At 45.2% G+C, this 72089-nt stretch overlaps 1 non-coding gene and 1 pseudogene across 1 annotated transcript; one reads left to right on the top strand and one right to left on the bottom strand.

Annotated features, from left to right (window-relative positions):
• Window positions 1-40613: 40613 nt before the first annotated feature.
• On the bottom strand, window positions 40614-40696 carry trnal-uag (transfer RNA leucine (anticodon UAG)). The gene has a single exon. It is a non-coding gene; the product is annotated as a tRNA-Leu (tRNA).
• A 70-nt stretch (window positions 40697-40766) lies between these two features.
• Window positions 40767-41391, top strand: LOC137361687 (histone H2A-like; annotated as a pseudogene).
• The last annotated feature ends 30698 nt before the right edge of the window (window positions 41392-72089 follow it).

Below are 72089 nucleotides of genomic sequence, written 5' to 3'. Positions count from 1 at the left end.
AGCCTCTGGTACCGCGTATGAGTATGGGTCTCATTCTGTATCAGTCAGTTTATGGTACAGTCTGCGTGTGCATATCCAGGGCTCATTTTGCATTTGGCAGTCTCTGGTACGAAATATGCGTTACAATTCATTTTTTATGTGCCTGTCTCTTGGACAGTCCATTACAGTAGGATTAATTTTGTACCTCTCAGCTGCTGGTTATGTCTGCAAGTGTACATTCTGTATCTGTGTGACGCTGGTGCTGCATGAGTGTGGAATTCTTCTGTACCTGTACTTAATATGTATCTACGGGATGGTATTGAGAACTATTTGTTTAATGCCATAATGTATCACCATTTTCTTGTCTCACTTGTATTTTAAAATATAGATCACTGCACATTTTAACTGTGTGTATTACTGAGTTGTGGTTTGAGCTTTTTGGACGAGTATTTAGTCTGGAACTGTATGAACACATTTGTGAATGACAACATATATTTCAAACTCAAACATGGCATGCTCAGTATTATCAGAATCATTCAATTGATATGATCTCATTCAGTAAAGCTCTTTGAGAGATTATTGATCCTTGAATAAGCTCCACATTTCGATTGTGCCCATCCCCTGCAGTTTCCTTCCCCATCCTACGCATCCTAAATCTTGCCGAATCGCATCATAATTTCCTTTCCCCCAGCTATAATTCTTGCCCTGCGGTATATACCTGTCCCTGCCCATCGCTAAGGTAAATCTAACCGAATTGTGATCACTATCACCAAAGTGCTCACCAACTTCGAAATCTAACACCTGGCCGGGTTCATTACCCAGTACCAAATCCAATGTGGCATCGCCCCTGGTTGGCCCGTCGACATACTGTGTCAGAAAACCCTCCTGCACACACTGGACAAAAACAGACCCATCTAAAGTACTCGAACTATATTATTTCCAGTCAATATCTGGAAAGTTAAAGTCCCCCATAACCACTACCCTGTTACTCTCGGTCCTGTCAAGAATCATCTTTGCTATCCTTTCCTCTACATCTCTGGAACTATTTGGAGGTCTATAGAAAACTCCCAACAGGGTGACCTCACCTCTTCTGTTTCTAACCCCGGCCCAGACTACCTCAGTAGACGAGTCCTGAAACGTCCTTTCTGCCGCTGTAATACTTTCCTTGATTAACAATGCCACACCCTCCCCTCTTTTACCATCTTCTCTGTTCCTCGTGAAACATCTAAATCACGGAACCCGCAACATCCATTCCTGTCCCTGCTCTACCCATGTCTCTGAAATGGCCACAACATCGAGATCCCAGGTACCAACCCATGCTGCAAGCTCATGCACCTTATTCCAGATGCTCCTGGCGTTGAAGTAGACACATTTTAAACCAAGCTCTGGCTTGCCAGTGCCCTCTTGTGTCCTTATAACCTTATCCCTGACCTCACTACTCTCAACATCCTGCACACTAGAACTACAATTTCGGTTCCCATTCCCCTGCTGAATTAGTTAAACCCCTCCGAAGAGCACTAGCAAATCTCCCCCCCAGGACATTGGTACCCCTCTGGTTCAGGTGAAGACCATCCTGTTTGTAGAGGTTCCACCTACCCCAGAAAGAGCCCCAATTATCCAGGAAACCAAAACCCTCCCTCCTACACCATCCCTGCAGCCACGTGTTCAACTCCTCTCTCTCCCAATTCCTCACCTCGCCAGCACGTGGCACGGGCAACAACCCAGAGATAACAAATCTGTTTGTTCTCGCTCTAAGCTTCCACCCTAGCTCCCTGAATTTCTGCCTTAAATCCCCATCTCTCTTCCTACCTATGTCGTTGGTGCCAATGTGGACCACGTCTTGGGGCTGCACCCCTCCCCCCTGAGGATCCCAAAAACACGATCCGAGACATCACATACCCTGGCACCTGGGAGGCAACACACCAACCGTGAGTCTCTCTCGTTCCCACAAAACCTCCTATCTGTTCCCCAAACTATGGAGTCCCCAATGACTAATGCTCTGTTCCTCTTACCCCTTCCCTTCTGAGCAACAGGGACAGACTCTGCGCCAGAGACCTGTATCCCATTGCCTCCCCCTGGTAAGTCGTCTCCCCCAACAGTATCCAAAATGGTATACCTGTTGTTCAGGGAAACGGCCACAGGGGATTCATGCACTGCCTGCTGGTTCCCTCTCCTTCCTCTGACGGTAACCCATCTACCTTCTTCTTTTACCTGAGGTTCATAGATGTGGTCACCCCACAGCTTAAGAGTATGCAGGGAGAGAGGGAATGGGTGATCACAAGGCAGTCAAAAAGAATCAGGCAAGTAATGCAGGACACACTGAGCGCATCTCACTCTCCAACAGGTATTCAGTTCTGAATACGGAGGACAGTGATGCTTCACCTGGGGAGTGCTGCCAGATCCAAGTCCATGGCACCATGGGTGACTGAGCTGCAAAGGTGGGTACAGGGAAGATTGGAAAACCCATACTGATAGATGATTCAATAGTGAAGGGAACAATCAGCTGTTTCTGTGGCCACAGACGTGAATCCAGGAATGGTGTGTTGCCTCCCTGGTGCCAGGGTCAAGGATGTCATTGAGCAGTTACGAAGCATCCTGAAGGGGAGGGTGAACAGCCAGCATTTGTGGTCCACATCGGAACCAACAACATAGATAGAAATAAGGATGTTGTCCTGCAGTCAGAATTTATGAAGCTTGGTAAGAAATTAGCAAGCAGGGCATCAAAAGTAGTAATCTCCGGATTATTCCCAGTGCCACGCGCAAGTGAGTACAGGAATAAAAGGATAAGACAGATGAACGTGTGTCTGGAAAGATGGTGCAGGAGGGAGGGCTTTAGATTCTTGGGACAGGTCGCACGGATTGCAGTTGAACAGAGCCTGGACAGAGTTCCTTGCGGGACATTTTGCTAGTGGTGTTGGCGAGGGTTTAAACTCATTTAGCAGGGGGATGGGAACCGGAAGGTGGAGTCAGATGGGACAAAATCAGAAATGAAAATGGAAGGCAGAAAATTAATGGATGAGTCTGGAAGAAAGAGGAAACAAAGGTTAGAAAATTTAAAAAGAGTTTGGCAGTGCTCAAGCATATCTATTTCAATGCAAGGAGTATAGAAAATAAAGCAGATGAGCTGAGGGCACACATAGACATGTGGCAGTATGATATCACAGCTATTACAGAAACATGGCTTCAGGAGGGACAGGAATAGCAGCTCAACATTCCTGTTTACAGGGTTTTCAGATGTGATAGGGAGGGGGATAAGAAAGGAGGTGGGGTGGGTGGCAATTTTGCTCAAAGTAACTATTGCAGCTGTGAAGACGGATGATATGTTGGAAGGTTTATCAAATGAGGCCGGATAGATTGAGCTGAGGAACAAAAAAGGGGCAATCACACTGCTGAGAGTGTGCTATAGACCCCCAAACAGGAAATAGAAGAGCAGATATGTAGGCAAATCTCTGAGAAGTGCAAGAACAATAGGACAGTAATAGTAGTGGATTTTAACTACCCCAACATGAACTGGGATACTTTTAGTGTGAAAGAAATTGAGGGAGCAGAATTCTTGAGGTGCATTCAGGAGAACTTATTTAGCCAATATGCAGCAAGTCCAACAAGAGAGGGTGCAGTTTCAGATGTAGTTTTTGAAAATGAAGATAGGCAGGTGGAAGGAGTGGCAGTGGGAGAGCATTTTGGTGGTAGTGATCATAATTCAGTCAGTTTTAACAGAATTATGTAAAGGACAAGGATAGAACAGGAGTTAAAGTTTTCAGTTGGGGCAAGGACAACTTTACTAAGCTGAGGAGTGAGTTAGCAAAAGTGGACTGGAAACAACTACTTGAAGGTAAATCAATGTCAGAGCAGTGGGAAGCAATCAAAGGGGAGATTCCAGGGGTTCAGAGTCAATATGGTCCCAAAGAAAAAGGGTGGGAAGGCCAAATCTAGAGCCCCATGGATTTTATAATGTAGTATTTTAAGGCAGTAACGGAAAGCTTATGCCCGACTCAGAGAACTCAATACTACTGAAAGCCGAGAGGTGTATAGAATGTGGAGGGGGGGAAATAAACATTGAAATTAGGAAAGCTAAGAGAGGGCATGAAAGAATATTGGCAATCAAAATCAAGGTTCGCACAAAGATGTTTTATCAATACATTAACAGAAAAAGGATAACTAAGGAAAGAGTTAAGCCCATAAAAGATCATGAAGGTAACCTATGTGTAGGGGCAGAAGATGTTGGCACTGTTCTTAATAAATACTTTGCATCTGTCTTCACAAAAGAGGGTGATGATGCAGATATTGGAGTTAAGGAAGAAGGGTATGAAGTATTGGATGTGATCAATAGAGGGAGAGAGGACATATTAGTGACAGGACATACAAATAGCATATTTGTAAGTTGATAAATCACTAGGGATGGATGAAATGTACCCCACGCTGTTAAAAGATGCAAGAGAGGAAACAGCGGAAGGTTTGACCATCGTTTTCCAGACCTCACTGGATACAGGTGTGATGCTGGAGGATTGGAAGACTGTGAACATTGTACCTCTGTTTAAAAAGGGAGTGAGGGATCGACCGAATAATTACAGGACAGTCAGTCTAACCTCAGTAGTGGGCAGATTATTGGAATCTATTCTGAGTGACAGGATAAAATGTCACTTCGAAAGGCACAGATTAATCAAGGATAGTCAGCATGGATTTGTTAAGGGAAGATCTTGTCTGCCCAACTTGATTGAAATTTTGAAGAATTAACAAGGAAAATAGATGAGGGTAGTGCAGTTGATGTAGTCACATGGATGTAAATGTAGGAGGCATGATTAAGAAGTTTGCAGATGACACAAAGATTGGCTGTGTGGTAAATAGCAAGGAGGATAGCTGTAGGCTGCAGGAAGATCTTCATGGTCTGGTCAGATGCACAGAAAAATGACAAATGGAATTCAATCCAGAGAAGTGTGAGGTGATTCATTTGGGGAGGTCAAACAAGGCAAAGGAATACATGATTAAGAGGAAAATGCTGAGAGGTGTAGAGAAAGTGAGGTACCTTGGAGTAAATGTCCACAGATCCCTGAAGGTAGCTGGACAGGTCGATAAGGTGGTTAGAAGGCATATGGAATCCTTTCCTTTATTAGCCGAGTTATAGAATATATGAGCAGGGGGGTTATGCTGGAACTGTATAAATCATTAGTTAGGCTACAACTTGAGTACTGTGTGCAGTTCTGATCACCTCATTACAGAAAGGATGTAATTGCACTGGAGAGGGTACAGAGGAGATTGATTGGATGTTGCCGGGACTGGAAAAAGGCAGCTTTGAGGAAAGATTGGATAGGCTGGAGCTATTCTCCTTGGCACAGAGAAGGCTGAGGGGAGATCTGACTGGAATGTACAAAATTTGTGGAGTCTGGATAGAATTGAAGTGAAGGGCCTGTTTACCTGAGCAAATAGATCAGTGACTAGGGAAATAGATTCAAAGTGATAGGCAGAAAGATTACAGGGGAGATGAGGGAAAGATTTTTTAGCCAGAGGATGGTGGGGGTCTGGTGGAATTGATACTGTATTTTAGTTTGATATTGCATCACTTTTTAGAATGGTATGTAATGTTTATATCAATCTACACTGATGGAATTGATTCTGTCTCTTTCAATTTCACAGTGTGGGCGAGGTCTGAACTGGTATTTAATTTGTGTCTCAGCTTACAATATCTTTCAGCACCTTTGAAACATTCACTGCAATGAATGTTGGACTTGTATGTAACTTGTATCTCAGGGTACACTATGGGGATGTTTAAACATCCTTTATAATGAATGGGTGTGAGCTTTGGGTATGATATTTAATTTAAATCTCAGGGTACATCACTAGGTTAGATTCTGTGCCATTCAATCAGTAGCGTGTGCCAATTCTATCTGATATTTAATTGCTAGCTCAGTCTGCATTATATTAGACATGCATAGAGATCTGGGCGTACAGGTCCACAGGTCACTGAAAGTGGCAACGCAGATGGATAAGGTAATCAAGAACGCATATGGCATGCTTTCCTTCATCGGTCGGGGCATAGAGTATAAAAATAGGCAAGTCATATTGCAGCTGGACAGAACTTTTGTTCGGCCACACTTAGAATATTGCATGCAATTCTGGTCGCGACACAACCAGAAGGACGTGGAGGCTTTGGAGAGGGTACATAAGAGGTTTACCAGGATGTTGCCTGGTCTGGAGGGCATTAGCTATGAGGAGAGGTTGGATAAACTCGGATTGTTTTCACTGGAACGATGGAGGTGGAGGGGCGACATGATAGAGGTTTACAAAGTTATGATAGGCATGGACAGAGTGGATAGTCAGAATCTTTCTCCCTGGGTGGAAGAGTCAGTTACTAGGGGACATAGGTTTAAGGTGAGAGGTGCAAAGTTTAGAGGGGATGTGCGAGGCAAGTTCTTTACACAGAGGGTGGTGAGTGCCTGGAACTTGCTGCCGGGTGAAGTGGTGGAAGCAGGTACGATAGCGACGTTTAAGAGGCATCTTGACAAATACATGAATAGGATGGGAAAAGAGGGATACGGACCCCGGAACTGCAGAAGGTTTTAGTTTAGGCAGGCAGGCTTGGAGGGCTGAATGGCCTGTTCCTGTGCTGTACTGTTCTTTGTTCTTTGTCAGATTGACACATTGCATTTCAGTCTGCTAGTGGGTGTGATTTTGACCTGGGATTGAAGTATCTGACTGTCAGTGGGACTCAATCGGGGTGAAATGGAAAAAACTTCTTTCTCTCCTGCTTTGTTTGGTTGTTGGATTGAAAATGTGTCTCTGGAACTTGGGATCAATGTGAGCCTGACTATTTCTGCAGTCTGAGACCAGGGAACTGATGAACTATCTGTACCTCTGCACTCTGAGTGATAATGTACCTACTGTGTGTGAGTGGAGCTGGCTGCACTGTTCCTTGTGCCTCGAGTGCAGCAACCATCACATTCATCACAATATCTTCAAGTATTTGCCTGTATGAAGAAAAAGATATATCTGATAACTCAAGAACAGATGCGGTGCATAATATCAAAGAGGTCAATTTAATTTCTCAATCAATAATCATTAAGAACATCCACAAATGAAAACCGGTGTCATTATCTGCCTCCACTGAAGTACTGAAGCTCCCAGCTCCTGCATTGCAAGTGTTCTGGGCAGATCCATCCAGACAAAACACTGCACTGGGATCGTCCCAACTGCTCTCTGCTCTACATATATTTCCAGCCATCCTGCTACACATGCAAATTTTTTTTAAAAATGAAGCCCGATATGCATATCCCTCGATTGCTTTCTCCACATACAATTGTTCATTTGTTCCACCTCCCCTTCAGTGCATCGATACGATTCACCGCAACCTCTCCCTGTGATAACAAATTCCAGATTCGAACCATTCACTGCGTAAATACATTTTTCATGAATTCCTCATTGGTTTTATGAATGACGATTTTATATTTTGGCTCTTGTTTCAGACGCCACCACAAGTGGAAGCATGTCTCCATGTATTCTATAAAAGCCCTTCACTATTTCCTCGCTTTTTTCATTTGTTTGTGGAATGTAGGCATCACTGGCTATGCTAGCATTTATTGCCCAATCCAAATTGCCCTTGACAAAGTGGTGGTGAGCTGCCTTCTTGAGGCGCTGCAGTTCTTGAGATGCAGGAGCACCAACAGTGCTGTTTGGAAGGGAGTTCCAGGATTTTTACCTGGCGTCAATGAAGGAATGGCGATCTAGTCCGGATGTTGTGTGGCTTGGAGGGGAATTTGCAAGTGGTAGTGTTCCCTTGCAACTGCTGCGCTTGTCCTCCTCAGTAGTAGAAGTTCCAGGTTTGGAAGGTACTGTCAAAGGAGCTATTGTGTGTTGCTGCAGTGCACCTTGTAGATGGTACGCACTGCTGCCACTGTGCATCAATTTTGAATGGGGTGATTGTTGAAGGTGGTGTTTGGGGGCAATCAAGCAGGCTACTTGAGTGTTGTTGGAGCTGCACTCATTCAGGCAAGTGGAGAGTATGCCAGCATACTCCTGACTTGTGTCTTGTGAATGGTGGATAGGTTTGGGGAGACAGGAGGTAAGTTACTCACCACAGAGTTCCGAGCCTCTGACCTGCTCTTGTAGCCACGGCATTTATGTGGCTGGTCCAGTTCAGTTTATGGTCAATGGTAACCCCCCCCCACAAATGTTGATGGTGGGGGATTCAGTGATGGTAATGCCATTGAACATCAAGAGGAGATGATTAGATTCTCTCTTGTTTGAGATGGTCATTGCCTGGCACTTATCTGACGCGAATGTTACTTGCCACTTATCAGCCCAAACCTGGATGTTGTCCAGGTCTTGCTGCATCTGGGCACGGGCTGCTTCAGTAGCTGAAGAGTCATGAATGGTGCTGAACATTGCGCAATCATCAGTGAACATCCCCACTTTCGGCCTTGTGATGGAGGGAAGGTCATTGATGAAGCAGCTGAAGATGGTTGGGCCTGGAACACGAGCCTAAGGAATTCCAGCTGTAATGTCCTGAGACTGAGATGATTGACCTGAAGAACCACAGCCATCTTCCTTAGTGCTAGGTATGACTCCAACCAGCAGAGAGTTTTGCCATGATTCCCATTTACACTAGTTTTGCTGGGGCTCCTTGGTGCCATTAATGGTCAAAGGTTGCCTTGATGTCAAGGGCAGTCACTCTCACCTCACAATGCAATGTTTCTTTAACTCTAAAATAAAAGCAAAATTCTGCAGATTCTGGAAATATGAAATTAAAAAAAACAAAAATGCTCAAAATACTCAACAGTTCAGGCAGCATATGTGGAGAGAGAAACAGAATTAACATTTCAGGTCTGTGTCCTTTCATCTTACAATATGTTTTATGTCCTGGTATGTAATGGTCAGGTTCATTCAGTTTGCAGTAATGGAATTAATACTGTGTCTTCCACTCTGACTATTTGTGAGATTTGTGGAGTGGTGTGTAACATGCAGCTCAGTCTGCAGTCTGGGTACATTATTGAGATTAATTCTGTATTTTACAATCAGGTACTGTTTGTCTGTTCCATCTGACATTGAATTTGTAGTTCAGGATGCTCTCTTGTGAGAGTGACACAGTGTCTTGCAATCTGATAGTGGGTGTGATTTTGGACTGGGATTGATGTATCTACCTGTCAGTGGGACTGAGTGGGGGTGAAATGGAAACAAGTTCAATCTTTCCTGCTCTGTGTGACTGTTGGATTGACTGTTGGTCTCTGGAACGTGGGATCAGTGCCGGTCTGACTACTTCTGCTGGCGGTGATTGTGGAACTGATGTCTCTGCTCTCTGTGAGTGATACTGTACTTACTGTGTGTGAGGAGCTTCCTCTTGTGTCGAGGAATCACGACATTTATTCTGCTTCCATCAAGTATTTGCCTGAAGAAAGGAAATGTATTTATTATAATTCAGGAAGAGATGTGGTAGAAGATACAAAAGTGAACAAAACAATTTTTCAATTGATAATCATTGTGAACAATCACAAAGGAAACCCAGCAATACAAACAGAGTCAGTGTCTGATTCCACTGCAGTCCTGCAGCCCCCAGCTACTGCATACCAGGGGCTTTGGCCATTTTACAACAATTTAATGACATCCAGAAACAATCCACTGGGCCAGGAATGGGACTGACCGAAGGAACAGGGACTTTTACACAGGTCAGATTTCCAGTTCCCGCTCCCATGGTCTGACCGTTCAGGCGAAACCAAACAGACGCTGTTTAAAATGTCCTTCACACTTCTCACCTGGTGCCTATAATAGATTCTCTTTGTGTAAATTTCCACATCCTGACTGTCCGTTTCTGTTTCCACAGTTCACTGTCCAATAACAAGAAACTGTGGGATCAGGCTGGATCGCTCTCTTTGCGCTGGCACGGACATGATGAGCCGAATGGCCTCATTCTGTGCCGGAATTTTTCCGTGTTTCTGCTTGCAGAATTGTTGCAGAAATCTGCGCCTGCGCTCCCCTCCCCCAGCACTGCCTGTGAGTGGAAGAAGATGGTTTAAAACAGCCGCGAATGGAGAGATCCCGGTCCCAGTGGAAGGGAGCAAACAGCAGCCTCCTTGCTGCAGCACATCGCTTTGGGAGCGTGTCCGCAGATGGACTGAGAGATCAGCATCGAGTCCGGGGCAAGTTCAGGGGCAGACGGGGGCTATTTGTTTGAGGCGGAGTGGAGCAGGAACTGGTCCCGGAACATGGAGTGAGTGGGGGAAGGGAGAGGCCATTCTCGGGTTGTGTGTGGATAAGGGGAGGGAGACAGAATGGGAAGAAACTGTTACTGCAGTGCAGTCAAACAACGATAATATTTGTATGGCTGGGCTTCCTTTGTGGGCGTTTATAATTATTATGAGAGATTAAATTCATTAAAATCCTGTATCTTCTACCTCACCAGTATTTGAATTATAAACATTCTTTTGTTCAAGCAGGCAAATAATTGAATGAACCAAAATAAATATGATGTTTCCTCCACCAAGTTACATGGAAGAGTGTCACCAGCTCCTTCTCACACACAGTCCGTACATTATCACTCACAGAGTGCAGAGACACAGACAGGTCATCAGTTCCACAGTCTCAGACAGCTGAAACAGATCCAGAGACACATTTTCAATCCATCAATCAAATGGAGCAGTAGAGACGCACGTTGTTTTCATGTCACCCCCAACTCAGTACCACTGACAGGTAGATTCATAAATCCCAGTCCAAATTCTCACCCACTATCAAATTATCAGTGTGTCAATCCCACAATGGAGCAACCTCAGCTACAAATTAAATACACATAGAACTGACACATGGTTGCTGTTTCAAAGTTACAGAAATAATCTCAATGAAGTGCTCCGAGATTCAAGTTAAATGCCAGCCTAATATTTACACGGGTTTTGACTTTATTATCAGTATTAATTCCCATAATGTGTCCAGACATATACATTAGATAGAAATCTCAAGTGCATAATCAGATTGCAGAGGTACAAACTCAGATTCCACTTTAAATCTCAGCCGGATTGTGAAACTAAAAGATACAATATAAATTTGATTAGTATAGTTTGAGCTATAAATTACGTACCAGTCCTAAAACCTCATATAGTGTCAGATGGAAGATACTGTACAATTCCAGACTGAGCTCATTTCACATGCAGGTCCAAGATTCTCACTCAGAGTTAGACTGAATGGCACTGATCAAATTGATGAGTACCGCCTGAGTTACACTTGCACACCAATCCTGTATCAGATTGTAGGATACATTATATTTCACTATTGTGTTCACAGTGACAGATACTATTTAATACTAGGCAAAACGTCAAGCTGGAATTATGTATCTACCTGCCTGCTTAAAACCTGCCACATCAGTGGCCTGTTGCTGTGCTGAATTTTTATGTAGAATAAATCCAGACTTGCACCAGTCCCAGGGACGGAAGGTTATATAATGAATCCCACAATCACACATAGTACCAGACACTGACAGTTAGAGAGTGATTTTGAAACACATGCTCAGTGCCAGATGCTGAAAGGTATAGGTTGATTACTGCACTCACTGACAGTACCTCAGCCTGAGTCATCGAAAGCAACCAAACACACAAATAGTAGCACTGAGAGATTGAGAAAGAGTCCAAAACTCAGAGTAACAGACACTGATAGACACAATCTAAAAACTGCACGCACATGGATATAGTATTGGCTAACTCACAAGAAACAGAGTGGGGATAATTGGGGAATTTTCAAATTGGCAGACAGTAACTAATGGAGTGCCACAGGGATCAGTGCTGGTGCCTCATTCTTTTTGGTCTTTATTAATAACTTGCATGAAGGGACCGAGTGTAAATCCAAATTTATGGATGGTACAACGATAGGTAGGAAAGAAAGTTGGCAGAAGGACACAAAGTGTCTGCAAAGAGATATAGATAGGTTAAATCAGTGGGCACAAGTTTGGCAGATGGAGTATAATTTGGGAAAATGTGAGATTGTCTACTTTGGCAGGAAGAATAGAAAAACAGAATATTATTTACATAGAGAGAGACTGCAGAATGCTGCTGTACCAAGGGATCTGTGTGTCCAGATACATGAATTACAAAAAAGTTAGCATGCAGCTATAGCAAGTAATTAGGAAGGCAACTGGAATGTTGGCATTTTTAGCGTGGGGAATGGAGTTTAAAAGTAGGGAAGATTTGCTGTAACTGCACAGTGCATTAGTGACATCCCAACTAAAGTACTCCACACAGTTGTGGTCTCCTTACTGAAGGAGGGCTATAGTTGCATTGGAATCAGTTCAGAGAAGGTTCACTCGGCTGATACATGGGAAGTTGGATTGCCTTATGAGAAAAAGTTGAGCAGGTTGGGCCTATACTCACTGGAGTTTAGGGGATTGAGAGGTGATCTTATTGAAACCTATAAGATTCTCAGTGTGGCTGGACAGGGAGATGCTGAGAGGATGTTTCTCCTTGTGGGGGAATGTCGAATTAGGGGCCACAGTTTCAAGATAAGTGGCCTCCCATTCAAGAAGGAGATGAGGAGGAATTTCTTCGCTCAGAGGGTTGTTCATCTTTGGAATTCTGTTCTCCAGAGGACTGTGGAGGCTGGATCATTGAATCTATTCAAGGCTGTGATAGACATATTTTTGATCTAAAAGGCAGTCAATGGTCATGGGCGCAGGCAGGAAAGTGGAGTTAAGGCCACAATCAGAACAGCCCCGATCTTATTGAATGGCGGAGCAGGCTCGATGGGCCAAATAGCCATCTCCTGCTCCTATTTTGTATCTTTTTATCTTCTTGCACACACACACACTCAACCAGTGTGTGGCAGTGGATCTAGAATTAATCCCACTTTCGTACAAAATACCAGCGACTGAAAGGTACAGATGAAATCCCACAGATACATACAGTATGACTGACAGGTACAGAATGAATCCCATGCTCACACACAGCACCAGGGATTGAAAGATACATGTGATTCCCACCCTCACAGAACAAAATCAGACTGAGTTACAGAATGATTTCCACATTCACATTGATACCACACATATACGCAATACCAGAGATGGAGCATACAGAATGAATCACACACACACAACAGGAACAGAGATAGAGTTATACAGAATGAATCTCACACTCATGTACAGTGCAACAGATTAACAAGTAAACGATCAACCTCAAACACACATACATTACCAAGGGTCAGTTCAGAATGACTACAAAACTCAAATAATGTGTTAGAGGTTGAAAGATGCAGATGAATACAAAACTCACACACAAGATACTAATAGATACAGCCTGAAAACTGCACTCAAGCTCAGTACAAGGGACTGACAGATACTGAATGGATCCCACACTCATATTCAAAACCAGAGACTGACAGATGCAGAATGGATGTCACACTAAACTTCTTCTTCGGAAGTCCCTCGGGAATGAGGATGACTTTCTTCCACTCCAGGGTTGTGGTTCCTTAGGTAACTGAATAGTCCAATTCTTGAACCACACACTCGGCCACAGGTGGGGCAGATGGTGCTTGGTGAAGTGGGTGAATGGGATTCTCCAATTTCCAAATACTCCTTCCACTGTTTGCATTTGGTTGCTTCCTGGGGATGTCGACGAATTTCAAACTGGCTGGCACCTTCGCGGATGCTTCTTCTCCATTTTGGGTGGTCTCAGGCAAGAGATGCCCATGAATCAGTGCAGATGTCACGTTTTTTCAGGATGTCTTGAAGGAAATTCTTGTAATGTTTCCTCTGCCCTCCTGGTAGCTTCTTGCCCTGATGGAGTTCAGAGTAGAAAGCTTGTTTTGGGACTCTGGCATCAGGCATGGGGATGATGTGGCACATCCAACATAACTGACTAGCCATGACCAGTGTCTGGATACTGGGGATGCTGGCCTGAGAGAGGACACTGATATTGCAGCGCCTGTCCTGCAACTGAATTTGCAGGATCTTGCGGAATCACCAACGTGATATCTCTCCAGGGCTTTGAGATGTCTGCTGTACAGTATCCATGTTTCTGACACATACAGGAGGGCACGTAACACTGCAGCCATGTCAACCATGAGCTTGGTGGCTGATTTGAGTTCTTTGTCATCAAACATTCTTTTCCTCAGATGACTGAAGGCTACGCTGGCACGCTAGACGTGATGCTGCGTGTCATCGTCGATATCTGCCCTTGGTGACAGGAGGTTCCCAAGGTATGAGCAGTGATCCACATTGCCCAGTGGTTCACCGTGGATTTTGATAGTAGAGGGGCAGTGTCGGGGAGAAGGCTGGTAGAGGACCTTTGTCTTCTGGATGTTTTGCTTAAGGCCAATTATTTCATACACCTCCGTGAATGCATTGATCAGGGTTTGACGCTTGGCCTCTGAGTGTGCGCATACGCAGGCGTCGTCAGCATACTGCAGCTTGATGACAGAGGTTGGAGTGGCCTTACATGTGGACTGGAGGCAACATAGGTTCAATAGTTTCCCACTCGTCCTGTCGAGTAGATATACACATGCGACCTAAAGAACAGCTGATGGGCTGAACAAACACTGGAACTACAAAAATTAGCTGACAGCCACGACATGTGTGGATTCTTTAGTACAGTCAAGACCATTCACGGCCCACGTACCCAAGGACCTACACCACTGAGAGCAAAAGAATGGAGTGACACTGATCAAGGACAGATAGGCAGTCTGCAATCGTTGCAAGGAGCACTTTGAAGATCTCCCCAATTGTGACTCAGTCCTTGATGCGAGTGCCCTTGACCGCATTCCACAGCATGCTACCCACCGTGCTGTCAGCACAATCCCAGGCTGACAGAGGTTGAAAAGGCCATCTGACAGCTAAAAAACAATAAGGCCGATGGCATGGATGGAATTCCCATAAAAATTCTAAAATCTGGCAGAGAAGCACTCTTGACACAAATACATGGTCTCATTTCCCTCATTTGGAAGGAGGAGAGCATGAGAGGGGATCTCCGAGACACTGTAATAGTGATCATCTTTAAAGAAGGTGACAAGACTGACTGTGGTAACTACAGAGGGGTATCCCTGCTGTCTGCCACAGGGAAGGCCATCACAAGAGTCCTTCTCAACTGCCTGCTCCCCGTGGCTGAAGAGCTCCAACTGGAATCACAATGTTGATTCTGTCCATCAAGAAGCACAATGGACATGATCTTCACAGCAAGACAACTCCAAGAAAATGTGGGGAGCAGCAACAACCTTTCTACCTGGTCTTCTCTGACCTGACAAAGGCCTTCGACTCTACCAACCAGGAGGGATTATGGAACGTCCTCAAATTTGGCGGCCCAGAGAAATTCATCATCATCCTCTGACGACTGCATGATGACATGCAAGCTGTAATCCTTCCCAACGGACCTACCACTGACCCAATCCCAATGCAAACTGGGGTCGAGCAAGGCTGTGTCATCGCACCAATGCTCTTTTCCATCATCCTTGCCTCAACACTCCACCTCATCTCCTCATACTCACAGTCCTAGAGTCTGATAGATACAGAATTGATGTCACACTCACAGTACCAGAGTCTGACAGATACAGAATGGATGTCACACTCACAGTACCAGAGTCTGACAGATACAGAATGGATGTCACACTCAGTACCAGAGACTGACAGATACAGAATGGATGTCACACTCACAGTATCAGAGACTGACAGATACAGAATGGATGTCACACTCACAGTCCTAGTGTCTGATAGATACAGAATGAATCCACACAGCACCGGAGACTTCTTTTCTTCTTCTTTTCTTTGTCCTCCTTGTCTCGAGAGACAATGGGTAAGCGCCTGGAGCTTGTCAGTGGTTTGTGAAGCAGCGTCTGGAATGGCTATAAAGGCAAATTTGGAGCGACAGACTCTTCCACAGGTGCTGCAGATAAAATTGGTTGTCGGGGCTGTTACACAGTTGTCTCTCCCCTTGAGCTTCTGTCTTTTTTCCTGCCAACTGCGAAGTCTCTTCGACTCACCACACTTTAGCTCCGCATTTATGGCTGTCTGCCAGCTCTGGCGATCACTGGCAACTGACTCCCATGACTTGTGATCAATGTCACAGGACTTCATGTCTTGTTTGCAAACGACTTTAAAGCAGAGACATGGATGGTCGGTGGTTCTGATACCAGTGACGAGGTTGCTGTACAATGTGTCCTTGGGGATCCTGCCATCTTCCATGCGGCTCACATGGCCAAGCCATCTCAAGCACCGCTGGCTCCGTAGGGTGTATATGCCGGGGATGTTGACCGCCTCAAGGACTTCTGTGTTGGAGATATGGTCCTACAACCTGATGCCAAGGATTCGCCAGAGGCAGCAAAGATGGAATGTATTGAGACGTCGCTCTTAGCTGACATACGTTGTCCAGGCCTCGCTGCCGTAGAGCAAAGTACTGAGGACTCAGGCTTGATATACTTGGACTTTTGTGTTCCGTGTCAGTGTGCCATTTTCCCACACTCACTTGGCCAGTCTGGACATAGCAGTGTTCTCGCAACTACACTGTTTGGGATCTTCTTCTCCCTGCTGCTCTCACATGCGTTCAAGTCTTCAGAAGAAGGAATTTTCCTCCACACAAGATCAGATGGCAGTTTGTTCAACCTTGCCCGTCTAAGAGCGAAGAGCAAAGTACAGAAAGTCCGCATCAGGGAACTCCTCTTTGCTGACGATGCTGCATTAACATCCCACACTGAAGAGTGTCTGCAGAGACTCACTGACAGCATTGCGGCTGCCTGCAACGAATTTGGCCTAACCATCAGCCTCAAGAAAACGAACATCATGGGACAGGACATTATAAATACTCCATCCATCAATATGGGCGAACACGCTCTGGAAGTGGTTCAAGAGTTTACCTATCCAGGCTCAACTATCACCAGTAACCTGTCTCCCGATGCAGAAGTCAACAAGCACATGGGAAAGGCTTCCAGTGCTATGTCCAGACTTGCCAAGAGAGTGTGGGAAAATGGCGCACTGACACGGAACCAGAGACTGAGAGCTACCAAATTACATAAAACACTCAAACACAGTAGCAGAGAGTAAAATAAACGGAATTAACTGCACACTCACATGCAATTGCAGAGACACAAAGACACAGAATCAGTCAAAAAGTGTCCTCCCAACAACAGCCAGGACATTTCCAGGGATCTTTTCACAGGGAGCGGCTGTTTTACGAAAACTGTGACTGGAGAGAGTCTTTGTGAAATATACTTACGGATTGCAGTAAGGGTGTTTGTGATTGGTTGCAAATATTTATTCTGATTGGATGGCGGAAGACACCAATTAGAGAATTACAATATAAAACCGTTTTGACATCACTCCCAATCACCCAATCACAATCTTAACTTTCCCCCATCCCTCATTAGCATAGAGCTGTGGGATTGTCTATTTAATCCGCACTCGGAAGGGGTTTGGTTTATTTCTGTGTCTGCAATTGGATCTGAAGATGGTTGAGGAGAAGAAGAAAGCAGCTGCGAAGAAGGGCGCCTAGAAAAGTGTGAGTAAACCGTCAGCAAAGGGAGGCAGAAGGCGGAGAAAGTCGAGGAAGGAGAGTTACTCCATCTACATCTACAAAGTGATGAAGCAGGTTCACCCCGACACCGGCATCTCCTCCAAGGCCATGAGTATCATGAACTCGTTTGTGAACGATATTTTCGAGCGCATCGCGGGTGAGGCTTCCCACCTGGCCCATTGCAACAAGCGCAGCACCATCAGCTCCCGGGAGATCCAGACCGCCATGCGCCTGCTGCTGCCCAGGGAGCTGGCCAAGCACGCCATGTCGGAAGGGACAAAGGCGGTGACCAATTACACCAGCTCCAAGTAAAACTGCACAATGGACTGAACAACATCCCAAACACAACGGCTCTTTTAAGAGCCACCCACAATCTCTCTGAAAAAGCTACAACATCATCCCGAAAGTATCAATTTGTTTTTTTTTATACAAAGGTTCTGGAACTTTCTAATAGCCTTTGTGATATCTGTTGTAACCCCATGGATTCTGGGTGATTCACGTTCACTTGAGATCTTTGTGTCTCTACTTAATAATGCCGCGTAAATTAATTACTGATCACTGACCCCATGTGCGCGTTCATTTTCGCTATTGTACTATTTCGTCAATAAGCTCACAGATCAGTTCTCAGTCACTTGTTTCCCTTGTTCAAGCTCGGCCTCAATGATAAGTACATTTCCTAGAAACCCCGCTGTTGTACGAAACCTCAGTCTCTCATTTCAACTCCTGAGAGTAAAAATCTTCTCTCCGCTTTTGTCTCCCACGAATAGGTTCAATCTAGAATCAGTGATGCGGTATCTTGACAAAGATTGATCTGAAATGTGTCCGCTTCCAGAATGCTGTGAATGAGACTTTCTGCCGCCGCTTACAGACTGTTTCAAAAAGGACGGAGAATAGTCCGAGATCAAAGCGCACATGGGCTCAGTGATCAGTAATTAATTTAAGCAGCATTATTAAGTAGAGACACAAAGATCTCACAGACAGTGAAACAGAATCACCCAGAATCCATGGGGTTAAAAGAGATCAGAAAGGCAATTAGAAAATTCCAGACTCTTCGTATAAAAAAAAAAACAATCAAAACCAGGGAGATGATGTAGCTTTTTCAGAGAGATTGTGGGTGGCTCTTAAAAGAGCCGTTGTGTTTGGGATGTTTTTCAGTCCATTGTGCAGTTTTACTTGGAGCTGGTGTACTTGGTCACCGCCTTTGTCCCTTCCGACACGGCGTGCTTGGCCAGCTCCCCGGGCAGCAGCAGGCGCATGGCGGTCTGGATCTCCCGGGAGCTGATGGTGCTGCGCTTGTTGTAATGGGCCAGGCGGGAAGCCTCACCCGCGATGCGCTGGAAAATATCGTTCACAAACGAGTTCATGATGCTCATGGCCTTGGAGGAGATGCCGGTGTCGGGGTCAACCTGCTTCATCACTTTGTAGATGTAGATGGAGTAACTCTCCTTCCTCGACTTTCTCCACTTCTTACCGCCCTTTGCTGACGGTTTACTCACAGTTTTCTTGGCGTCCCTCTCAGGAGCTGCTTTCTTCTTCTCCTCAACCATCTTCAGTTTCAATTTCAGACTCAGAAATAAACCAAACCCCTTCCGAGTGCGGATTAAATAGACAATCCCACAGCTCTATGCTAATTAGGGATGGGGGAAAGTAAAGATTGTGATTGGGTGATTGGGAGTGATGTCACAATGTGTTTATTTTGTAATACTATAATTGGTGTCCTTCACCATCCAATCACATTCAAACTTTGCAGCCAATCACAAACATTCGGACTGCAATCAGGAAGTATGTTTCACAAAGACTCTCTCCAGCTGCGGTTGACATTGAAAGAGCCACTCCCTGTGTCAAGCTCTCTGGAAATGTTCTGCATGTTGTTGAGATGACGCTTATTGATGATTCTGTGTGGTTGCTATTGCATGTGAGTGTGCAATTAATTCCATTACTTTTATTCTCTGCTCCAGTGTTTGAGTGTGTTCTGTCATTCAGCAGTTCTCAGTCTCTGGTGCTGTCTGGATTTATTCCGTATTTATTTATTTCGAGATATAGCACTGAAACAGGCCCTTCGGCCCACCAAGTCTGTGCCGACCAACAATCACCCATTTATACTAACCCTGCAGTCATCCCAACCAACACTAGGGGCAATTTACAATGACCAATTTACCTGTCAACCTGCAAGTCTTTAGCTGTGGGAGGAAACCGGTCGCAGGGAGAACTTGCTAACTCCGCACAGGCAGTACCCAGAATCGAACCCGGATTCCTGGAGCTGTGAGGCTGCAGTGCTAATCACTGCACCACTGTATCTGTCAGACTTTGGTGCTGTGTTTGAGTATGACATCCATTCTGTATCTGTCATTCTCTGTTGCTGTGTTTGAGTGTGAGGAGTTGAGGCGGAGTGTTGCGGCGAGGAAGATGGAAAAGAGCGTTGATGCGATGACACAGACTTAGTTGACCCCAGTTTGCATTGGGATTGGGTCAGTGGTAGGTCCGTTGGGAAGGATTACAGCTTGCATGTCATCATGCAGTCGTTGGAGGTTGGTGACGAATTTTTCCGGCAGCCAAATTTGAGGAAGACGTTCCATAATCCCTCCTGGTTGGTAGAGTCGAAGGCCTTTGTCAGGTCAGAGAAGACCAGGTAGAAAGGTTGCTGCTGCTCGCTACATTTTCATGGCGTTGTCTTGCTGTGAAGATCATATGCACTGTGTCTCTTGATGGACAGAATCCACATTGTGATTCCAGTAGGAGATCTTCAGCCACGGGGAAGAGACAGTTGAGAAGGACTCTTGTGATGACCTTCCCTGTAGTGAACAGCTGGGATACCCCTCTGTCATTACCACAGTCGGTCCTGTCACCATTTTTGGTGATGATCACAATGACAGCATCTCAGAGATCCCTGGCGTGATCTCGTCCTTCCAGCTGAGGGAAATGAGACCATGTATTTGTGTTAAGTGTTCTTCTCTGTCGTATTTTAGATTTTCAGAGGGAATTCCATCGATGCCGGAGGCCTTCATTTTTTTTTACCTGTTAGATTGCCTTTTCAATTTCTGTTGGGCTGGGATTGTGCTGACGTCATGGTGGGTAACATGCTGTGGAATGTGGCATTTGCATCAAGGACTGCGTTGCGATTGAGGAGATCTTCAAAGTGCTACTTCCAACGAGTGCTGACTGCCTCTCTGACCTTGATCAGTGTCACTCCATTCTTCACTCTCAGTAGTGTAGGACCTTGGTAATTTGGGCCGTAAATGGTCTTGATGGTGCTGAAGAATCCACACATGTCGTGGCTGTCAGCAGGTTGCTGTATTTCCTGCACTCTTTCAGCCCATCAGCTGTTCTTTAGTTCGTGTAAGCAGATCTACTCTACAGGACGAGTGGGAAACTATTGAAACTACATTGCCTGCAGTCCTGAAGCAAGGCCACTCCAACATCTGTCATCGGGCTGCAGTATGCTGACAATGCTTGCATGTGCGCACACTCAGAGGCCAAGCTTCAAACCCTCATCGATGCATTCATGGAGGCGTATGAAAGAATTGGCTTGAAACAAAACATCCAGAAAGCTAAGGTCCTCTGCCAGCCTGCTCCCCGACACTGCCCTCGACTATTAAGATCCACGGCGAATCACTTGACAATGTGGATCACTGCTCATACCTTGGGAACCTCCTGTCACCAAGGGCAGATATCGACAATGAAACTCAGGATCGCTTCCAGAAGGCCATGTGGCCCATAAATCCTGCTCTGCCATTCAATAAGATCATGCCTGTTCTGATTGAGGCCTTAATTCCACTTTCCTGCCTGTGCCCATTGACCAATGACTCCCTTGTACATCAAAAAATCTGTCTGTCACAGCCTTGAATATATTCAATGACCCAGCCTCCACAGTCCTCTGGAGAACAGAATTCCAAAGATGAGCAACCCTCTGACAGAAGAAATTCCTCCTCATCTCTTTCTTGAATGGGAGACCACTTATCTTGAAACTGTGGCCCATAATTCTACATTCCCCCACAAGGAGAAACATCTTCCCAGCATCTACTTGTCCAGCCCACTGAGAATCTTATAGGTTTCAATAGGATCACCTCTCAATCTTCTAAACTCCAGTGAGTGGAGGCCCAATCTGCTCAACCTTTTCTCACAAGTCAACCCTTCATCCCAGGAATCAGCCTAGTGAACATTCTTTGAACTGATTCCAATGCAAGTATATCCCTCCTTCAGTAAGGAGACCAAAACTGTATGGAGTACTTTAGTTGGGATGCCACTAATGCTCTGTACAGTTACAGCAAAACTACCCTACTTTTATACTCCACTCCCCTTGCTAAAAATTCCAACATTCCATTTGCATTCCTAATTACTTGCTATACCTTCATGCTAACTTTTCTGTAATTCATGTACCTGGCACCCAGATCCCTCGGTACAGCAGCATTCTGCAGTCTGTCTCTATGTAAATAATATTCTGTTTTTCTATTCTTCCTGCCAAAGTAGACAATCTCACATTTTCCTATATTATACTCCATCTGCCAAACTTTTGCCCACTGACTTAACCTATCTATATCTCTTTGCAGACACTTTATGTCCTCCTCACAACTTTCTTTCCTACCTATCTTTGTACCACCCATACATTTGGCAACAGTACACTCAGTCCCTTCATGCAATTATTAATATAGACCATAAATAGTTGAGGCACCAGCACTGGTCCCTGTGACAATCCATTAGTTACAGTTTGCCAATCTGAAAATGCCCCATTTGTCCCCACTCTCTGTTTCCTGTGAGTTAGCCAATCCTATATCCATGTGTGTGTAGTTTTCAGTTTGTATCTATCAGTGTCTGGTACTCTATGTGAGTTTTGGACTCTTTCTTACTCTCTCACTGCTATTTTTTGTGTGTTAGGTTGCTTTAGATGACTCAGGCTGAAGTACTGTGAGTGAGTGCAGTAATCAACCTATATCTTTCAGCATCTGGCACTGAGCATGTGTTTCAGCATCACTCTCTATCTGTCAGTATCTGGTACTCTGTGTGAGTGTGGGATTCATTATATAATCTTCCGTCCCTGGGACTGATGGCAAGTCTGGATTTATTCTAAATAAGATGTCAGCACAGCAACAGGCCACAGATGTGGTAGGTTTTAAGCAGACAATATATTTGAGGTTTTGCTTAGTATTAAATATCTGTCACTGTGAACACAATAGTGAAAGATAATGTATCCTACAATCTGATACAGGATTGGTGTGCCAGTGTAACTCAGGCTGTACTGATCAATTTGATCAGTGCCATTCAGTCTGAGGGAGAATCTTGGACTTGCATGTAAAATGAGCTCAGTCTGGAATTGTACAGTATCTTCCATCTGCCACTGTCCGAGGTTTCAGGACTGGTATGTAACTTATAGCTCAGAATATACTGATCAAATTTATAATGTATCTTTTAGTTTCACAATCCGGATGAATTTTAAACTGGAATCTGAGTTTGGATCTCAGGTTATACGATATTTCAGAATCTCTCAATCTGATTATGGACTTGAGTCTAATGTATGTGTCTGGAAACATGATGGGAATTAATACTGATAATAAACTCATAACCTGTGTAAATATTGGGCTAGTATTTAACTTAAATCTCAGAGTACATGATTGAGGTTAATTCTGTAACTTTGAAACAGGAACCACGTGTCAGTTCTCTGTGTGTTTAATTTGTAGCTGAGGTTGCACTATTGTGGGATTGACACACTGATAATTTGATTGTGGGTGAGAAGTTGGACTGGGATGTATGTATCTACCTGTCAGTGGTAATGAGTTGGGGTGACATGGAAACAACGTCTGTCTTTCCTGCTCTATTTGATTGATGGATTGAAAATGAGTCTCTGGAACTATTTCTGCTGTCTGAGACTGTGGGACTGATGACCTGTCTGTGTCTCTGCGCTCTGTGAGTGATAATGTACGTATTGTGTGTGAGAAGGAGCTGGTGGCACTCTTCCTTGTAACTTGGCTGGAGGAAATAGCCCATTTATTCTGGTTCATTCAATCATTTGCCTGTTTGAACAAAAGTATGTTTGTAACTAAAATACAGGTGAGATCAAGGATATAGAGTTTTAATGAATTTAATCTCTCAAATAATAATCATTATGGATACCCGCAAAAGAACCACTGCAACACAAATATTGTCACTGTTTCACTCCACTGCAATAAGTTTCTTCACATTCTGTCTCCATCCCCTTGTCCACACACAAACGGAGAATGGCCTCTCCGCTCACTCCATGTTCCGAGACCAGTTCCAGATCCACTCCGCCTCTTACAAACAGCCCCCGCCTGCCCCTGAACTTGCCCCGGACTCGATGCTGATCTCTGAGTCTATCTGCGGACATGCTCCCAAAGCGATGTCCTGCTGGAAGGAGGCTGCTGTTTGCTCCCTTCCACCGGGACCGGGATCTCTCCAATCGCGGCTGTTTTAAACCATCTTCTTCCGCTCACAGGCAGTGCTGGGGGAGGGGAGCGCAGGCCCAGATTTCTGCAGCACTTCAGCCAGAAACGTGGAAAACTTCCGGCACAGAATGAGTCCATGCGGCCCATCAAGTCCGCGCCAGCGGAATGAGAGGGGTATAGCCTGTTCCCGCAGTTTGTTGTTATTGGACAGTGAAGTGTGGAAACAGAAGCGGACAGTCAGGATGTGGGGAGTTACACAAAGTGAATCTATTATAAGCACCAGGTGAGAAGTGTGAAGGACACATTTTAACAGCGGCTGTTTGGTTTCATTTGAACGGTTAGACCATGGGAGCGCGAACTGGAAATCTGATCTGTGTAAAAGTCCCTGCTCCGTCGGTCAGTCCCATTCCTGGCCCAGTGGATTGTTTCTGGATGTTATTTAATTGTTGTAAAATGGCCAAAACCCCTGGTATGCAGTAGCTGGGGGGCTGCAGGACTGCAGTGGAATCAGACACTGACTCTGTTTGTATTGCTGGGTTTCCTTTGTGATTGTTCACAATGATTATTCATTGAAAAATTGTTTTGGTCTCTCTTGTAACTTCCACCACATCTCTTCCTGAATTATAATAAATACTTTTTCTTTCTACAGGCAATACTTGAGGAAGCTGAATAAATGTAGTGATTCCTCGACACAAGGGGAAGTGCAGCCAGCTCCTCACACACAGTAAGTACAGTATCACTCACAGAGAGCAGAGACATCAATTCCACAATCACCGACAGCAGAAGTAGTCAGAACATAAAAACACACAAAATAGGAGCAGGAGTAGATCATGTGGCCCGTGGAGCCTGCTCCGCCATTTAGGACCATCATGGATGATCTTAGGCTTCAATTCCACTTTCCCGCCTGCTCGCCTTATCCCCTGATTCTCTGAGAGATCAAAAATCTGTCTATCGCAGCTTTACATGTATTCAATGATGGAGCATCCACAATCCTCTGGAGTAAAAAATTCCAAAGATTCACATCCCTTTGAGTGAAGTAATTTCTCCTCATCTCAGTCCTAAATGATCAGCCCCTTATCGTGGGACTGTGCCCCCATGTTTTAGATTCTCCGACCAGCAGAAACAATCTCTCAGTGTCTCCCCTATCCAGCCCCTTTGGAATTTTGTATGTTTCAATGAGATCACCTCTCATTCTTCTAAACTCCAGAGTATAGGCCCAATTTACTCAGCCTCTCATCATAGGACAATCCCCTCATCCCAGGGACTAATTTAGTGAACATTTGCTGCACCGCCTCCAATGTCCATATATCCTTTCTTAAGTGTGCAGACCAAAACGTCACACTGTATTCCAGATGTGGTCTCACCGAAATCCTGTACAATTGTAACTCACTTCTTTACTGCTGTATTCTAATCCCCTCGCAATAAAGGCCAACACGCCATTTGCCTTCCTAATTGCTTGTTGTACCTGCATGCTAACTTTCTGTATTCCTTGTACAAGTACACCCAAGTCTCTTTGAACACCAACAGTTACAAGTTTAACACCTTTTATCAAGTATTCTACTTTTCTATTCTTATGACCAAAGTGAAGAACTTCACACTTCCCTACATTATACTCCATCTACCATCTTCTTGCCCACTCACTGAACTTGTCTATATCTCTTTGCAGCCTCTCTCTGTCCTCCCACAGCTTCCCTTTCCACCTACCTTTGTATCATCAGCAAACTTAGATACATTATTCTCTGTCTCTTCATTTAAGTCATTAATTTAGATTGTAAATAGTTGAGACCCCAGCACTTATCCTTGCGACACTCCATTATTCACTGCCTGCCAATCTGTTCATACCCACTCTTTGCTTCCTGTCCATTAACCAATCCTCTGTCCATGCTAATATATTACCCACAATTCCATGAGTCCCTTATCTTCTCTATTAACCTTTTATGTAGCACCTTATTGAATGCCTTTTGGAAATCCAGGAATACGACTAGTTTCCCTTTACCCTGCTAGTCACATCCTCAAAAAACTCTCATAAATTTGTCAAACAAGATTTCCCTTCAGGAAAATCATGTTGACTTGTTTGAATGCTTTTCTCAGTGCATTGTTCAGACTTCCTGCATTTTCCCAAGGACTGATATTAGGCTAACTGACCTGTAGTTCACAGTTTTCTCTCTCCCTCCTTTCCTGAAAAGCAGTTTAACATCTGCCAGCTTCCAATCTGATGGAAATGTTCTGACCCCCTCCCACACCCACTGCAATATTACAGGGAAATGGGGTGGGGAGAAACAGCCTGTCTGCCCCAGGCCAATCAAGGCCCTTAATTGGCCAATTAACAGCCACATATGGGCCTCCTCTCTCTGCTGCAGGTATTTTATCCTCGGTTGGGTTAGGGGCGGGGAGGCAGTGTGGCAAAGGCACCAGGAACTCTGCCTGATAAAACCAGGAGTCTTTCTTGCGGACTGCGGGGGGTTCCTCCTGATTAGGCACCCTGATCCCCATGGAGGGCCACCCTCAAAGCTCAAACCGCCCCCATTGGGCACCCCCGGACCCTGTACCTGACCCCCCATTTCCTCAGACTTAAAGGTAACATTATATATTCTATCAGAACAGACTGAATGACAGATAACATAGCACTCCACAAAACTATAGTGTTAGAGTGACAGATATTGTCTCAGTTATTTATTGCAGCCTGAGCTACACATTATATGCCAATCTAAAATCACATACAGTTTCAGACTGAGATACAGTATTTATTCCATAAATGCAAACCGAACTATATGTTCCACAGGAGTTCATACTATTGAACAAGCCTGGGCTCTTTTCTCTGAGTGGTCACCTAATAGAAGCATTGAATAATATGAAGGGTTTTGTTCGGGTAGAGGTAGAGATGTTTCCCACTTGTGGCGGAGTCCAAAGCTGTCGATATGAAATAGTCAGTAATAAATTAAATAAATAACTCAGGGGAAACTTATTTACCCTGCTTTGACAGCACTTGAGCAGCTGAACATTGTTACATTTAACGTCAAGCTAAATGAATAAATGAGGCAGAAACAATTTGAGAGATTTGCTGATAGGATTAGATGAAGTGGGGTTGGAGTAACCTCATTGGAACTACCAGCACTTGGGCAGAAAAGCCTGTCTCTGTGCTGTAAATACTATGTAATTCTGTGTAGAGTGAATCCAGAATGACAAACTGACCCAGAGATTAATGGCTACTGAATGCATCCCACTCACAGGCAGTACCAGAGACTGACAGATACGGAACAAAACCCACACTCACAGGAAGTACCAGAGACTGACAGATACTGAACAAAACCCACACTCACAGGCAGTACCAGAGACTGGCAGATACTGAACAAAACCCACACTCACAGGAAGTACCAGAGACTGACAGATACTGAACATAACCTACACTCACAGGCAGTACCAGAGACTGACAGACATTGAACATAACCTACACTCACAGGCAGTACCAGAAACTGAAAATATTGAACAAAAAGTACACACGCGGACAGTACCTGAGACTGACAGATATTGAACAAATCACACACTCACAGGCAGTACCAGAGACTGACAGATGTTATGTCCATCCCAAGTTCACAACAGAAACTAATAACTGAGAGATCCAACAGAAATCCAACACTTACATATAATACCAGTGACTTAAAGGTACAGAATTAATCGCACTCTCAAATATAGTGCATGTGACTGGGATACAGAATGAGTCTATACTGACACATAATACCAGGGAATGACAGATACAGAATGAATCACACAGTCACATACAGCAACAGGGACATTTTGGCACAGTATGAATCTGACCGTCATGTACAGAAACAGAGGCTGACAGATATCAAATGAAACCCACACACACATGAAGTGACACTGAGAGCTATAACATATATGCCACATTCATATATAGTACCAGAGATTGACAGATACAGAATGAATTCCACACACACAAACAGTTCCAGAGCCTTATACATTCAGAGTGAATATCACACTTTGTACCAGAGACTGACCAATGCAGCATGAATCCCACACTCCCACTCAGTAATAGAGACTGACAGATAGCCACAAATATAGAATGATTCTCATTCTCATGTACAGGACAACAGACTGATTTGCCACAATGGTGTCTCTAATCTTTGGGCAAACTCAGTGTAATAACAACTCATCTCCATTCCCAGTATTTCTAAATCCCACCTGTCCTACATAATCTGAACAATTATTGCATGTTGTTTTGACTGTCTGATCTGCAAACTGCACTGTATCACAGATTGCTGACATTTGCTAGCTGAAAGTGAGAACTGCAACACAGAAGCAGAAATTGGCACAGTCTGTCTGGGTTAATAAACAGGTAATGTGAGGTAATAAACTTTGTAATAAACTCATATTGCTTCACATTTTTACACTGAAAATAAAAGTAATAAATTCTTAATAAAAATGTTTACTACATTGATCTGATATTTGTAAATGTGCCCTGTTATATATTACACTACATTGAGCAGTATTTCTGTCTGATTTTTCCGGATACTATTTGCATTACTTCAAATAAAGAAAACATAACTGCACAAAGAACTGAGCACAATGCTGAAAGTTTCACAGCAAACATTCAAAAGGGAAAGAGATAACATATAGAAAGAAAAGAAGCTAAAATACTGGAAACACTCAGCCAGTCCAGAAACAACTGTGGAGAAGAGAAGCTCGGGTTAATGGTCCAGTTCTGTGACCCTTCTATAGACCTGAAACATTGCTCCTCCCTTCCTCTCTCCACAGATACTGCTGGAACTGCTGAGTGTTTCCAGAATCTTCTGTTATTCAGATTTCCAGCGGCTGCAGTATTTCTCTTTGTGAAGAATAAAACAATCCCTGGGAGGGAATGAAAGTTTACATAAGAAATAAGAGCAGGAGAGGCCACTCTGCCCATCGAAATAGTTCCACCATTCAATAATATAACAGCTGTTCTCCTACCTCAACTCCATCTTACCACACTGGCACAGCCCCCTTGATTCCCTTAGTATCCAAAAACCTATCGATCTCTCTTGAATATACACAATGATTGAGCATCCAGAGCTCTCTGGGATAGAGAATTCCAAAGATTCATCACCCTTTGACTGAAAAAAATAATCTCCTCTTCTCAGTCAAATATGACCAAGCCCTTTATACTGAGACTGTAACCCTTCATTCCAGATTGCCCAGCGAGAGGAAACATCCTCCCAGCATTTACCATGTCAAGCCACTGAGCATTTTATCTGCCAGTGAGATTACCTCTCAATCTTCTGAATTCTGGGGAATAGAGGCCGAGTCTATTCAATCTCTTCTCATAGGACAATCACCTCATCCTGGGAAGCAGCCTAGTGGCACGTCTCTGTACTCCCTCTAAGGAAAGTATATCCTTCCTTAGATAAGGGGACCAAAACTGCACAGCACTCCAAGGGTGATCATACTCTAATCTCTTTGCAATAAAGACAAACATATCATTTGCTTTCCTAATTGGTTGAGTACCTGCACGTTAACTTTCTGTGATTCCTGGACAAGGACACTCGGGTCCCTCTGAATGTAAACATTTCCCAGTCTCTCACTAATTTCAAAAATGTTCTGTATTGCTGTTTTCCTGCCAAAGTGTGTAACTTTACACTTGTCCCCATTATATTCCATCTCTCACATTCTTGCCCACATACTTAGTCTGTCTAAATCCCTTTTTTCCCCCTTTGCATCCTCCTCACAGTTTACTTTGCCACCTCACTTTATATCATCGGCAAACATGGATAACATTACATTCGGTCACCTCATCTAAGTCATTGATACAGAATGGAAATAACTGAGTCCCGAACACCAATCCTTGCAGTATCCAACTACTTACAGCTTTCCTGCCGAAAATGACTCTGTTATTCCTGCTCTCTGTTTTTTGTCTGTTCACTACTACTCAATCTATACTAATATATTATCCCCAAATTGCATGGGACCTACATTGGTGTAATAACCACTTGTTTGATAACTTATTGAATGCTTTTTGAAAATCCAAACAGACTACATCCACTGGTTCTCCTTATCTACCCTAGCAGTTACAACATCAACAAATTCTAATAAGTTTGTCATTGACAATTTCCTTTTAATAAATCAATGTTGACTCTGCCCAACCATATTCTGATATTCCACATCACCCTTTACCATGTCTGTAATAATAGATTGTAGCATATTCCCCATTGCTGATGTCAGGCAAACTGGCCTCCAGTTCCTTGCTTTCTCTCTCCTTCCTTTCTTGAATAGTGTGGATATGTTTGTTACCCTCCAATCCACAGCTTCCAGAATCCAGGAATTGTTTCTTATAAGGAACGGGAATAGCTGTGGGAAAATGAATCTGAGTAATTCTATTCTGAGTCCACTGTATGATTCAGGTCAAATAATAATTATCAATAAAAAGGAGTAAAATCAGAGTTCAATTTAACTATAATTTGAAGGAAATCAGTGTTGGAAATATGTTTATTCAAATTATACACTTCTTGGTTTGGGAAACAAAATTCCTTTGAGACAGCACCCAACTCAGTTCCTATCTTTCAGTTTCTCATCTGAGGAATTTAAGGAACGCCAAACTGTAATGGCTGTGAATCAAACCCGGTCACAGCTGCTTGGAAGGTCATTGACCTGAAACATTAATTCTGTTCTCTCTCCACAGATGCTTCCTGACCTGCTGAGTATTTCCAGCATTTTCTGTTTTTATTCCAGCTGTTTGGAAAACAGCTATGCTCACTGCTCTAACAGCATAGCTCACATGGAGCAATACATTGAGTCTTTCTGTGGACTTTGGGACTGGGCCGCTGTCTTTTGTTCTCTGATGCTGTAATCACAGCCAATAAAATACTCAGCTCAGTTCCAGGTGTTTAAAACTGGTGAACTGAAAGGCGACATGATGTTTCAAGATGTGTCAGGATGTTTCTGAACAGCAATAATCACAATTTTACAACACGGAAAGAGTTCATTTGAACAATTGTTCTGCTCTTTGAAAGATCTATCCAATCAGTCCCACCTCCCTGTCATTTTCACATTGCCCTGTAATTTCCCCATCAAATAATGATCGAATTCCCTCAGGAAAGTTATTGTTGAATCTGTTTTCACCTCCCTTTTCAAGCAGTACATTTCTGATCATCAGAACGCGTGTTAAAATATCACCTGATCGTCCCTGATTCTTTTAACAATTCTGTGTCCATTGGTTACAGACCCTTCTGCCAGTGGGAACAGTTCCTCTTAAACCATTACAATGGAGAATACAACTATTAAATATTACATTAACATCTCTGCACCAAGAAGAACGACCCTAGCTTTGCTATCCTTTCACGCATCTCTAGTGCCAGTCTAGTCAATCTCCTCTGCACTCTCTCTCAGGCCTTGATATCCCTGCTAAAATGTGGAACCTAGAATTAGACACAATGCTCCAGCTGAGGCCGATAACCAGTGAGATTTATAAAGGTTCAGCATAAACCCCTTGTTTGTGACCCGTATTCCCATTTCTGGTGTCGGCTCTGAGCTGTTGAAACTGCCTGAATAAATATTTCCACCCAACAAAGCGCTCAATTTAGAGGCCGGAATGTGAGAAGCTGCTGAGAATAAGAGACCCTCGCAGCCAGGCGTCATTTCCCGGTGGATTTTTCAATAGAAACTGGGGCTGGAGAGAGTCTTTGGGAATGGAATTCCTGAATGCAGTTTGTGATTGGTTGCAGATATGAAACTATTGTGACATCACTGCCAATCACCCAATCACAATCTTTACTTTCTCCCATCCCTCATTAGCATAGAGCTGTGGGATTGTCTATTTAATCCGAACTCGGAAGGGGTTTGGTTTATTTCTGCATCTGAAACTGAAAATGGTAAGGTCCCCCCACCAAGCTGAACTGAGGGGCTGGACCCCTGGGAAACCCCTCGAACTGTATCGGGAAAATTTTCATTTGCTGTAAATGTAAAAATGTAATTGGCATGACAAATGTGAAATGGAAGGGTTGTGAAGCAACTCATGATTGTGCTGAAGGAAACTGATCTCCCTTGCAATGTTTGTATTTTTTGGTGCTGTTTGAAACTGTTTGGCAATGTATTTTTAACAGATTTTTATGAATAAAGTCTATTTTGGAAATTAAAAAAAGAGAAGAAAGCAGCTCCGAAGAAGGGCGCCAAAAAAAACCTTAAATAAACCGTCAACAAAGGGCGGCAAGAAGCGCAGGAAGGAGAGTTACTCCATCTACATCTACAAAGTGATGAAGCAGGTTCACCCCGAGACCGGCATCTCCTCCAAGGCCATGAGCATAATGAACTCGTTTGTGAACGATGTTTTCGAGCGCATCGCGGGTGATGCTTCCCGCCTGGCCCATTACAACAACCATCAGCTCCGGGAGATCCAGACCGCCGTGCGCCTGCTGCTGCCCAGGGAGCTGGCCAAGCACGCCGTGTCGGAAGGGACCAAGTACATCAGCTCCAGGAAAAACTGCACAATGGACTGAAAAACAGATCAAACACAACGGCTCTTTTAAGAGCCACCAACAATCTCTGAAAAAGCTGCATCCGACATCTCTATGAAATCACTTTCAGACAATGTCTCATATAATAACAATCCCACTGCTGTGTTTGTATCTCCTGTTATTAACCGAACACGAACCCATAATCTGATCACCCGCCTTCACTTTTTTTGCTTAAAGCTGCTCTTATTCTGGTTTTTCACAGCCCCTGAATGACCGCATCAACAGATGATTTCAGCGGTAAGGATTAGACCTCCCTTCACTGATTAGTCATTTTATTAACAGCAACTCTCCGCAGTGTAACAGCCTGGGATGGGATTATTGCAGAGCAAGTTAAGGGCCGTTTGAGGGCTTGATCCGGCTCCCTCTTTTCAGAGAAGGACACTGGGCTCTGATTCAAAGCTAAACTGAGTATTTCACTTCAGGCCAATGCAGGCCCCACCCGGGACAGTTTGAAAGCGATTGGAGAATGAGTCACAATTTAAATAACATTTTACAAGTTGAATAAAACAAAATCAAGAGAAGGGACTTTAAATCTTTGACTAAGGATGACATTTATTTTAATCCGCTCCTTTCCGATGATGAAATTGGCGGGCTTTTTGAAATTGACAAATTCTCTGCTTCTGATGTCGTGGCGGGTAAATCCCGCCCTCTTCTGTTGGCCAGTGACCTGATTGGTGAAGAATGTAGGCAAATGAGGTGAATTAAGTACCGACCATTGAGGAGAGTTCTCAGTCTTTAAGTAAAGTAAATGCTGCGGAAATTATCCATTTATGAAAGTATTTGTGAGATTGTGGAAATGTCTGGAAGAGGAAAGACCGGCAGGAAAGTTCGGTCCAAGGCTAAGTCTCGCTCCTCCCGGGCTGGACTGAAGTTCCCGGTGGGCCGTGTTCACAGGCTCCTGAGAAAGGGCTGAGCATGTGGGTGCCGGTGCCCCGGTCGATCTGGCTGCTGTGCTCGAGTATCTGACAGCTGAAATCCTTGAGCTGGCCGGTAACGCGGCCCAGGACAACAAGAAGACCCACATCATCTCCAGACACCTGCAGCTGGCTGTCCACAACAACGAGGAGCTCAACAAGCTGCTGGGAGGGGTGACCATCGCTCAGGGCGGGGTGCTACCCAGGAAAACCAGCGCTCAGAGGTCCCAGAAAAAGCAAAGCAGACAAAATGTCATCTAATAAACCAAAGACTCTTTTCAGAGCCACCCACAGTCTCTGTGAAAGGGCTGATTACTGTCTGATTCCAGCATGTCAGTAACGGAACAGAATAGGAACTATTTAAAATGTTTATGAGCAACTATTTCAGTGGCTTTTCACTGTTCCCTGATCCCTGTGTGAAGGGGAATTACCAATAGTATAATTTATTCCTTTCCACACCGAGTTTGAGTTATTGGTCCCTGAAGGATTGCTGAATGGAGTCTTTTACCACCGGTTACAGATAAGAAGTGGGGGGGAAAATGACAGGTTAAAGCTGTGCGTAAAATAGCGCCAGGAATTTGTGGCGATAATAGCTGAATAAAGAAAGGTTTTTAAAGGTTGGCGGAAAATATTTTACGAACAACTTTAAATAGATTTTCCAGTAATTCGCTTTTTGCCGACACTGAAATTGGCGCCTTTTTCGAATTCAAACGTTCTGCCAATTTCGACAATTTAAGCCAATGATTTGCTGCATTTTCCCTAATTCGAGGCTCTGCGATTGGTTAAGAAATGCGAATGGGAAGAGGGTGACCAATCCTCAAACTGCGGGAATTCCAGGTCCCTGAATGATTGAGCTGAAACTGATCAGTTTCACAAACCCTGTCAGTTTCAGTGCAGGAAACACCGTCTCGTGAAAAGTAACATCACAAGTGGGTCTGGTTCCAGTGACCGATTCAACGGCTGCTGCAAAACTCCCGGATTCCCTCATTGCAGCGAAATCATTTTGAAATTCTATGAAAACAATGAGTGATTCGGGAGGAGTGATGTGGCTTTTCACTGAGGGCATGTGTGGACGGGGGAAATAACTAACTGCAGAGCCTCGGGCACTGTTTACACAGCCCGTTTAGAAAATCAAATCCACTGCACATCCTTGCTGCAAATGAAATGTCAATTTCGGGCATTCCAGTTTTCTACCCGAATACAGCACAGATTTATTCCAGACAGTTCTGAACAGCCTATCCCAGCTCCCGTTTCCAGGTCACTGCTCTCGCTGTGAGACGGTGGGTGGCTCTTCGAAGAGCCTTTGTTGTGTGTTTGCTGGAAAGGGTCGAGTTGTGTGGCCCTGCCGTTTCAGAGCGAACACCACATCCATGGCAGTGACCGTCTTGCGCTTGGCGTGCTCAGTGTATGTGACCGCATCCCTGATCACATTCTCCAGGAAAATCTTCAACACCCCGCCAGTCGCCTCATAGATCAAACCCGAGATCCGCTTGACCCCGCCACGGTGAGCCAGGCGGCGGATTGCTGGTTTGGTGATGCCTTGGATATTATCACGAAGCACTTTGCGGTGCCGCTTTGCTCCGCCTTTGCCCAGTCCTTTGCCTCCTTTACCGCTGCCAGACTTTCTTTTATTAATTTCCAAAATATACTTTCTTCATAAAAATCTGTAAAAAAAATACATTACAAAACAGTTCCAAAAAGCACCAAGTCAAACAATACAAAGAGTGGAAAGGAGATCAGTTTCCTTCAATACAGGAGTGAGTTGCCTCACAACCCTTCCATTTCATTTCTCATGCCATGTACATTTTAGAGCAAACAAATAATTTCTGGCTACAGTTCGAGGGGTTTCCCATGGATCCAGCCCCTCAGTTCACTATGGTGGGGGGACCTTACACTGTGGTCTTTCCCCATTGAGCCTTTGCTGCAGCTGCCCCAAGATTTAGTGCGTCCCTCAGCCCGTCGTCCTGGACCTTGGAATGTGCCAGTCTGCAACATTCGGTCGTGGACAACTCTTTGCGTTGGCAGACCAGCAAGTTTCGGGCAGAGCAAAGAGCATCTTTCAACGAATTGATAGTCTTCCAGCAGCAGTTGATGTTTATCTCGGTGTGCGTCCCTGGGAGCAGCCCGTCGAGCACAGACACCTGTGCTCCAGAGCTGCTTGGGATGAACCTCGACAAAAACCATTGCATCTCTTTCCACACCTGCTTTGCAAAGACACATTCCAGAAAGAGGTGGGCAACCATCTCTTCCCCACCACAGCCACCTCGAGGGCATTGTGCAGAGGGGGTGAGACTTCGGGCATGCAGGAAGGATCTGACGGGGAGGGCTCTTCTCACCATCAGCTACATCTTGGTGCTTGTTTGAAAGTTCTGGTGATGGGGCATTCCGCCAAATGACTTTGGAAGTCTGCTCGGGAAACCATCCGACAGGATCCACCATCTTCTTTTCCCATAGGGCCTTGAGAACATTCTGTGCAGACCAGTGCCTGATGGATTGGTGGTCAAAGGTGTTTTTCCGCAGAAACTTTTCCATGAAGGATAGGTGTTACGTACGGCACAGTCCAACTGGATGGAGCGTTCCACGGCAATATGACCAGGCCCATCCTTCGCAACACCGGGGACAGATAGAACCTCAGCACGGAGTGACACTTGGAGTTTGCGTACTGGAGGTCTACACACAGCTTGATACAGCCGCATCCCATCAGGATGAGGGCGATGTTGGGTACATTTTTCCCGCCCTTCTCCAGAGGTTTGAACATCGTGTCCCTCGGGACCTGGTCCATTTTGGATCCCCAGATGAAACGGAAAATGGCTCAGGTGATCACCACAGTGTAGGAGTGCAGTATGAGCCAGACCTGCACCACGTACAGTAACCTGACACAATAGAGAGAGATCGCTGCTCCCACATGTTCAGCTTATGTTGTACCCTGGCTACTCGTTCCTCCCAGGTTTTGGTGCACGCCCCAGCCCTTCCGAACCATACCCCAGCACCTTCAGGTAGTCTGATCTAATGGTGAAGGGGACAAAGGATCGGTCAGCTGACTTCCCAAAGAACATGGCCTCGCTCTTGCCATGTTTAACATTGGCTCCCGAGGACAGTTCGAGCTGGTCACAGATGCTCATCAGTCTGCGCACAGGCAGCGGGTTCAAGCAGAAAACGGCGACGTCATTCATGTACAGGGAGGTTTTAACCTGAGTGCCTCCACTGCCTGGGATTGTTACCCTTCTGATACTCGCATTCTTCCTAATAGACTCAGAAAAGTGTTCAATACAGCAAACAAACAAGACAAGGGAGAGAGGACAGCCCTGCCTGACTCCAGATTGGATTGAGAAACTTTCTGATTCCCACCCATTGATTGAGACTGCGCTACTGATGTTTGTGTACAGCAGTTTGATCCAATTGCAGATTCCCTCCCCTAACCCCATATTGGAAAGTACGTCCATCATGTAGGTGTGCGATATCCTATCAAAAGCCTTCTCCTGGTCCAGGCTGATGAGGCAGGTGTCCACCCTCCTGTCCCATACATAGGTGATCGTATCCCTGAGTAGCGCGAGACTATCAGAGATCTTCCTGCCTGATATAGTACAGGTCTGATCAGGGTCAATCACCAACTCCAAAGCAAACTTGACTCGACTGGCTATGACTTTTGACAGAATCTTGTAGTCGATGTTAAGCAGTGAGATGGGCCGCCAATTTCTGATTTCTGCCCCCTCCCCCTTCCGCTTGTAGATGAGGGTGATGATGCCTTTCCTCATGGATTCTAATATGCTGCCGACCAGGTCCATACTCTGGTACACTGCCAGACTTTTTTTTTAACTTTCCAAAATATACTTTATACATAAAAATCTGTAAAAATTACATTCCCAAACAGTTTAAAACAGCATCAAGTCAAAAAATACAAACAGTGCAAAGGTGATCAGTTTCCTTCTATGCAATCACGAGTTGCCTCACAACTCTTCCATTTCATTGTCATGCCATATACATTTCTACATTTACAGCACACAAAATTTTCCCGATAGGTTCGAGGGGTTTCCCATGGATCCAGCCCCTCCGCTCAGCTTGGTGGGTGGACCTTACACAGTGGTCTTTCCCCATTGAGCCTTTGCTGTGGTTGCCCCAAGCTCTTAGTGCGTCCCTCACCACGTAGTCCTGGACCTTGGAATGTGCCAGTCTGCAACATTCGGTGGTGGACAACTCTTTGCGCTGGAAGACCAGCAGGTTTCGGGCAGACCAAAGGGCGTCTTTCACCGAATTGATAGTCCTCCAGCAGCAGTTGATGTTTGTCTCGGTGTGCGTCCCTGGGAACAGCCCGTAGGGCACAGACTCCTGTGTTATAGAGCTGCTTGGGATGAACCTCGACAAAAACCACTGCATCCCTTTCCACACCTGCTTTGCAAAGACACATTACAGGAGGAGGTGGGCGACCGTCTCTTCCCCACAACAGCCACCCTGATAATCCTTGCCTCAAATCAGTGCACAATAAAATAGACTGATTCCGTCAGCCTCCTTTTTTTTACAGGCCGCCCGGACCTGGCTGAGAAAGGCAGAGTGAGAGCAGGGAGGGGAGGAGACAAGAGTGAAGATTAAACAGAGAGCGAGAGGGAAGGAGACACCCAGAGTGACAGACAGAGAGAGAACGGCCCCTTATCATTCAGCTCCACCTCCAGTTTCCTCCGGGCTGCCAATTTCAAACCCTTTATTCACAGTAGAACCGAAACCCAGCTCTCCACGCAAACCTTTCCAGACTCGACCTCTTAAGGCTTTCCAGAAAGACAGAGTTTCTAAATATGGTCCCGCTACAATTAACACTCAGTAATATTCCCACCTAAACACAGTCCATTCTATGCGAAGAAACCTCCTCAGCAACATCACCATTTCCACACACATGCGCTTCCAGCAGTTTACAGCACCTTACTGCAGCTGTTTGGGGAATCTCCTGTGTTAAAATTGGAGTTGGAAAGCGGCCTTTACCCGGCAGTGTTATCGTTTCACACTGAATCTGCCAGACATCCTGTTCTCTTACTGCGAGAGAGAAAGCACGGATTTAGGAAATGCTCATTTGAAATGATCTCGATTGAGAACGAGCCCGGCCGTGGGACAGGTATTCCAGTGCAAAGAGCTGCCCATGACCGAATGTTGCAGACTGGCACATTCCATCATATGTGCTGTGGGATGGCATTAAAGCTTGGAGAAGCCACCATGGAGCCTCAATGGAAAGGCGACAGACTAAGGCCCTAGTACAGCGAGGGGCTGGAACCTGTGTAAAACCCCTCGGACTGTGTGCATCAGAGAATGTTTGATGTGTAATGTAAATACTGTAAATATAACCTGTGCAGGCAGGGATAGTGAGATACCTCATGTACTTTATTGAAGGAAACTGATCTGCATTGTACCTTATGTAACATTAAAATTGAACTGCTTTGCAATATAATTGCACAAATTATATGAATAAATTACATTTTGTGCAAAAGAAAGCAGCTTTCCTGTCAACACACACCTCGTCTCAGGGCACAACCTTCCTGTGATCTTGTCATACCCAACTTCGCTCTATATCTTCTGACACACACACTTTACAGTCTGTCATTTCCAAAAACAAGCATTCTAAAATCAAAAGACCTTTTGTTTATTTCTCCTTTCTTTTCATTTCTCCTCTATTCTTCTCAATCACTCCCTTCCACAGTCCTATTCAGATCAAGGTGGAATGTGAATAGTGTCACAACTCTACTCTGACACTATTATTACCCTTCTCTTCTCTTGTCTTATTCAATGGGAAAGTGTTATTCACCAGTCTGTTGCTGTTTTACACTCTTGCCATACCATCTGGTATTGCATCCATCTGAATTCTGTGCTTTCATGACCTTATACATCTTTTCCTCTTCTGGATGATTTGTTTGCTTCAGTTCCATTCAACCAGGCTGGACCACAGGGAAGCTTAGAACACAGAACAAAGAACAGTACAGCACAGGAACAGGCCATTCGGCCCTCCAAGCCTGCGTCGATCGTGATGCCTGCCTAAACTAACACCTTCTGCACTTCCGTGGCCTATATCCCTCTATTCCCTTCCTATTCATGTATTTGTCAAGATGTCTCTTAAACGTCGCTATCGTATCTGCTTCCACCACCTCCCCTGGCAGCAAGTTCCAGGCACTCACCACCCTCTGTGTAAAAAACTTGCCTCGCACATCCCCTCTAAACATTGCCCCTCGCACCTTAAACATATGTCCCCTAGTAACTGACTCTTCCACCCTGGGAAAAAGCTTCTGACTATCCACTCTGCCCATGCCGCTCATAACTTTGTAAATCTCTATCATGTCGCCCTTCCACCTCCGTCGTTCCAGTGAAAACAATCTGAGTTTTTCCAACCTCTCCTCATAGCTAATGCCCTCCAGACCAGGCAACATCCTGGTAAACCTCCTCTGTACCATCTCCAAAGCCTCCACGTCCTTCTGGTAGTGTGGCGACCAGAATTGCACGCAATATTCTAAGTGTGGCCTAACTAAGGTTCTGTACAGCTGCAACATGACTTGCCAATTTTTATACTCGAAACCCCGACCGATGAAGGCAAGCATGCCGTATGCCTTCTTGACTACCTTATCTACCTGCGTTGCCACTTTCAGTGACCTTTGCCTTGGGTGGGTCCACGTTGATCCATTACATTCAGAATCACCTCCTTGAAATAACTCCATAGTACAACGACAGTAACCACACAGAATCTGCTTCAAACACTCCTCCACATTTTATCTGTTCTGACTGTCAACACCTCCAGCTCTTTTGTTTAACTGGAACCCATCAGGTTTGTATAGGCTCCTTCTATTCTGAAAGCTGTTGCACTGGTTCAGGGAATTCTCCCTGTTTCTCCACTCCAAAGGCTCAGCCATGCTTGATCTGCCTCGTATTTTGCTTTCATTGCAACGTTACAAGACCTCCAATCCTCTGGAAAACGATGGTCAGACCTTCCACTATTTCTTCCCTGGCTTCATTCAACAGCCTGGGGTACATTTCATCTGGTCCTCGTGATTTATCCACATTCAAGGATGCTCATCCCATTAAGACTTCCTCTCTCCTGAAGTTATCACGTCCAATACTTCACACTCCTCCTCCTTCATAACAATATCTGCATCACCCCTCATTTGAGAAGACAGTAATGTATTCATTAAGGACATTGGCAACATCTCCCACCCCGATACAAAGGTTACATTTTTGATCTTTTCTGTGCCCTGCTGTTTGCTCAGTTGCCTCTTACTTTCATGTTTTGATGCAACATCTTTGGGTCCATTGTTATTTTGCTTGTCCATGTTCTTTCCTGTTCTCTCTTTGCTCTTCACCGCTGCTCCCAAACGCCTCCAGTGCAGTCAAAACACAAGGTGTCAGAAGTGGGATTCGAATCCACGCCTCCAATAGAAACTGCGACCTAAACGCAGTGCCTTAGACCGCTCGGCCATCCTGACCGCCTACTGGCTGCGCTAAATGCTAAGGAAATTATTCATTCTTTCTGAAAGTATTTGTGAGATTGTGGAAATGTCTGGAAGAGGAAAGAACAGCGGGAAAGCTCGGGCCAAGGCCAAGTCTCACTCCTCCCGGGCTGGACTGCAGTTCCCGGTGGGCCGTGTTCACAGGCTCCTGAGAAATGGCAACTATGCTGAGCGTGTGGGTGCCGGAGCCCCGGTCTATCTGGCTGCTGTGCTCGAGTATCTGACCGCTGAAATCCTCGAGCTGGCGGCAACGCGGCCCGGGACAAGAAGAAGACCCGCACCATCCCCAGACACCTGCAACTAGCCGTCCGCAACGACGAGGAGCTCATCAAGCTGCTGGGAGGGGTGACTATCGCTCAGGGCGGGGTGCTGCCTAATATCCAGGCCGTGCTGCTGCCCAAGAAAACCAGCACTCAAGAGCTCCCAGAAAAAGTAAAGCGGCCAAAATGTCATCTAATAAACCAAAGGCACTTTTCAGAACCACCCTCAGTCACTGTGAAAGGATTGGTTACTGTCAGGAGGGAATCAGAGATGGAGTTATTGTCACAGTGGATTGACCTGTTTCACATCTGTCCAGTTGTCTTTTCAGTTCCCTCTCTGGATTTCGCTTTGTTTCTCTGCTCACACATCTCCTCCTCCAGTTAAGTGAAGAAATGAACTGCAGTGTGTAGAATCAACAATTTAATAAATCCCGTTGCCTTCGATTTTATAAATCCCGAGACCATCCCGGTACATTAACGGGAACTGGTTCGGAGCTGATGAATTAATTTAATAATGGAAGTGTCGGGGTTAATTCTCTGTTTTTCATTTGGACAGTTTGAATTGTGTTTTTTTTTCTCTCCGGTGATCTGAGCGCCGCTTCTCAATGAGAATCTGCTCCCAGAACAGAGTAAATGCAGGAAGGAAGAGGCCATTTTCGGGCTGTGTGTTTCTCTCCTAACCTGATCTGTTCAGACCGCACTGTTCCCAGAGGACGGAATCAGTGAGAGTTGTGCACACACAGGAGCTGAGTCCACTGCAGCGCTTTAAGATGTACCTTCTCCCCGGCCCTCCCTATTCTCCGGAAACAAAGTTGTTTGTTCCCCCGGCTACGGGATAGAGTTGGGGATCCTCTCCCCGCAGTGTCAGTGGCTGCAGCCCCGGGGAACTGGCGGTTTCATTCAGAGTGACCGAGCTAACTTCCAGGACTCTCCCCCTGAATTTGTGAACTGAGACTACACCGAACACATCCCCAGTTAGAGTGAGGGCCGGACATCCTTCTGTTTTATTACAGAGAGTGGGGAAAGGGCTGGGTGGAGGGGATGTCAGCGAGTCACCAGGGATCCTGGATTTACTCCAAATCATTTCCATGTGGAATCTACAGGCGGGGCCGGGACACGGATCATTTGATCAGGGGTTCAGCTCTTTCCTGAGAGATGTGGGTGGCTCTGAGAAGAGCCTTTGTGTTCAGATGTTTACAAGCTTCCCGCGCTCTTTCACTTCTTTCCAGACCCTGCTTTCTGAGCCTTCGCTGCTTTCGGCTTGATCTTGCTCTTCCACGTCTGCACTTTCTTCAGCGCCATTCCGCCCGCCGCACTCTTGCCTTTTTTGACCTTCTTCGCAGGAGACATTTTCTGAAGCGCTGCTTTCTTTACCGCCTGATTTGGCGTTGCCATCTTCTTGCTTTTCGTTTTCTTGGCTGTTACTTTCTTTGTTGTCACTTTCTTGGCTGGTGGTTTCTTCACCAATGATTTCTTGTCTGCTGGTTTCTAACGAAGGATTTCTTGTCTGCTGGTTTCTTCACTAAAGATTTCTTGGCTGCTGATTTCTTCACTAAAGATTTCTTGTCTACTGGTGTCTTTACTAAAGATTTCTTAGCTGCTGGTTTCTTCAGGTAAGATTTCTTGTCTGCTGGTTTCTTCATGAAAGATTTCTTGTCTGCTAATTTCTTCACTAAAGATTTCTTATCTGCTGGTTTCTTCACTAAAGATTTCTTGGCTGCTGGTGGCTTCGCTAAAGATTTCTTGGTTGCTGGTTTCTTCACTAAAGATTTCTTGTCTGCTGGTTTCTTCGATAAAGATTTCTTGTCTGCTGGTTTCTTCACTAAAGAATTCTTGTCTGCTGTTTTCTTCACTAAAGATTTCTTGTCTGCTGGTTTCTTCACTAAAGATTTCTTAGCTGCTGGTTTCTTCACTAAAGATTTCTGGTCTGCTGGTTTCTTCACTAAAGATTTCTTGTCTGCTGGTTTCTTCACCTTCTTTCCCACTTTTCCCTGGGTTTTCCTTCTTGCTGATTTTGAAGGAGCCAGAGGCTCCCTGTCCCTTGCTCTGCACCAGGGAGCCTTTGTTCACATTCCTCTTGATACTTTGCTTGATCTGGGTCCTGAGCTTCTCCACATCGACACCGCTGCTACCCAGAGCCTTCTTTATGGCGGCCAGGGACATCCCCTTGCGATCGCTGAAAGCCGGCACAATCTTGAGGATCTGTTCGCCCAACGGGGGAACCGGCTGGCTTGTTCCGGGGAGCCGCCTTCTTCTTCTTGGGGGTCTTGACTTGGGCGGCGGCGGCGGCTGGAGGAGCCATTTGGGCGGCTGCACTATCAGTCATGTCCGGGACTCTGCACAAATTTTCTCTGTCAGTGTGAACTGGGTCAGAAATGAAGCCGGTGATGGCGGCACCGAGCAAATTAAAGGCAGAGAGAGGACGGGGCGGAGACAAGCTGCTGTCAGCTCCCGGCTCCTGCTGTCTCTTTGTGTTTCTCTCTCCTCACAAACTCTCCAATTCCATTGAAATTCAGACACTCCACACTTCCAGACTAGATCCTTCCTGTCTCTCACTCCAGTATGTTTGCTGTTGAAAAGCTTTCACTGGGATTGAGGACTCCATTTTCCATTTCACCTGGTTTTATTGCTGCACTGACCGCCCTCTCTCACCCCTCGCTGACATGTTCTCTACTTTTCAACTGAAATCTTAAAATCAAAAAAAAATGATCCCGAATTCCCACTTTGGGGCTGAGCAGGGAGCAGGGCGGTTCTTTGACTGGAAAATCATTTGATTTTACACAGTAATGACTCTGAAATCCGGCGATGAGAGCGGACCCACGAACACAGTGGCTTTAGACTAACCCGCCCTCCCCTTTAATGCAATCTCTCTTCCACAATATTCACATCTGCATATTCACAGGACAAACTGTTCCCTGAATGTAGAGTTCCCAGGACAGGTTTTCCCCTCCGCTCAGTCTGTGCTGCGGATTCTCGGGGGTGAGTTGTATTTTCTCAGCTCAGTCAGTGTTAAACAGTCTGGGGCAGGCGCTCCGAATATTGTCTGTGAACCAGAGTCCGCTACAAGAGCCAATCACAGTTGTGACTTTTTTTATTCGTTCATGGGATTTGGGTGTGAGTCCAGAACCAGGGGTCATAATCTAAGGATACGGGGAAACCTTTCAGCTTGTCCTTTCTCTCTCTGCCCCTCTCTCTCTGCCGACACCCACCCCCGGTCCCCTCTCTCCCTCTTACTCTCCTCTCTCTCTCTCCCTCTCTCTGAAAGTTGCAGAGAGCGAGAACCCTCAGCTTTGTGGTTAGTCTTTTTAAAAATATCGCAGGCGTCAGTTTCACAGCTGACAGGTACTTTGAGCAGAGACAGCACTTCCGAAACACGGACAAGCTCGGGTTTTTCTGGAGGACTTTTAAAAGAAATCAGAACTGCCGGAAAGCTCCGAACTTGTCCGAGGTTCTGAAACGTTGTCTCTGCTCTCAGGACCTGTCAGCTGTGAAACTGACAGCTGCGATTTGATTGAAAGTCAGACTGGTCTGGAAGAAGAAGCCAATGGGAAATTTCTCATCCCTGAAATTATCAGTCACGGACCGAATTGTTTTAACGTGGTTACTGGTGTCCATGTGCAGACATGTTGCCAACCCCTGTTCTTCACACAGACTTACCAATCACACACTGATCAACGCGAACAAATAATTTGACTTCTTTTTTATTGAAGACTGACAATACTATATACAATTTACAGGAGAGTATTACAGGCACATCTTACTGGGGATCAACCCATCTCCTACTCTGTGTCACATACTGTATGACATCACTTCCTGAAGTGATGATGCACACACGAGTTACCAATTCCTTGAAACAAAGAGTAGGCATAAATGGGCCATTTTCTCGTTGTCAAGATGTGACTGGTGGAGTGCCACAAGGATCAGTGCTTGGGGTTCAATTATTTACTATCTATATTAATGACATGGAGGAGGGGGCAGATTGTAATATATCCAAATTTGCTGATGATACAAATATAGGTAGGGCATGTTGTCATGAAGACATAAGGAATCTGCAAGGGGATATAGATAAGTTGAGTGAGTGGGCAAAAACTTGGCAGTTGGAGTTTAATGTAGGAAAGTGTGAGGTCATACACTTTGGTAGGAAGAATCAAAATGCAGACTATTATTTAAATAGAGAGAGACTCCAAAAAAGAGGTATCTGGGGGTTCTTGTGATTGAAACACAAAAAGTTAGCATGCAGGTGCAGCAGGTAATTAAGAGGGCAAATGGAATTGTGGCCTTTATTGCTAGGGGGTTGGAGTTTAAAAATAGGGAAGTCTTGTTAAAGCTGTACAGGGTGTTGGTGAGGCCACACCTGGAGTACTGTGTACAGTTTTGGTCCCTGTATTTAAGAAAGGATATATTGGCATTGGATACAGTCAAAAGAGACTCACTCGGCTGATTCCTGGGAGAAAGGGGTTGACTTATCAAGAATGGCTAACAAGTTAGGCCTTTATATATTAAAGTTTAGAAGAATAAGGGTGATCTGATTGAAATGTATAAGATTCTGAGGGGGCTTGACAGGGTAGATGTTTCCACTAGTGGGGGAATCTCAAACTAGGTGACATAGTTACAGAATAAGGGGACAGTCATTTAAAACTGAGATGCAAAGGAATTTCTTCTCTCAGAGGGTAGTGAATGTCTGGAATTATCTACCCCAGGCAGTTGTGGAGGCTAAATCACTGAAAGCATTTAAAGAGGAGGTAGATAGATTTTTGAAATATTGGGGAGTTGAGGGCTATGAGGAACTGGCACGAAAGAGGAATTGAGGTCTGGGGCAAATCATTCCTGATCTTATTAAATGGTGGGGCAGGCTTTGGGGACTGAATGGCCTACTCCTGCTCCTATTTCTTATGTTCTTATAAGGGGGCTACAAAGAGATGGAGATCGGTTAAGTGAGTGGGCAACAACCTGGCAAATGGAGTAAAATGTGGGAAAGTGTGAAACTGTCCACTTTGGCAGGAAGAATAAAAAAGAAGCATATTATCTAAATGGTGAGAGATTGCAGAGCCCTGAGATGCAGAGGGATCTGGGTGTCCTCGTGTATGAATCGCACAAGGTTAGTATGCAGGTACAGCACGTAATTAGGAAAGCTAATAGAATGCTCGTGTTTATCGTGAGGGGAATTGAATACAAAAGTAGGGAGGTTATGCTTCAGCTATACAGGGCATTGGTAAGACCACATCTGGAGTACTGTCTACAGAACTGGTCTCCTTATTTAAGGAAGGATGTGAATGCATTGGAGGCAGTTCAGAGAAGGTTTACTGGACAAATACCTGGAATGGTGGGCTGTCTTACAAGGAAAAATTGGACAGGCTTGGCTTGTATCCACCAGATTTTAGAAGAGTAAGAGGCAACTTGATTGAAACACATAAGATCCTGAGGGTCTTGACATGGTGGATGTAGAAAGGATCTTTCCTCTTGTGGGAGAATCTAAAATTAGGGGTCACTGTTTAAAAATATGGGGTCGCCCATTTAAGACAGAGATGAGGAGAATTTTTTTCTCTTGGAGGGTTTTGAGTCTTTGCAGTTCTCTTCCTCAAAACACAGTGGAAGCAGAGTCTTTGAATATTTTTAAGGCAGATGTAGATAGATTCTTGATAAGCAAGGGGGTGGTCAGGGGTAGCTGGAAATGTGGGTCATCAGTTCAGCTATGAAATTATTGAATGGCGGAGCAGGCTTGAAGGGCCGAGTGGCCTACTCATGCTCCTAATTCGTATGTTCATATGCTTGTATATGTTTGTATAAAGCCCGAGATGCCATATATTTTACTACTACTCTCTCAATACGCCCTGCTACCTGCAAAGATCGATGCACATGCATCCCCAGGTCCCTCTGTCCCTGAACACTCTTTGGAACTGTGCCATTAAGTATACATTGCCTCTCCCTATTCCTTCTGTCAAAATGCATCACCTCACACTTAACAGTATTAAATTCCATCCATCACCTCTCTGCTCATTCTGCTAGCCTATCTATGTCCTATTGCAGGCGGTTCATATCATCCTCACTGTTTGCCTCACCTCAAAGTTTGGTATTGTCAGCAAATTTTGAGATTCTGCTCCGTATTCCAAGATCCACATATTTTATGCACAGCAAGAAAAGCAGTGATTCCAGCACTGACCCTCGGGGAACTCCACTGTCGACCATCCCCTAGTCTGAAAAGAAACCATTTACTACAACTTGCTTGTTTCTGCCCTTAATCCAATTTTTTAACCAATTGGACACTGACCCTCCTATTCCATGAGCCTCAATGTTGTGAACCAGCCTTTTATGTGATACCTTATCAAATGCTTTCGTAACATCCATAGAAACAACATCCACTGCATTTCCTTCATCAAACTTCTCTGCTCCTTCATCAAAAAATTCAATTAGATTAGTGAAGCATGATCTGCCTTTTACAAATCCATGCTGGATATCCTTAATTAACTCAAACCTCTCTAAATGTCCATTGATATTTTCCCTGATTATCATTTCTGAAACCTTACCCAGCATTGATGTTAAATTAACAGGCATGGAGTTGCTTGGACTATCCTTATACCCTTTCTTGAATAAGTGTGCCATTTGCCACTCTCCAATCCCCTTATCCAGGGAAGATTGGAAGATTATGGCAAGCCCTTCCTGGAGGAGTCTGGACATGCAAGGACTCAACTACCAGCAAGCGTATAAAGCAAGACCCAGGCTCAGGGCCTTCAGTTACCCCTGGAGGGGAGTCGGAGAGGCAGCGGATCCTGTGCGGAACCACAGTTCAGGAAAGATGAGAAGGTCATTGTGAGGGGACAGAGGAGATTAAGTTCAAGAATATCAGCTGATAAGCAAGTGCAGAGACAAGGAACGGTGCTGGGGCAAATAATAGGAAGCTGTGATCGGTTGGAAGGCAGGAGTGATTAAATGACAGAAGAGATGATGGTGAAAGGCAAAAGTCAGGGAAACAACAAGTAACATTTGGCCAGCACAGATACCAGGAGTGGGGTTTGAACACGCAAAGACATATATTCATTGGATTTTAAGTCCAACAACTTAACCACTCAGCCCTCCTGGTTCATTCACCCGTTGCTGAAAATGAAATTTAATGTGATCCGGGTGACATCTGGCCTTTTACAATATACAATTATGACTCCTCTCCCATGCTAAATTGGACCCTTCATTACTTATGAACCTCAATTGGATCACCCCTCAGTCTAGGTTTCTCTAAGGTGTAGGGTCCCAACTCTTTCAGTCTAACTTGATAACGAGGATGTCTTACACTGAGAATTAGTTTAATGTCTCTCCTCTGTACCCTGTCAAAAGCCTCAATATCACCCATCATGTGAGGAGACCAAGACTGGATACAATATTCCAAGTGAGGCCTGACCAAGGTTTCATAAACGGACAAATTCGGGACATCTCAGATACTGAAGGCGTCTGTTTCCAGAAGCAGCAAGACCTGGACAACATTCAGGCTTGGCCTGCTAAGTGGCAAGTAACATTCACACCACATAAGTACCAGGAAATGACCATCTCCAACAAGAGAGAATGTAACCATCTCCCTTTGACGTTCAACAGCATTACCAACGCTGAATCCCCCCCACCATCAACATCCTGGGGGTAACCATTGACACAAGCTTAACTGGACCATTCATATAAATACTGTGGCACCAAGGGTAAAACAGATAGTGACAATTCTGCAATGAATAATTCAGCTCTAGGCACGAGGTGAAATGCTCATTAGGAGAGCTGGAAAAATGGACTGGTCAGGTGTGCAGAAAAGTGGCAAATGGAATTCAACTTGGAGAACTGTGAGGTGATGCCTTTGGTGAGGTCAAACACGGCAAAGGAATACACAATTAATGGGAGAATACTGAGAGGTGTAGAGGAAGTGAGGGACCTTGAAGTGAATGTCCACAGATCCCTGAAAGTAGCAGGACAGGTTGATAAGTTGGTTAAGAAGGCTTATGGAATCCTTTCCTTTATTAGCCGAGGTATAGAATATAAGAGCAGGGAGGTTATGCTGGAACTGTATCAATCATTAGTTAGGCCACAACTTCAGTTCTGTGTGCAGGTCTGGTCACCTCATTCCAGAAAGGATGTAATTGCACTGGAGAGGTAACAGAGGAGATTTACGAGGATGTTGCCAGCTCTGGAAAAATGCAGCGATGAGGAAAGATTGGATCGGCTGGGGTTGAATAGAGGAGGCTGAGGGGAGATCTGATTGAAATGTATAAAATTGTGAGGGGTCTGGATAGAGTGGATGGGAAGGGTCTATTTACCTTAGCAGGGAGGTCAATGACTAAGGGGCATAGATTTAAACTGATTCGTTGAATGATTAGAGGGGAGATGAGGAAACGTTTTTTCACCCAATGGGTGCGAGGGGTCTGAAAAGCACTGCCGCGAAGGGTAGTTGAGGCAGAAACCCTCAACTCATTTAAGAGGAGTCTGGATGTGCACCTCAACTACCTGAACCTGCAGGGCTACGGTCCAAATGCTGGACAATGGGATTCCGCTGGGTGGCCCGATTTTTGGCCTTCCTGTGCTGTAAACTTTCTATGTTCAATGATTCTATGCAGACACAATGGGCCGAATAGCCTCCTTCTGCACTGGAATAATTTTGTGATTTTTGACTCTCCAAAACTTGTCCACCATCTACAAGGCACAAGCCAGGATGAGTGCAGCTCCAACAATACTCCAGAAACTCGACATTGTTCAGGACAAAGCAGCTGCCTTGATTTTCACCCCATTCACCACCTTAAACATTCACTCCCTTCACCACTGACGCACAGTGGCAGTAGTGTGTACCATCTACCAGATGCACTGCTGCAACTCACCAAGGCTCCTTCGAAAACACCTTCCAAACCGAAGACCTCCACCACCTTGAAGGACAAGGGCTGCAGATGCATGGAACCACCACCATCTGCAAGTTCCCCTTCAAGTCACACACCATCTGGTCTGCAAGAATATCGCTGTTCATTCACTGATGTTGGGTCAAAATCCTGGATCTTCCTTCCTAACAGCACTGTGGGTGTACCTACACCACATGGAGTGCAGCAATTCAAGAAGGCAGCTAACTGCCACCTTGTCAAGGACAATTAGGGATGGGTAACAAATTCTGGCCTTGCTTGTGTCGCTCACATCCCATGAAAGAATATGCCCCAACTGATATGCAATTATCCTCTGAATGCAGCCCAACCCCTTATTTGCTCCAGCTATCACTTCACAGCATTGCTGCTGTACCTTTCGAGATCTGTGCACTAGAACATCCAGATCTCTGCTCAAAATTATTTCCTTTCTCCACCTGCTTTAATGTTTTTCCCTGAAGGGTGTATGAATGTTGAGCATTCGCCCTGTCCACATGAATAACACTGCACTTACCCAAATTAAACATCATTTACCAGTCATGGACCCAATCCCCCAACACATTAAGATCAGCCTAAAACAGTCGAGCATCGTCTACAGTCTGAACACTCGCACAGATCTTCATATCATCTGTAAATTTACAGATGGTGCCCCCAACACCTACATCCAGATCATTAATAAAAATAATAAAGAGCAACAGTCCCTACACCGATCCCTGTGAGTTACCATTGGTGACTGGTCTCCAAACAGATCCAGATCCATCTGTAACTACTTTCTGCCTACGTCCTGCCAGTCAGTTCCCAATCCAGATCAATATATTACCACTGATACCAGGGACTTTCATCTTACAGAGAACCCTCTTGTGTGGAACCTTATCAAAATCTTTTGGCTGAGATCCGCTAATTGAACACAGGCCGGGGATGAGGCCTAGGCCTGTCCTGCTCTGTGTGTGGGTCTCAGTACGGCACAAGGTGAGATCAGGTCACTGAGCACAGGCCCTTCCTGCTCTATATGGTGCTCAGTAACTCACCAAATGAGAATAACTAACACACCACAGGACAGGGAACCTCGGCCCATCCTCCCCTGATTGTGGTTCAGTGCCAACCAGGTCAGAGCAGCTAATTCAGCACAAGCCGGAGACGGAAGCCGGATCTTTCCTGCTCTGGGGGCTTCGTGCCATACCAGGTGTGATGAAGTAAAATATCACAGGCCGGGGATGGAGCCTGCGATTTTCCTTTTCTGTGTGGGGCTCTGTACAACACCGTGTGAGATGAACTATCATCCCTCAGGCTGAGGAAGGAGCCTGGGCCCATTCTGTTCTGTGTGGCTCCTACAACATTGGGTGGGTTCAGTTAACTGAACACAGGCCATGAATACAACCAGGCCCTTTCCTGCTCCATGTGGCTCAGTATCACACCAGGTGATATCAGCTAAGACAGCCCAGATGGTGCTGGGGCTGGAGCCTGGGCCTGTCCTGCTCTGTGGGCTCAGTAACACAACCCGTAAGATGAACTTTTTTCAAAAGACTTCAGTGTATTTAACTCTGTGTCCAACACTGTGAGGCAGCTTTCTGTGTTTATAAAGAGTGCAATTTATTGACTGGTCACTTGGATCTTGGAGCAAACAGGGTAACAGACAGAGGTCTGTGTGCAGAGGGTTTGGAGGTGAGCTCTGATTCCTAACCCTTTCTGGATTGTGAGGAATAAAGAATGAATGAGAGAGAGAGAATGTGGGAGAAGGGATGCTAGAAGAATTTGTCCGTGAACCTGATTAAAAGTGGCTCAAACGCAAAATAATATAAAGATATCAAGAGCAGAACATGAACATAATCTGAGCTCCGCGATCTGGTCGGGTCCCATTCCCCTGAAGTGAGGAATGAACGGGTGGGAAATTCCGCCTGGAGTTATATTTGTCTCCAATGAAGATGAGCTCACAGTGAGGATGGAAAAGCTCATTTGGGAGAACACTAGATTGAAGAACCAGGATACAATCCCTGGTTTCATCAGTTTTAATTTGGTGTCTCCATCAGTTTAAGTAGAGAGAATCAGAGGGGAGATTTTCCACTCTTGACCCCATGGGCTGAATTTTAAACTAACGGTGCGGCTCTGGGCAGAGACACCGGAAGCGGGTGTCGTCACCACACGAGTGAAATGTGGCCGACCGACTCCGATCACGGAGCAGCCGACCAATTAATGAAGGGGAGGCGTGGGGCCCATGTAAACAAGGACCAGAGGCAGGGAACGAGGTGCCGATGGCACCGACATCTGACACAACGGCAGGTGCTGGCACCCTATTTAAAGGGCTGCCAGCCCTGCATTCACTGCTGCCTGGTTTAAAGGAGTGTCTTCCTGAGAGCCCTCTGCTGTCCCAGGACCAGTTCTGCTGCCTCTGATGTCCCAGGACCCGTTCTGCTGCCTCTGCTGCCTGATAGGTAAGGAGCTGAATGCGAGCCTGCAGTGACCATGGTCCCACGGTTTAGCGATGCCTCCCTGCAGGTTCTCCTCCAGGTGGCAAGAGAAAGGTGGAAGATCCTCTTCCCCAGGGATGGGAGGTGGAGACCTGTCCACCTGAACAAGCAAAGCTGGCTGGAGATAGTAGGTGTATTCAGCAGCCATGGGTTCACCCCCAGAAAATGGATCCAGTGCAGGAAGTGGGTCAGTGACCTGATCCAGGTTGCTCAGGCGACAACTCAAAACATTTTGGACCCTTTGGACATTGCATGTGGCAGAGTGAGAGGGAATGTTTAGTGGAAAGGGAGTGACCACCCAGTCATGTGTATTGGGGAAGGGCAGCAGGAGAGGCACACGTCAGACATTCTTTAACCTCACACAGTCCCTCGAGATGGGCCGCATGCAGGAGGCATATGTGTGTCCACATCATGGACTGTTGGACTATGACCATCAGAGATGTTGGGCTTGTCCCCGCTGGGAGACTAACTTTGTTCATCATTGTGTCTGCAGGAGAAGACATCCCACAAATGGAAAGAGCGTGTCAAGAATGGCGGTGGAGTGCCTTATCTCCGTGTCCTCATCCCGATGGAGGAGGAGGCCATGGAACAGGCAGGGCAGCAAAGCAGCTGCTCCATAGCTGATGGAGAGACAGGGGCATCTACCCAAAAGAGTGAGAGAACATCTCCTGGGGCACAAGGGAGCATCCGCTGCAAAGGAGCCACACTGCTCATCTGTTCACCACTGCATCAATGGAGCTGCACAGTAGGGGTGGTTGGAATGTCACGATGGGCAGACCCTAACCCTTCAATGTCCCTGTTTTCACATGAAGGCCCGAATGAACAACAAAAGCAAAGAGCTGGAGAGACTGGGAGACAGCCGGACACGTCTGAGGAGGAGGAGGGAGCCTCAGATGGTGCACCATCACATCATTCCCATGCACCCTCCACCAGAACAGAAACGCTCACGCAAACTGATGAGCACATCACAGACAGGCCCGGGCAGCTGACCGAGGCTGTGACAGCCGAGGCCACTGACAGTTGGTGGTCTGTGGGAGGCCAGGCCCACACTGAGCCCCAGGCTGATGACATGCCTCTGGTGTCACCAGCAACACGGGAAATGCCGCAGCTGCAGCGAGAGGTCAGGTTACATCTGGCAGAGTTGCCAGAGGCTATGTGTACCCAAACAAGAATGGTGGAGGAGTCCATCCAGGCCTTGGGTGCTGCACTGTCTCTGATGGGGGTGTGTCTGGCTTCCTCCATTGAGAGATTGGTGACTCTCATGGAGGGCCAGATTCAGCCGATCAATCAGTGGCTGCCAGAAAAGTTCGCAGACCTGCACTCCATCACTTTGTCCATGAGCTCCATCCAGCGGTGACAAGGTGAGAGGGGGGACGAGGCACCTGAATTCTCCACCAGGTCCACGTCCCTCTCAGGTCAGCAGAGAGGTACAAGTCTGTCTTCTAAGGGGGAGGAGCAGCTGGCTGCTACATCTGGGGTCTCCTCTCAGGGTGCTCCTGGTGTGGACAGTTGCTCGAAAGTCCCTCTGCCAGTGACACCAGTGATGTCAGTGCCTCCATCATCCTCGATGACAGACGGGGCTCCCTGTACCTGTGCAGGAGGCCCTCAGTGTGCCGGGGCCCTCCAGGCCTCAGGCAGCCAGAGGACGGCCAACCAATGTCATCCCAAGCCATGGGGCAGCATGATCAGCAGACTGTCTCCACCTCAGCTGACAGAGCAGGGGCAGCACCACGTAGGAGCACCCGGAAAAGATTTAAGAAGAGCACCTAGATTCACTGAGGGGTTCACGGGTGAATGTACATTCCAGATGGATAGGGTTGTGTTTGGTGTCACACAGAATAAAGAAATTATGTTCTCTCACTATGTCTCCTTCCTATTGTTGATGCCCTTTGGGACTTCATTTAAACCCTTCCTCCCAAGGGGCTGGAAGTGAGGGACAAAGCACTGAGTTCACAAAGCTTCGGACTTGCCACTGTGCGATGTGTACCTGGGCGCTGTAGTGCAGAAGGAAGGAGGTGACAACAGGGCTGATTAAAGCTAAGACTTTATTGCCTTGGTTCCAGAAGCTGGTAAGCCTCAAAGGAAACTTGAATGTATAAGGGTGTCTCATGTCTCCCTTGTGTGTATCTCATGGTGGCTTTCCTGCTGTGCCTGAGGTCCTTCATCTGGCACTGCCTGAACACATCCTCCTCCACATCCTCATCATCAGAGGAGACATCGCACTCCATGATATCCTCACTTGTCAACACCTCACCCCTCTGTAGTGCCAGATTGTGCAGTTCACAGCAAACCACCGCGATATGCGAGACCCTCGCCGGGACATACTGAAGGACTCCACTGGAACAATCCAGGCGCTTCAATCTCATCTTCAGGAGACCAATGGCCTCCTTGATGGTCACTCGGGTTGACCCGCAGCAGGTGTTGTACCTCTCCTCTGCATCCTTGTGTGGATTCCTCACAGGCATCAGTACTCATGTCCTCACTGGGTTGCCCTTGTCTCCAAGGATCCATCTGAGAAAGCGCCTGGGGCCACGGAAAAGTTCTGGCACCTGCGGCTGCCTTGGTATGCAGGCGTTGTGGCTGCTTCCCGGGATTTGTGCACACACCTGTCGGATCCATTTGTGATGGTCACAGACCAGTTACACACTGAGCAAATGGAAGCCCTTCCTGTTGAAGGCTGCTGGCTCGTCTGCAGGAGACATGATGGTCACATGGGTGCATTCGATGACACCCTACACCTGGGGGAATCCAAAGATGGCCCCAAATCCTATAGCCCTCTCAGCCTAACTGTTTGGATCGATGTGCACATCGTCACCGGCCCTCCTGAAGAGGACATTGGTGACCTCCTTGATGCACTGATTCACCACAGACTGTGAGATTCCACACATATCACCAGTGGATCCCCGCAATGATCTGGTCATCCAGAAGTTCAGTGGCACAGTGACCTTCAGTGACACCGGTATCAGGTGCCCACCAATTCCCAGCTGCATCATGGCAGAGAGATCAGTGACAACCTCCGTGGAGAGGTGCAGTCTGTGGAGACACTGTCACTCGGACATCTGCAGGTAGATGAACCTTGGCTGACGTGTTCCTCTGCCTCCTTCTCCAGCCTCCTGCTCGAGGCTGGCCTTCCTGTGGGCCCCCAAGCTGCTGTGGTGTCCCTGCTTTTGCCTGCCCTTCCCTCCCTCCCTCTCTACTCCTCCTCAATGGGAGCCTCGAATCCAGGGTGAATGAGGCCCATGACAGGTCGCCGCTCCCTGAGTGCAAGGCCTTCACAGTAAACAACACCCAGCCACATTTACCTCACTCTTTACCCACTCACATTTACCCTCATTGAGGTGGCACTGCCTCAATGGCACCCTGGTGTAGCTCCCCCTGCAGAGCTGGCACATTGGCCCCCACTCCTGACAGTGATTCCGGATGCCCTTTCCCCCTCCACCCTTGCTGCCAAGTTACGCTACCTCGCCCGACAGCTTCCCAGTGAAGCCAACACTCAGCTCCCACCTCCCAGTCACCTCCTTTAACCAGGCGAGGCTCTGAAGCCCCGTGGTTCCCGTGTGCTATTAGTTCAATTGGATCCAGTGAATAAAATTGCTGACAATTGGACTCATAAATACTTGAAATGCCTTCTTGCCGTGTGGATGTGCGAAGTCTGCCCTCCATGTCAGCCGCTGACAGAAAACTCATTTCCAATGTCTTCCATCACAATTGGCCATTCTCAATAAAGTGTCAGGAATGAAGGTCAGAGGAACAGACCAGGCTGGAAACACAGAAAGTGCGAGGAGAAGCTGGTGTGAAAAACAGAGATTAAACAACGGACTTGTTCAGTTAGTTTGGGTCTGGTGTTCAGAATACCCGGAATCTGGGTTCACTTCCATTCCAACTCAGCGAGTTGTATCAACATTATGTTCATAAAACCATAGACTGATACCCAAAGAAGGAGACCATTTGGTCCATTGCGTCAGTGCTGTCTCTTTGGTTGTGCTATCCAATTAGTCCTGCTGCTCAGCTTTTTCCTGTAATCCGTGCATTTTTCCTTCCAGTATTTATCCCTATTGCTTTTCAAAGTTACTACTGAATCTGCTTTCAATTCCTGATCAGACAGTGCATTCCAGATCACAACACATCACTGTATAAAAAATCATTCCTCATTTCGCCTCTGGTTCTTTTCTCAATTACCTGATAAATACATCCTCTGGTTACTGACCCTTTTGCCACTGGAAACAATTTCTCCTTATTTAACTTATTGAAAACCTTCTTGATGATGTCACATACTAGACTGCCAGTAAAACTGAAGTCCATGGAATAAAAGGGACAATGACAGCATGGGTATGAAGTTAGCAGACTGATAGGAACATAGAAGCAGGAGTAGGCCATTCAGCCCATCGAGACCACCCCACCATTCAACATGATGATGACTGATCATCCACTTCAATGCCTTTTTCCCACATTACGTCTCTATCCCCGATGTCATTTGTATTTAGAAATCTGTCAATCTCTGCTTTAAACATACTCAATAACTGAGCTTCCACAGCTCTCTGGGGTAGAGAATTCCAAAGATTCACAACCCTCTGAGAAAAGAAATTTCTCCTCGTCTCTGTCCGAAGTGCCTTTCCTCTTCTGTTGAAATTGTGTCCCCTGGTTCTAGATTCCCCAACCGGAGGAAAAACTTCATCTACCCTGTCTATCCCTTTAAATATTTTGTAAGTTTCAATGAGATCACCTCTCATTCTTTGAAACTCTAGAGAATACAGGCCCAGTTTCCGCAATCTCTCTTCATAGGACAGTCCTGCCATTCCGGGAACAAGTCTGGTGAACCTTCATTGCACTCCCTCTTTGGCAATGATATCCTTCCTAAGGTAAGGGGACCAAAACTGCACACAGTATTCCAAACTGCAGACCAACCAAGGTTATATACAATTGAAGCAATACTTCACTACTCCTGTACTCAAATCCTCTTGCGATAGAGGCTAACATCATTCGCCTTCTGAATTGCTTGCTGCACCTGCATGTTAGCTTTCAATCACTTATTGACAAGGACACCTAGGCCCCTTTGTACATCCACACTTTCTAATCTCTTACCATTTAAGAAATAATCTGCACATCTGTTCCTCCTACCAAAGTGGACAACCTCACATTTTTACACATTAAATTCCATGTGCCATTTTCTTGTCCACTCACGAAGTCTGTCCAAATCCCCTTGAAGCCGCTTTGCATCTTTCTCACAACACACATTCCCACCTAGTTTTGTGTCATCTGCGAACTTGGAAATACTACATTTGGTCCCCACATCCGAATCATTGATATATATTGTGAACAGCTGGGTCACAGTGTGGTGGTGAACAGTTGTATTTCTGTCTGGAGGAAGGTTCCTCATAACTTCAGTTATGTGCAGAGACTGGAAAAGCTGGGGTTGTTCTCCTTGGAGCAGAGCAAGTTCAGAACAACTTTGACAGAGTTAGAATCAAGGAATCAAATGGTTACAGTGCAGAAGGAGACCATTCAGTCCATCACGTCCATGACAGCTCTTTGCAAGAGCAAATCAGCTAATTCCACTCCTCTGCCCTTTCATTGTAACCCTGCAAATTTTCTCTATTCAGGTGTTTATCCAATTCCCTTTTGAAAACCACGATTGAATCTGCCTCCAGCACACTCTCAGGCAGTGTATTCCAGATCCGAACCACTCACTCTGTCCCACACCCCTGGTACCATTGCAGAAAATCTCTTCTGATCATTTCATCCCTCATAAATAATTGAAATGAAATGTTTATTAGGAAATGCACAATATAAAAAAGAGAGAGAAATAAATGCTGAGAAAAATAGAAGTCAATGTTTGGAAGGTAAAAAGAGCAAAAGATGTAACTTTTATTCTGGATGAGTGAGAGGAATATATCACACTTTGGGGATTTTGCAAGAGGATTTACTGATAAACCTGGGATTTGAGAGGAAGCTGGTTCATGGTTTACAGAACAAGTTCAGTCCCTGGAGTGGAGGCAACAGCTGCACGGTCCAATAACAGAAAGGACGGGGACACTGTCTCAGGCCCAGTGAGCTCAGTCGATGAAAGCATGAAACTCTGAATCTCAAGTTTTTGTGTTTGAGCCCCACGGTGGGTGTTTTTTATTTCCTTTGTAGGCTGATTTTAGAGGCGTTATCCAGCTCTGAATTCCTCGGCAGAGAGTTCAAGGAGTGTTTGAAATGAGATTCAACAGTAGTATGAGAAAGTCTCTCCTTGATTCAGGACTCTTACCTCTCTGCAGCAACTCGCTGCTGAAGATTGAACGTTATCTCATTTCATTCTCAGCTCAGGGTCAGTGTGGATCACTGGGACTTCTGGCTGTCTCCCACTTCACAATCCATCAGTGCTGAGAAAGCAATAGGGAATATTACTCACATGTTGTAATGTTTTAGAAATGCTTGAATGTATTTCACACTGTGTCTAACAGTGTGAATCTCCCCTGGTATATCAGCTCACCAATACTTCAACAGAACATTCACATAATGTGAGCTCTGAGATCTGTTCAGATCCCATTCCCAAGACCTGGAAAGTGGGATTGGGCTGGATCACTCTTTTTCAGCTGGCACAGACACGAGTGCTAAATGGTCTCATTCTGTGCCATAAATTTTCTCCATTTTCTATGTTCTATGAAGTGAGGTGTAATTGGGAGGGGCAATTCCACCAGGGTTATATTTTCTACCAAAACAATAACACAAGGGATACTTCACTTTTTTATTCATTCATTCATGCGATGTGGGCATCGCTGGCTAGGCCAGCATTTATTGCCCATGAGAAGGTGGTGGTGAGCTGCCTTGTTGAACCATTGCAGTCCATGTGGGGTAGGTACACCCACAGTGCTGTGAGAAAGGGAGTTCCAGGATTTCGACCCAGCGACAGTGAAGGAACGGCGATATAGTTCCAAGTCAGGATGGTGTGTGGCTTGGAGGGGAACTTGCATGTGGTTGTATCCCCTGCATTTGCTGCCCTTGCCCTTCTGGGTGGTAAAGGTCACTGGTTTGGAAGGTGCTGTCTAAGGAGTTGTGGTGCATTGCTGCAGTGCATCTTGCAGACGGTACACACTCTGCAACTGTGCATCGATGGTGGAGGGAGTGAATGTTTGTAGATGGGGTGCCAATCAAGCGGGCTGCTTTGTCCTGTCGGTGTTGAGATTCTTGAGTTGGAATTGCACCCATCCAGGCAAGTGGAGAGTATTCCATCACACTCTTGACTTGTGAATTGCAGATGGTGGACAGGCTTTGGGGAGTCAAGAGTCATGGATGATTGAGAGGAATATATCACACTTTGGGGCTTTTGTAAGAGGATTTATTGACAAACCTGGGATTTGAGAGGAAGCTGCTTCATGGTTTACAGAACAAATTCAGCCCCTGGGGTGGAGCCAACAGCTGCAATGTAATTACTCGCCTCAGGATTCCAAGCCTCTGACCTGCTCTTGTAGCTACGTTATTTGTATGGCTCCCCATGGTAACCCCCATGATGTTGATAGTGGGGGATTCAGTGATTGTCATGCTATTCAATGTCAAGGGGAGATGGTTAGATTCTCTCTTGTTGCAGATGGTCATTGCCTGGCACTTGTGTGGTGCGAATGTTACTTGCCACTTATCATGCCAAGCCTGTGTGACTGAAATAGCTCAGTTGGGAGAGTGTGAGACTGAAGATCCCTGGTTCAATCTGGGGTTTTGGCAGTTCTCCTTTATTCTGCATCACACTTTGGTTTTGACTCTTGAGCTGCACAATGTACACTGAAATTATTTACCCAACTCTGAAGGTTGGATTGGAATAGAGAGATATCAAGGATGGGAAATATTTACATTGTCTGCTGTAGCTTATTCTCTATCTCCCTGTGTCCTTTTCCCCAGTTTTTGACTCTCTCAGGGCCGGGTGAACATTTGATTTGTTACATTTGTCCCAAACTGAAGCCTTTTCCACATCTCTGGGCGATCAGACTCGCTCTGTCTGTTTTTGCTGCTCGTGACCATTAATGAGAACAGGCCACGAGTTCAACGTTTATCAGCAAATGGAAGATAATTGGAAATAATTCTGTGTTCCTCCAGACCAGTGACAAAGATACAATGGATGTTATTCAAAATAAATTCCCTCTGACATTTTATGTAAACTTGTTTGCATCTGAAAGTTGGATTTTAAGTGTAACAAAAATTTGTCAAATTAATGACTGACCATGTGACAGCGCACATCGGGATCAAATCCACAGCCTTGTTGCTATCAGCACTGCGTCCTAACCAACTGAACTAATTGGCCTAAAGACAGAGCCAGGTATGGGTTTGAGCCGCACGCTGGGCGGTTTGTGTTTTATTTCTCACACTGGGTGACAGAGCGATTGTCGAAACAATGGACACATCACATCCCTGAAACATTGTTCTGATATAAAACAGTGTGAAATAAGAACTGAGCATGGAAATGGAACGGAACCAGAAATCAGGACTTTAATCTCTTGAAGTTGATCTTGAAATTCAACCATTCACTGAACATTCCAAGAGATCGAACTCTCTTCTGATATAAAATCCAGGAACTTGAGCTGTTGTAAAACACAACTGAGCCTGCCGTGATTTGAACATGCAACCTTCTAATCTGGAGTTAAACGCGCTACCGTTGTGCCACAAGCTCACAGATGAAGCAAAGTGTTCCATTCCTGACAGATTTACTTCTTGTTTAGTTTCAGTGATTGAAATTAATTCAATCCTCATCTGACCTCCGCTCTGTGAAGGCCTGCAATCCGACCTGAACCCGACGGGACCCGACGACCTGTGTCGGGTTCGGGTCATGTCGTGTCGCTCTTCCGGTTCTGGCTTTCGGTCTCGGGACAGATTGGGTCAGGTTCAGGTCAGGCTGGGTCCAGGTTGGACTGAGTCCGGGTCGGACACACACAGTAAGTATTACATTTAACTCTGCTGGGAAGTTGAGTTTAATAAGTGTCAAAAGTTGAAAAGCTAACCTAATCTGGGAGTCCGGGTCATCAAGGAGGGAAACTCTGAGTCTGCTCAGTGAGCAAGTGACCATCTCTATGACGTCATTGCGCTCATGCTGCAGCTTCCTGTAGATTCGGAATCGGGAGGTGGATAAAGTGAACATTCCGGTGGTCGGGTAAGGCTCGGGTTAGTTTGGGCGTCGGAATAAATGGAGATACTCGGGCCGGGTCGGGCTCGGGTCCAATGTGGTTCTGTCGGGTTCGGGTCGGGTTTTTTTTCCTGACCTGAGCAGGCCTTTACCGCTCTGTCAGTTCAGTGCCTTATTTAAAATATTACTTGGAGTTCTGTTTTACAGGGTCTCGGCTGTTGAAGTGTTTCCCAGACCCACTACTCTGATTAATCAGACATTTTGCTGCTAACTGCTGCTGCTACAATTGAAATGTAAAAAAGAATTTCCAGTGACCTGCAACCAATGGGCAAATACATTTCAGAAAGATAAAGCTCATTCACCAATCCGCAAATGTGTCTTTCTGCTTATATTTATAAAAAACTCCTTCTCTCCACTGTGAGAACTATACAATCACTCCAGTCATTTGAAATTTAGTATAAGATGTTCCAGTTCATCAATTTTAAAACTACAGCAGGTATTTTCCAGAAAACTTCTCTGTTGGAACCTCAGTCCCATTTAGATTGAAAGTGGACAATTTATGTATTCACTTGTTCATTGTGGACAGGTGTCTGACTTTGAATGAATCTCATTAACTTTCAATGAGGTGGCAGTATTTCTGTGCTCCCATTTTACACAGTCTGTCCTGTTCATGCACCATGTTTTTATTCTCCTCTCCCATTCTCCACAGGATACAGATTACAAGCATCATCAATCTAGCTGTTGAAAAGCATTGGAAGAATCTGGTCACACAGGTATTGTAACATTCATTATCTGCCATTTTACAAGTTGGTTGCTTTAAACACAGTACGATGTGTAATCATCTTGAAAAGAGATTCTCTTCAATATCCAAAACAAATTGAATTACAAACCTGACAGACAAACACAGGAGAACAAATGACTAGTGAACACAAACCTCATGGTGCTCATTTTCAGATTTATTGCAGTCATCTTACAAAACAAGTGAAAGAATATTACAGTGAACTGATTTGGAAAGTAGGTGTGACTTTTGTTGGGGCCTTTCTTTGCTCTGTTGGTGAAACTTTCTTGCACCTGACTCCTGTTCATGTCTCTGTTTCCTCTATTGAATGAGGAAGGAGGTATTTGATCAGAAATCAACTGGATTGTGTACCTTTGAGAGGGGATTTCTGCACCGTCAGGGCTGGAAACAGGAGTGAGTGAAAGACACTGTGTGGAGTTTGATTTTGGACAGAGGGAGATCAAATCTAACAGGACTGTGCAATATTGGCCTGGAGTTTACAGTCCCAATAGCAGCAAACACTGAGACTTTCACTGCTATTGAGGGTCTGAACAGCAGTGCAACTGCCGGTACATGCACACACTAACACCAGCATCTGGAAGTTGTGGTGGTGAGAAATGTGCTTAGAAGGAGCCTCTGATCATGATCACACCAGCCAACTCTTTAAAGTGAAAGGGACCTGTAGTTCAGCAATTTGGGCTCATTGCCCACAACGTACCCTGATTTTTACCTGGGTTGGAATAGAGCCGGTACCAACAGGCTTAGGGCCTGCTCGGGAAGGACTTTTCTGTTGACACAACAGCTCCACGATTCCAGGAAGACACCGGCAGCAGCAGGGGTCAACTTTCAGAAAGGAGTTCAGACATTTTAAATGTTGTATTTTGTTTCTTAATTGGATGTAAGTTTTTAGCATGGCCTTATCAGAGTTCTTAAATTTACATCTGAATTTTTATTAACAAGATTGAAGTGCTTTTAAAAGATCTCCAAATGTATATGACTTTTTATCAAGATTTACCTGGCTTCTTTGGAAAGACTCGAGTAAGATTGAAGTGACTTTTAAAAACTACATCTTATCCTTTAAAATCCTGCTGACATGTAGATGACATTGGAAGATGGCTTCAGAATAACTTAGACTATCTTTCTAACAGGTACTGCAACAGCTTAAGTCCTACTTTCTGCAAAAGCTGGTGAATTACAAAGAACCAATGTATTGAACATTTTATAAACTGTTGATGCAGATGGGATTCAAACTCATACATGTAAAACAGAAGGAATTAATAATCCATCATCTTAACCTCTCAAACACTCCATCACCCAGCTTTGTGCCAGCAGCCCATCACATTTCTTGTTTGCCTCTATGAAAATTTGGGCAGGATGGTCACCTTTAGCTCAGATCCTGACTGTGCAGCCAGATGTGCAATGATGGAACGGTAGCTTCTGTAAGTAAATGACATTTCCATCACATCAGGTCATGGCCTGTTGGGAATGGAGCGGTGTGAAACATTTCCAGACCATGTCCAACACGTTTCTACTCAGTGTGAAAACCCACCATGGAAAGACTGGAACATACAAACATTTGATCACATCATGATTAACATCACTCAGACATCTGAACCATTAGGTCACTGACGAAGTCATGATGACTTCCAATTTTTCATGAAATGACAACTGAACTAACTGACTGGAAGAATTGCTTTAATTACACATGATGAGAAAGGCACAGCCTCAGACCGACTCGGCAGATGAATATTGATTGAATAATTTCTGTGTGAGGAATGTTCCGGCATCATAAACAAGGGGAATGTGCTGACTGAGCTGTGTCTTCATCTCTTCTGGGCAGACGGAAAGTTCACCCTTCATTCTGCTCTGATTCACTTTCCCAAAGGGGATCTACAGATTCTCAAATCTGGAGACTCGTTTTCTTATTTTGTTCCTTTGGATATGGAGGCTGGTGGGATGAAACGTGAGGACAAGGGGAACCCTGTCACGGTTCTGGGAGGGAGGGGAAGGGGTGAGGGTAGAGGTGCGGGGAATGGGTCGGACATGGTTGAGGGCCCTGTCAACCACAGTGGGGGGAAATCCTCGGTTGAGGAAACTGGAGGTCATATCAGAAGCACCGTCATGGAAGGTAGCATCATCAGAGCAGATGCGTCGGAGACGGAGAAACTGGGAGAATGGAATGGAGTCCTTGCAGGAGGTAGGGTGTGAAGACGTGTAGTCGAGGTAGCTGTGGGAGTCGGTGGGCTTATAATGGATATTGGTCGACAACCTATCCCCAGAGATGGAGACAGAGAAGTCGAGGAAGGGAAGGGAAGCGTCAATTCTCAAATCTGGGGACTGGGTTTTCTGATTTGGTTCCTTTTGATTTTTCTTGCTCCTGACTGACAAATATATTCTAAACCTCAGATCAACCCTCCCCTTTGCGTCGTGTTGTAGTCTTGGTTAAAAAAGACACAAAACGGCACAAACACTCTGAAACATGCAACACGGTCACACTTTCCTTCAGTGACCTTAACGTTGAGCTGTTTTCCAGGTTAAATGCAACTGCAAACGCATTGCTCTCAAAAAAATTGCAGGGGATTGAGTTGCCTTTGAAATATTAGCACTGAACATTTGTACAAGGAGGAACAGCCATTCCAAACTCACAGCCTTCAGAAAGGCAACTACTGAGCTGTTTTCTTGTGTGAATAAAATTCATAAGAAAAGTTAAAGTTCACAAGAAAACAGATGTCAACGATTGATAGCTAAACTTTTGAAGCAAGTATATGAATCCAAGATTTTCTGATTATTAGACAAACACTCGAGCCAACAAAGCTGCAGAGGCAGATCACAAATGCTGTGACAACTAAGGGCAGAGGAGGGCACTCTTTATTCTCGTCCCACTTCTCCACAGGTCACAACATCTATGTGAACTTTTCCCACATACTGATACAGTCAATCATGTACTCTATTTTTCCCAGAATAGAAGACAATGACCAGGTTTCTTTAATGAGCAACAAAATGATTCATTTATTGTCGAACAAGTTTTAACTTGTCATGAAGTAAAGCATAAACACAATGGTGGAAATTTTAAAAGTTCCTTTTTCACCTTTACCAACTTTTAAAGTCCTTTTTTTAAATCTTTGAGCCACACGCACATATACACACACACACCGGATAGTTGAAACAATAAAAGGGATTTTTTTTTTTAAATTAAGCACTCTGTTACAGACAAAAACACCTCTTGGGCTGTTTATTTGCTCGTTTTTGAAGAAATCATCAGATGAGATATGTTGCTCCAAAACTGGAATACAGTCTAACTTCCGAGTATACGTCGACAGGTCACTCGGGTATTTTGGAACATTTCTTTTCAGAAGGCATTGAGAATTAATTTTAGCAGGCCTTCTTCAAAGACATGCGACAAGATGAATTAACTCAGTGGACTTCTCAGGGTCTTTTGAAGATTTTCTGGAAAAGAAACTGAGTTGTGGTCTTCTCTCCTTCCTTGACGATTCTTCAGGCTAACTTTATCAGCTGCTCACTCCAGCAGGTAAAACACACTGACTGCTACAACCAAAGGTTGTGAGTTTTCTGCTGTCTTAGGTTTTCGCTGCTGCTGCCAAGCTTGTCCAATCAAGGGGCATGACTGACTTCTCTGTCCACATTTCTCCCTGTTACCAGGGTTTCTGCTCTATATTTAACTTGAATCATGTGACAACCAGTAAACATAGTTGCCAAATTGGTTCTTTTGGTGCCCTCTTGAAAAAGAACTGGTCCTACATTTATTCAGTTTGATTATGACTTCTTCAAAAAATATTTTAAAAGAAACAGAATACCTTCCACAACATCATTTACTTTCCCTGAGCTACAGGTTATTGCAAGACTCTCTGGCTGTGTTTATTTTAGGTGATTTTGTACTCAGGTTCTTTCTGAATCCATGTGTTTGCAGATCTTTGTGAGTGAGAGATGTGGTAATATGTTTAAAAGATTTCCCTGTAAATTATTCATATCTCCATCTTTCCCCGAACTTTGTACAAACACATTAATATGGGAATCACACACATCAGGCAGTCAAACCTGTCTGCTAAACATTGAAAGGTGACAGTGTTTATTGTGATGGGGTTCCATTTATGAAGACACATCTTGATGATTCACACATGTAAAAATTTGTATATTATGTTCATGACATAATGACATAAATAAACATTTCCTTGCACTTGCCATGCCTGGTGAACATTTTCTCTGCTGATGCCCCCTGAATATATTAGAGAACATGGTGACGAGGTTGAGATAAAAGTCTGTAAATATAGGCAGCAAACAGCAGCAGGGACTGCAGTGAACAAGATTTACGTGACATATTTGTGCTTATATTGGTGGGTGAAATAAGATACTAAACACACAAAATCCTACATTTGAGCTCGCGTAGAAGATTTCTCTGTGTATGGCGATAGCATCAAAGAATGCTCAGGAATTTTGTCCCAAGCCAGTGATCGTAACACACTTCAGGGTAACTTACAAAAATTGGTAAAATGGGCTTTCACATAACAGATGAAGTTTTATACAGAGAAGTGTTAAATGATACAATTTGGAAGGAAGAATGCCATATAAATGAAACGTTACAGTTCTAAACTGGGTGCAGGAGCAGAGAGACAATGTACACCAATGTTAGAAGGATTGAAAAGGTTGCTTAGAGCAAACAGGACACTTGGCTTTATTAACAGAGGCATCGAGTAAAAGCATATAAGTTATGCTAAAACTTTATAAAATACTGTGAATGAATGGCATCTTCCTGTACCTCCACAGAAAGCTTCCATTCCAGGTTTACACACACTCATCAGGATCACTCTCCACAGATCCTGCCACTCCAGGCTCGGACACCCACTTCAGGATCACTCCCCACAGATCCCGCCATTCCAGGTTCGGACACCCACTTCAGGATCACTCTCCATACATCCCAGCACTATGGGCTCGGAGACCCTCTTCAGAGATCCTAAATCTCCAGACACGGACATCCTTTGAGGACCACTCTCCACAGATTCTTCCCTCCAGGATCAGACACCCTCTTCAGAATCACTCTCCATACATCCCGCTACTCCACGCATGGATATCTCCCTCAGGATCAGATCAAAGAATGTTGATTGTCACATATCAGCTCAAGCCTGAATGTTGTTCAGGTCTTGCTGCTTGCAGGCACAGACTGCTTCAGTTTCTGAGGAGCTGTGAATCATCAGCGAGCATTCCCACTTCTCACTTATGTTGAAGAGAAAGCCATCAATGAAACAGCTGAGGATGGTTGGGCCTAGGACACTGCCCTGAGAAACTAAGTATCCAGTCATGAATGGTGGAGGACAATTAAATAACGAACCAGATCAGGAGGCTCCAAAAACATCCCGATCCTCAATGTTGGTGGAGCCGAGCACGTCAGTGCAAAAGGTGAAGCTGAAGCATTTGAAACCATCTTCAGTCAGAAATTGCTCAGTGGATGATTCATCTCGGCCTCTTGAGGTCCCCAGCATCACAGCTTCCAGTTTTCAGCCAATTCGCTTCACTCCACATAATGGCAAGAAACAGCTGAAGGCACTCGATATATCAAAGACTATGGGCCCTAACATTCCGGCTCTAGTACTGAAGACTTGTGCTCCAGAACTAGCTGCGCTCTCAGCCAAGCTGTTCCAGTAGAGCTACAACACGGGCATCTACTTGACAATGTGGAAAATTGCCCAAGTGTGCCCTCTCCATAAAAAAATGCAGGACAAATCCAATCTAACCAATTGCCGCCCCATCAGTCTACTGTCAATCATCAGCAAAGTGATGGAAGATGTCACCAACAGTGCTATCAAGCACCACACACTTAGCAATAATCTGCTCATCGATGCTCAGTTTAGGTTCTGGCAGGGTCTCTCAGCTCCAGGAAATAATTTGGCAGATAGGGTAGAATGTGGGAAAATGTGAGGTTATCGACTTTGGTAGGAAGAGTAGAAAAGGAAAATATTATTTCAATTGTGAGAGATCACAGAATGCTGCGGTGTAGAAGGATCTGGGTGTCCTTGTACATGAATCACAAAAAGTTACCATGCAGGTATAGGAAATAATTAGGAAGGCACATGGAATGTTACCCTTTATTGCAAGGGGGATGGAGTATAAAAGTAGAGAAGTCTTGATACAAATGTACATGGTGCTGGTGAAAGCACACCTAGAGTACTGTGTGCAGTTTTGGTCTCCTTATTTAAGGAGGGATATACTTGCATAGGAGGAAGTTGAGAGAAGGTTCATTGGATTGATTCCTGTGATGAAGGTGTTGTCTTATGAGGAAAGTTGAGCAGGTTGGACCGATACTCATTGGAGTTGAGAAAAATGAAAGGTGAACGTATTGAGACATATAAGATTCTGAGGGGGCTTGACAGGGTTGATGCTGAGAGGATGTTTCCTCTTGTGGTGGAATCTAGATCTAGGGGACACAGTTTCAGATTTAGGGGTTTTTCATTTAAGAAGGAATTTCTTCTCTCAGAGGGTCATTAATCTTTGGAATTCTCTACCGCAGAGAGCAGTGGAGGCTGGGTCATTGAATGTCTTCAAGATTTTTATCTACAAGAGAGCCAAGGGTTATGTGGGCAGGCAAGAAAGTGGGGTTGAGGTCATGATCAGGTCAGCCATGATCCTATTGAATGGCGGAGCAAGCTCGAGGGGCCAAATGGCCTACTCCTGCTACTAGTTCTTCTGATCTTATGTTCGTATGATCTCATTGCAGCTTGGTCCAAACAGAGACAAAAGAGTGGAATTCCAGAGGAGAGGTGAGAGTGATTGCCCTTGAGTGAGTGTGGCATCAAGGATCCCGAGCAAAATTGAAGTCACTGGGAATCGGGGGAAAACTCTCCACTTGCTGGAGTTGGACCTCGCACAAAACAAGATGGTTGTGGTTCGTGGAGGCCAATCATCTCAGTCCAGGACACTGCCTCAGGAGTTTCTCAGGGTAGTGTCGCAGACCCAAACATCCTCAGCTGTTTCATTGACGACTTTCTCTTCAACATAAGTCAGAAGTGGGAATGTTAGATGATGACTCACAACTCTTCAGATACTGAAGCAGTCTGTGCCTGCAAGCAGCAAGACATGAACAACAGTCAGGCTTGAGCTGATAAGTGACAAGCAACCTTCTGGCCACACAAGTGCCAAGCAGTGAACATCTCCAATGAGAGAGAAAAAAAATCTACCTTTTGATATTCAGAAGCACTATCATCGTTAAATCCCCCACCATCAACATCTTGACCAGAAACATAACTGGACCAGTCACATCTATGCTGTGGCTATAAGCGCAGGACAGAGGTTACGAATTCTGCAGCAAGTATCTCACCTCCTGACACCCCAAATCCTGTCCACCATCTACAAGGCACAAGTCAGGAGTGTGATGGAATACATCCCACTCAACAACACTCAAGAAGCTCAACACCATCCAGGACAAAGCAGCGCACCTGATCGGCACCTCACCCGCCACCTTAAACTTTCAATCCCTCCACAACCAGTAAACAGTGGCTGCAGTGTGTACCATCTCCATCTGCACTTCAGCAACTCGCCAAGTATCCTTCAACAGCACCTTCCAAACTCGTGACCACTACCACCTCGAAGGACAAGGGCAGCAGATGCATGGGAACTCACTACCTGCAGGTTCCACTCCAAGTCACTCACCATCCTGACTTGGAACGATATCGCCATTTCTTCACTGTTGTTGGGTCACAATCGTGGAACTCCCTCCCCAATAGCACTGCGGGTGTTCCTGCACCATATGGACTGCATCAGTTCAAGAAGGCAGCTCTCCACCACCTTCTCAACGGCAATAGGAATGGGTAATACATGCTCGCCTTATCTGCGATACTCACACCCAAGAATGAATAAAAACCAAATCACTCTCCACAGATTCCCCACAATCTGGGCTTGGACATTTACTTCAGGAGCACAGAGCTTTATATCACTGCAACATGAGTTCCAATCTTCATATTCTGTTCACTTTTCACATTATTTTCTCCCAGTCCACAGGCTTTTATTAATTCAGTATTCGGGTCTCTGCTCCTCCGCCGTTTCTAACATCTCACCTCTTACAAAAAAAAACTCTGATCTATCGTAGGTACTAAATGACCCCTCATTTTAAACTCCATCTGCCAAAGCATTGCTCACTCAGTTAATCTATCAAGAAGATTTGAAAATAAATTTCTTGCAAAGGATAATTTTCTGCATCTGCTCCCTCGCCATTTGCTTTTCCCATTTGTCTTTCACTTGGTGCAAATCGAGAGAAAGTAAAGATGGAAGGAAGGAAGGGAGGAAAAATCCTGCTCCGTTTCGTGATCTCGATTTGATCTTCATTCCAGTGCAGTTTGGGTGAAGAATTCCAATTGTCTGTCTCAATTTTAATAATGTATAACCAATTCTGGAATCACTGTCTGGACACAGACAAGAACAGGTTTCGAGGCTGACTTTACAAATAAACTCACCCAACATGAACAAAACACGAAACAGATCATGAACTAGCGACAAGGATCAGTTTCGAACCCACGTGTGCAGAGCACAACGGATTAGCAGTCCATCGCCTTAACCTCTCGTCCACCATGTCAGTTTCATAGATAGAGCTGTCACCTTCAGCACAGCTTCTGGCTGTGCAGCCAGCTGTGGAATGATGGAAATATATCTTCTGTTCGGAAATGAAGTTGGGAATGGAGTGGTGTGAAACATTCCCAGACCATGTCCAACACGTTTCTACTCAGTGTGAAAACCCACCACGGAAAGACTGGAACATACAATCATTTCAACACATCATGATTAACAGACTCAGACATCTGAACCATTAGGTCACTGACGAAGTCATGATGACCGAATTTCTCATGAAATTACAACTGAACTAACTGACTGGAAGAATTGCTTAAACTCCACATGATCAGAGAGAGACACAGCCTCAGGCCGACTTGGTGGGTGGTGCAAACGGATATCACTGCTTCTGATCTTCACCAGAACAGAGAGTGAGATGTAACATTGATCATCAAACAGACTGTGAGAGAATACAACAGAATAAAAAACATGGAGAGACACTGTGGAATATCAAATAGATTTGATTGGAATGTTGAAATTTTGATTGGAATGGATAAAACACCAGAAACAGCAGATTAAAGTGGGATTCTCATCATTATATTGATCTGAGACAGAAAAGAGAAACTGTTGGAAAGAAGAGAAGAAGGAAGAAAAGAAAGGATGGAACTGTTCAATGTTTTCAGTTTTTTCACTCGCCCATCAAAGCTGATTAAAAAAGTTGCAAATAACAGAGAATTTCACCAAAAAGGGAGATTAAATGTTGCTGAAACCTTGGATCGAAGGATGCCCCAACAGATCACCTGTTTAACTGTCTCCTCACTGGGGGATTTCAATCAGTGAGCAATATAATTCTTTACTTTTTTTGTTAATTGGTCCCAGAACTGTCCCTTGGAATTAATATCTGTGTTCCGACTCCTGAATAATAAAATTGTGAGTTTCTCGATATTTTCTGGACACAGTTCCTGCTGTAAGAACTAAGAACTCTTTTCCAATTTACACAATACTCCAGACACACTCATCAAGCCTGCCAAGCTAGCATCCTTGGTGCTGCTCTCTCTTCTCCCAAACATCAACTCATGTGACTGTTCCATCATCACTCTGACAGGAGGAGGGGTTGATCCCACTATCTTCAGCATTAACCCTTTACATCCTTAAACCACACTGTCTGTCCAAAAAAAATGGGTGGAGGGAACTTCCTTCATTGATCAAAACACCAACAGCAGCACAGTGGCGCAATGGTTAGCACCGCAGCCTCACAGCTCCAGCGACCAGGATTCAGTTCTGGGTACTGCCTGTGTGGAGTTTGCAAGTTCTCCCTGTGTCTGTGTGGGTTTCCGCCGGGTGCTCTGGTTTCC

Source organism: Heterodontus francisci, unplaced genomic scaffold (genome assembly GCF_036365525.1).
Source record: "Heterodontus francisci isolate sHetFra1 unplaced genomic scaffold, sHetFra1.hap1 HAP1_SCAFFOLD_91, whole genome shotgun sequence".
In the NCBI taxonomy this organism is placed as follows: domain Eukaryota; kingdom Metazoa; phylum Chordata; class Chondrichthyes; order Heterodontiformes; family Heterodontidae; genus Heterodontus; species Heterodontus francisci.
This window is presented reverse-complemented; position numbering and strand designations above follow the sequence as displayed.